General features: G+C 39.2%; 2 protein-coding genes across 2 annotated transcripts; both read left to right on the top strand.

The window, feature by feature from the left end:
- Positions 1 to 6522: 6522 nt before the first annotated feature.
- On the top strand, positions 6523 to 7534 carry LOC134750318 (splicing factor U2AF 35 kDa subunit-like protein). Its single transcript, XM_063685482.1, has 2 exons — positions 6523 to 6679; positions 7305 to 7534. The coding sequence occupies exons 1-2, from the start codon at positions 6523 to 6525 to the stop codon at positions 7532 to 7534; spliced, it is 387 nt and encodes a 128-aa protein (XP_063541552.1).
- On the top strand, positions 7451 to 39784 carry LOC134750044 (TWiK family of potassium channels protein 7-like). Its single transcript, XM_063685129.1, has 3 exons — positions 7451 to 7649; positions 32345 to 32783; positions 39028 to 39784. Exons 2-3 carry the CDS (start codon positions 32384 to 32386, stop codon positions 39672 to 39674), a joined length of 1047 nt encoding a protein of 348 aa, XP_063541199.1. The 5' UTR covers positions 7451 to 7649; positions 32345 to 32383; the 3' UTR covers positions 39675 to 39784.
- Positions 39785 to 72089: the final 32305 nt, after the last annotated feature.

Genomic DNA, 72089 nt, shown 5'->3' on the forward strand with positions numbered 1-72089 from the left:
GACCTGTACCGCTGGCTATATTTTGACCCCTAGGTTATAAAAATATTAAAGTCAATTCTGTTTTCGCTTATGAATACTTTGTTAAGATGTAAATCTTACATTTTGTTTTGTGTCATATATATAATTTGCTTTTCTAGTAATTTGTTATTTTGTGGTAATTATTTTTTATTTTGAATTATCTTGGAGAAAAAAATATTCGAGAGAAAACATGTAACTGTGTTGCATTTAGGATAGTGTTTTTAGTGTGAAAACATAGTTTGTGTCAATTACGTCCACTGCAATCTGATACTATGTCATAATATTCTAAATGACACAAAAAAAAATTAGTTAAAAAAAATTACTTAGGTCGAATTTAATCGTTTAAATAGGTCCATTAAATGATTTTGTGTCTTATTAAGGCATAGCTTCATAAGATATTTGATGATTTTGTTGTAACAGGCTGTCACCGTTACAAAAGAATATTAAAGATATTAGAGTTTACATCTTATTAATTTGAAATGCGGGATAAATAAGATGTATGAATTTGTGTCACTTGCATCCACTGCATAAACAAATATTACAAAAATATTATTTGCGTTCAAACGAAGCTAGCGGGCGGTCTGAATGGGCAACGGAGGCCGTGCAGGGTGGGGCCGCGGCGTGACCTTGCCGTACGCAACGCATGTTTACTTCGCCTGTGCGCCAAATTAACGCAACTTATTCAAAGAAGTTACGCAAACAACACAACAACAAGCAACAAGCAAGCAAGGAATGCGTCGAATTATCTTTTACCTATTTAAAACTCATAGATATTGTACAATGTCACCATTATGCAAAAGAACTGTAAGTACATGTTTGATTTGCGAGCGAGCTGGCAACATTGCGCAGGGAAATCTTAAAAATATCGCGTTTACGTGAACGCCACATACATTTGTGACAGTGATAGGGAAAAGGTACCACTAAAGTAAAATTTGGTTATTAATACCGTGACTTTCTTATATTCTTTGATAAAAAAAATTGCTATTTATGCAACAAGTGCGGAAATCATCTTTACGCACGTGTATCATACAATGTTTTACTATGCATTGTGCGAGTAAATAAAAAAACATGTCATGGCAAATAAGTTTAATTATTAAAAGGAGTGTTTTAAATCGACACGAGTTGCGAATTACCTATTCGCACGTGTATCGTACGTTTTACAGTACATATGGCCCTTTAAACTTTCGACATATGCACGGTAAGTGCTCTTTTCCGCACTAGTGCGAGAAAGTAGCACCATATGTACTGTAAAAAAAAAATTGAAAACAAAAACTACTACACACTAGTGCGGAAAAGCAGTACTTTCCGTACGATATGGCTCCGTAGGAAACGCACTTTTCGAGCACATGCATTGTAAAAAAATATATAGGACTGTATCTCCTAAACCATGCGTCGTAGCGCAAAAATAATAAAATTTTCGTTCCCCTTTATGTAACCCAAAAGTAATACATGAAAAAAAAAATGAAAAAAAAAAAAAAAAAAATCTTTATAGGGCTGTATTAGCTGTATCTCCTATATCGTGCATCGTAGCGCAAAAATAATCAAATTTTCGCTCCCCTTTAAGAAGCCCCTAATTAAGATTTAAAAACGCAAAAAAGAAAAAAAAGAGGAAAAAATCTTTATAGGGCTGCATCTCCTAAACCGTGCATCGTAGCACAAAAATAATCAAATTTTCGTTCCCCTTAAGAAACCCTTAAATAAAACTTTAAAAAAAACCAGGAAAAAAACTTTATAGAGCTATTATAGCTATATATATAGATATAATATCTCCTAAACCGTGCGTGGTGGCGCAAAAATAATAAAAATTTCGTTCCCCTTTATGAAGCCCCAAAGTAATATACTAAAAACACAATGAAAAAAAAGAAAAAAAATAACAAAAAAATTTATAGGGCTGTATCTCCTACACCGTGCATCGTAGCGCAAAAATAATTAAAAAAATCCTTTTAAGAAACCCCTAATTAAGATTGAAAAACGCAAAAAAGAAAAAGAGGAAAAAAAATCATTTTAGGGCTGTATCTCCTAAACCGTGCGTCGTAGCGCAAAAATATTAAAATTTTCGTTCCCCCTTACGGAACCCCAAAGTAATATACAAAAAAACACAATGAAAAAAAAAACAAAAAAAATTTATAGGGCTGTATCTCCTAAACCGTCGTAGCGCAAAAATAATCAAATTTTCATTCCCCTTTGTGGAACCCCAAACTAATATACAAAAAACACAATGAAAAAAAAAAACAAAAAAAAAATCTTTATAGGGCTGCATCTCCTAAATCGTGCATCGTAGCGCAAAAATAATCAATTTTTCGTTCCCCTTTAAGGATCCCTTAATTAATACTTAAAAAAAAACAAAAAAAAAACAGGAAAAAATCTTTATAGAGCTATATCTCCTAAACCGTGCGTGGTAGCGCAAAAAGAACAAAATTTTCGTTCCCCTTTACGGAACCCCAAAATAATATACAAAAAACACAATGAAAAAAAAAAACAACAAAAAAATCTTTATAGGGCTGCATCTCCTAAACCGTGCATCGTAGCACAAAAATAATCAAATTTTCGTTCCCCTTTATGCAACCCATAATTTATATTTAAAAAAAAACGCAAAATTTAAAAAAAAAAACATTATAGGGCTGTATCTCCTAAACCATGCGTCGTCGTAGCGCAAAAATAATTAAAAAAAACCACTTTAAGAAACCCGTAATTAATACTTAAAAAAAAAAAAAACAAAAAAACCAGGAAAAAAAAACTTTATAGAGCTGTATCTCCTAAACCGTGCGTGGTACCGCAAAAACAATAAAATTTTCGTTCCCCTGTATTCAACCCATAATTTATATTTAAAAAAAACGCAAAATTTAAAAAAAAAAAATCTTTATAGGGCTGTATCTCCTAAACCATGCGTCGTAGCGCAAAAATAATAAAATTTTCGTTCCCCTTTATGCAACCCATAATTTATATTTAAAAAAAAACGCAAAATTTAAAAAAAAAAACATTATAGGGCTGGATCTCTTAAACCATGCGTCGTAGCGCAAAAATAATAAAAAAAAACCCCTTTAAGAAACCCGTAATTAATACTTAAAAAAAAAACAAAAAAAAACCAGGAAAAAAAACTTTATAGAGCTGTATCTCCTAAACCGTGCGTGGTACCGCAAAAACAATAAAATTTTCGTTCCCCTGTATGCAACCCATAATTTATATTTAAAAAAAACGCAAAATTAAAAAAATATCTTTATAGGGCTGTATCTCTTAAACCATGCGTCGTAGCGCAAAAATAATAAAATTTTCGTTCCCCTTTATGCAACCCATAATTTATATTTAAAAAAAACGCAAAATTAAAAAAAAAACATTATAGGGCTGTATCTCTTAAACCATGCGTCGTAGCGCAAAAATAATTTAAAAAACCCCTTTAAGAAACCCGTAATTAATACTTAAAAAGAAACAAAAAAAAAACCAGGAAAAAAAACTTTATAGAGCTGTATCTCCTAAACCGTGCGTGGTACCGCAAAAACAATAAAATTTTCGTTCCCCTTTATGCAACCCATAATTTATATTTAAAAAAACGCAAAATTTAAAAAAAAAATCTTTATAGGGCTGTATCTCCTAAACCATGTGTCGTAGCGCAAAAATAATAAAATTTTCGTTTCCGTTTATGAAACCCCAAAGTAATATACAAAAAACACAATGTAAAAAAGAAAAAAAGAAAAAAAAAAACAATAAAAAAATCTTTATAGGGCTGTATCCTAAACCATGCGTCGTAGCGCAAAAATAATAAAATTTTCGTTCCCCTTTATGCAACCCATAATTTATATTTAAAAAAAACGCAAAATTAAAAAAAAAAAACATTGTAGGGCTGTATCTCTTAAACCATGCTTCGTAGCGCAAAAATAATTTAAAAAACCCCAAAGTAATAACAAAAAACGCAATGACAAAAAAAAGAAAAAAAAAAAAAAACTTTAGGGATGTATCTCCTAAACCGTCCATGGTAGCGAAAAATAATCAAATTTTCGTTCCCCTTAAGAAGCCCTTAATTAAGATTTAAAAACGTAAAAAAGTAAAAGAAAAAAATCTATATAGGGCTGTATCTCCTAAACCGTGCGTCGTAGCGCAAAAATAATCAACTTTTCGGTCCCCTTTATGTAACCATTAATTTATACAAAAAAAAAACGCAAAAAAAAAGAGTTTTTTTTTATAGGGCTTGATCTCCTAAACCATGCGTCGTAGCGCAAAAATAATTAAATTTTCGTTCCCCTTTATGAAACCCCAAAGTAATATACAAAAAACACAATGTAAAAAAGAAAAAAAGAAAAAAACAATAAAAAAAACTTTATAGGGCTGTATCTCCTAAACCGTGCATCGTAGCGCAAAAATAATCAAATTTTCTTTCCTCTTTATTCAACCCTTAATTTATATTTAAAAAAAAACGCTTTCACTAAACTGCTGTAACTCGGAAACTTAGAATCCACAAAGGGGACTTTACTAAATTATGACACATATTAAAGCCTGACCAGTAATATATGATCATTGTCAAGAGGGCGCTGTTCATTCTCATGTATAGGGTGACAGTTCAGTATAGTATGAAAAAATATTGTATTTAATGAACATCATCATCAATGTAATTAATGTTGCTTGCCACGCTTAAACATAACAAAAATCACAATAAATTGCGTCTTAAAATAAACTTAAAAAGTCTACTAAAAATCGAAACAAAAGTAATTTTTAAGTCGCTGATGTGACATTCTCAATCAAAAGGTAGGTACCACTTTGTCGTTTACCATAAAAACGAAATTTGATTATATCTTTATACAAATAACCTGTCAGAGAAAGTGGTACCTTTTGATTAGGAACGTCACAAATGTTGGTCAGTATGAGGAGTGCAGCCTACAGTTTATTTTTAATTATATTTATATACCTACTACGGTAAGATTGATAAGACAATGTAATTATGCCTCCGAATGAAATAAATCCACTGTATCGCAAAACTAAGTGGCGAGACAGCTCATAATGCCATCTCTTGGTTGGTCTTAACAAGGGTAAAGGAGATAGTATTAAGATCTCAGTCGCCAGCTGATATTGCGGCAAGTATAATAAGCACCCCACCCGCGTAGGTAACCTTCCCCGCGCACGCCCTTCTTGCTCAATTGAGTTTTATTTTGCCAGATAGTAAAAAAACCGTGGATCAAAATGACCCAAATTATGAATGATGTCTCAATGTGGTATTATAATATTGTAGACGTAAACTTAATAATATGATTTATTTTTTGTGGCAGATACAGGGTGTTTATTAGAATTTTTTTTTTTTAAATAAAAGCGGTGGATGAATTTGACACAGATTTGTTTGAATAACATATAACAATGTTCTGTAAAGTACAACACTTCACTTACCGACTCTAATATTTTTTTAGGCGTTTTAGGATCAATATTAGGTATTTATTAAATGCCATTATACCCGTGGATGAAAATGACACAAAATGCGTGTGTACGTCGGAAGCCACTTTGCCATTACAGGGAAACAAAGAATTTCGTCTCGAATATTTTTTTTACAGAATGCTGATTGAAAAAAGAAATACCTAAATTTCTACCTAACCAAATACCTAGGATGACACAAAATATTATTTTTAGGTTTAGTATATGGTCTGGAAACTATATATAAAAAATAAGCAACATTAATATTCTTATAACCTCAGAAGTTATTGGTACAGGTCTATACCTATTGTGTTATTTTTGGACCTTGTTCAAATAACTAGAAGTATTTTGAATATAGACGTGTAAGCTCCGATTGGTATGGCTTCTCTACACTATTGGCGATGATAGACGATGACTGGTGGTGGGCACGATAGTGTAGAGGGCATACTCGGCAGTCCCCGCCAGTCATCGTCTATCATCGCCAATGATCGCTAGAGACCCGTAAGTAGTGGGTTTTGTGGGCACGCATCAAAGGGAATCGCCGGGTGGTTGCGTTTGCGTTGTACAGGCGATCACGTGGATGCTTGCACAATGATCTTGCAGATGATAGTCGATGATACATACCCAACGATCATCGCCGATAGTGTAGAGGAGGCATTGCACCATGATAATTGCATATAATTGGGGCACGATGTTAAAGTGATGCTGTTGTAGAAATGTAGATAACAGAAATAAGTCTCGCGTAATTAAAAGTCAGTGTAGTCAGTGTAGTTCGAGCGGTGCCCTGTGCCGGGACAAATGACGGGTGTAGTGGTGTCGAGTGCGAAAGTTGCAGTAAATGGCCCGCGGGCGTCGTTCACACCGCGCCGAGCCGCGAGTGGGGACAGTGTAGTAGTGTTAAAAGAAAGTTGCAGTAAATGTGGCCCCGCCGGCGCGGCCCGCGGGCTTCTTTCACACCGCGCCGAGCCGCGAGTGGGGACAGTGTAGTAGTGTTAAAAGAAAGTTGGAGTAAATGTGGCCCCGCCGGCGCGGCCCGCGGGCGTCGTTCACACCGCGCCGAGCCGCGAGTGGGGACAGGGACAGTGTAGTAGTGTTAAAAGAAAGTTGCAGTAAATGTGGCCCGGCGGGCGCGGGCGTCAGGCACACCGCGCTGAGCGGCGAGTGGAGCCAGATCCAGTAGCAGTGTTAGAGGAAAGTTGCAGTAAATATGGGTCGACGGGCGCGGTCACACCGCGGCGAACCACGAGTGGGGGCAAAATTAGTGATAGGAGTAAGTTGCAGCAGGGTAAAGTGGGGTAAAAATGAGACGAATAAAAATAAGACAGTACATATTTCACAGGAAACACATTCAAAACTTTACAGAAAAATATAATATACGTAGGTAAATAAACGTACAATGTAATATGTCGGTGTTATTATGACTTCTAATATACCTAGGTAACTGTAGGGTTTTCGGCACCGTCTTATTTTAATCCGTCTAATTTGTACCCTACTTGACCTAACTGTGGCCCAGCGGGCTCGGGCGGCAGTCACACCGCTCCGAGCCGCAAGTGGAAAGGTGGGGTTGTGAGGGCACAAGTGATGGCATGGCAGAAGTGGTGTTTTAAGAAAGTTGGTGTGAATGTGGGCCGGCGGGCGGCGGGCGCGGGCGTCCATTACTCCGTTCTGAGTCGCAATCAGTTGTCCTAGTGAAATGATTTAGTTTAAACTAAAGTAGCAGTAAATGATGCGGGCACCGCACACCGGTGCCGGTCGGTGTGTGCCGACTAATGTGTTTACAATATAATTACAATCCACTTCCTACATTTATAATATAGTTACGAAAGTATAATGTAACAGATGCACATTAGAAATAAATGCGTGTATACGAGCACCTGTTCGGCTGGTTCTTGTAGTTGAGCACTGCGCTCGCCGGGGTCGCCGCTCGCCGCTCGCCGCTCGCTCGTGTGCTCGGAGCCGGCGCGCAGGCGCGGGCGCGCTCTCGGCCGGCGGCGGCGGCGGCGGCGGCGGCGGCGGCGGCGGCAGTCCGCGGCGGCGCCGACAGCACGCGGCCGCGACGCGGCTCCCGCGCCGCACAACTTTCCCGCGACAACTTCAGTCTCGCCGCGAGTGCAACCACAGGTGATCACGTACATACAGTGCAGTTCACGAGTTTTCTAACAGTTGATAAAGGTGTCGTGTGTTTGAGAGGGGAGTGCGCTTCGGCCTGCGGTGACCGCTTCATCAGCGTGTTACATCTTGTAAGACACATACTTACATTTGTGTCACAAAAAAACTGATTTCATCGATTAAGCACTTACATATAAGAATAATTATACAAGTCGGCTTCGATGATTATAACATAACAATTAAAATAACAGATGACTGTTATTAATGTCGGCTGATTAATTTATAACGGCACAGTCATTATACTTACTTCTAATTATGTTTTATGGCGATTATAACATAATTAAAGTAGTATCAGCCGCAGCCATCCGTGTGGTTCAGAAATAATTAAAAATAAAGTACACAAAATAAATTTGTTCAGCCATCAATTAATTTAATTGAATGTAAGGACCGCCGCCGCGCCGCCGATCATAAATCTCTGATCACTTCTGATTTCCCTACAATTTTCTTTATACCTACATACATACTCGTGCGTATCGTTTACTGTAAGTTTACTGTTTACTATCATTTACGCCCACTGCCGAATGTGGATCAAAAGAGCCATCCCGTCTGCTTTCGTCCGTTAATAATAATTATCTTACGATATAATATTCATTTTCGGTGTTGATTCCCTAATAATCCAAAACGCCATTTAACCGAATATTTAATGAAAACTATAAAAAAATATAGTCATCGAGATAAATAGGTACAATATCTCAGTAAAACATATATTATATTTCAGATAATCAGCGAAACATTCGTCGGGTTATCTCAGTGTAGGCAGGGTTTGGTAGTAGGTACTCCTTAGTATATAACTTTCTTCAGTAAATTTGTTTTATACATATATTTATATTTTACGCCATGAAAAATAAAATATACCTAAATGTCGCACCGAAGTACTTGTATTGAAACTGAAAAATAAGGCTTTTACCATAATCTACCCACTTGTTCCTTGACTCTGACAATTACCTACACATTTTGTGAGTCACACACTTACCTACTTAATAATGATAACAAGCAACTACTTATAAATAATATTACTTACAAATGTACAAATATAACACAAGCCTTCTTAAACTTACTGTGAGCCTTACTTAATTAATTTGTGTAAGGATGTCTTATAATATAAGGATGTCCTGTGTTTTATTTTTATTTAAAGACTGTAATCTTCTACATACAGTTAGGTTATTTTGAATTTATTTGATATTTAAATTTGTGACGGAAAGTCAACGTAATGAATTTCTAAATAAATAGTGTTAGTTGCTTTAGAGGTTTTGGTCTCCACTGTCTCCAGGCCACAGTCGCCGGCCGCGATTATATAACATACATTTATCTAGTTTTTGTAAATATTAATCGTGATGTTTTCTCTATTGCCCCAGCCCATACATGCTAGATGTAGGTAGGTACGGGCAAGTACGGGGAACGTTGTATTATTTTCGGCAAATAACAGTGTCAAGTTGGTGAAGTGGGACTCGAACTCCAGCAAACTTCTTCTGACAGATTGAGTTTGTTGTTACTTCAGAGTGGAGAGTTTACAAGAGTCAGTGATAGGTACTGAACCTGTGAGTAAACAAGTAAGTAGGCATTTAACGAGCATAAGAAAATGTTATTGTACCTATATCAAGATATTACGAGTTACCTACACGTTATTAAATAATACGATTTAGACATACGTATTTTACAGTAACTATAAAAAATTACCATAAAATGATTACCATCAGTACCAGCTATTAAAGTTTAGTCATTTCCCCGGGTACAAATCAATTATTGATTAGACAAGTATTCGATTACACAAGTTGTTAGCTGAGAGCTAGTTGTTAGGTAGATTAAAGGCGACCAATTCTATTGATTATTTATTGCAATAATCAATAGAATTGGTCGCCTTTAATCCAATGTAGCAAAATTACGTACAAAATTCCGTTTCCATTCCATAAATTTAGTAGGATATGTTTTCCCGCGGCACGTGTTGTTTTTGCCAAATGCAATAAAAACGCTAACGATTCTCGCAAACAGCGAGTGATACGAGTGATACGAGCTCGCGCATCACGTTAGGTCGGGTCGGTCGGGGCTCAGCTTGCAGCTGCGCTCGGCTGATCTAGTTCGCCCTCAGTTCGCCTCACGAACAAAAGCTTTGTCCGAATTTCGCGTTATCGCGTGAGAGCCGGTTCGTTAATCTTGCGTATGTTAATGGCACTGGCTTTTGTATCAATTATAATTTTCACATTAAAAATGCGAATGCGAATGGCGTTTGTGCCACTATATAAAAATGCGAATGCGAATGGCGGTTGTGCCACTATATAAAAGTGGATTTTTAATCAGAATGCATGAAACCGTTAAAGTTATTTAATGATTTTGACAAACATATAAACAGAATTTTTATTTACGTAATTATTAGACAGGTCTGTTTCCACTCACCGCTGTGCTTTATAGTATCGCGTCAGGACTACCAGGCGTATTCTGATTTTACTGGTACTGGTACTTTTTAGGTACAGCTAAAAGGTCATTGTGTAGAACCCATTAGGTCTTACAGAAAAATAGGTTAGTTTAGGTTGGAACTGCGACCCTTTGTGAAAAAATATGTTTTCTGTGAAATAAAAATTCTGCGAAACATTACATTCCATGAAACAATTTTCTGCAAAACAAGGTACAACCCTGTAAAAGAGTGATGCAAAAGTGAGTTTCCTCTGATTCTCCTTAATCAATGTCATATCCAATTTTTTATTTTGCAGAAAAGCCTAGTCTCTGGATGGAAAGATTATTTAGATGGCTATTGCTTTCTTATAAACCTGCCTGCGCCAATACCTACATGGGATGAGGTTACCAAAAGCATACCCAGAAATCTTTTAGGATGTATAATCGGCGAAGCATTAATATTAGGACAATTGCAATACACATATTGCAACTAACGTACAGTTAGTCGATGTGACCCTACCGTTATCGCGTTGACGCTATTCGGTAGGAGCCGGCGCTCCCGGGACCGGGCTCATCGATGCGAGCTGCCGCTGCCGCGGCCGCGGCCGGTGCCGACCTACTTACCCTACCCACACCTGCCTACTTACTAGAATTGCGCGAATCGGCTGCCATTGCAATGTAAATACTCGTTTGAATCACAAAACAGCCGCGAACGCCAAAAATGTTACATTTTATGCTCGCCCAATAAAAATACGAGTAAGTACCTTCATTATTTAAGAGGTTTCAGACTGTATTAGTGTTGTCTGAAAGTTATTAATGAATTTGAATAATGGTATCTGGCGCCGCCGGAGTACGGTTCAGCCAATTATATTAAGTGTAGGTATTAACTTTGGATTTGATAAATAGAATAACATGATTATTATGAAGGTTATGACCCGTAAAAAAATTTTTTTTTTGTGGTTGTGACAACAGTAAAATTCGGCACTATCCACGGTGGCACGCAGGCACATAAGACAGTTTATTACAAAGAAAAGTAAAGAGATCGTGCATATATTAACGTTTTTGCACTTGTAGGTTAGGTTTTGAGTTAGGTTAGGTTAGGTTAGGTTAGGTTAGGCTAGGTTAGGTTTTTATTATATTTTATGTAACGATCTACCTCCAACATGATCGGAGCCTACCTATACTTAACTCTGTGAGCGGGTTTCTCTTGCATACCAGTTCTCGCACTTTAATGCTACATACTATTCTTTCTCACATTCATCATCTTTCACTCTTTGTGGTTGGAACTACCACCTATTTGTTTTCCATGAGCTACTTAACTACTTTTATTTAGTTTTTATTTAACACGGGGAAATGAATTTACACATTTTGTTTTAATATTTCAAATTTACAATGTCACAATCCAGGTTTCATTTTATTTTTACGTTTTAGATTCTTAAGTACTTTGACATTTCTTAAACTATATTTTTATTGCTACTATTTATATATGTATACTTACTTCATATATACCTATTATATATTTTGTAATATACCATTTCTCATTCTGTTTTCGTTCAGTTACACAACCCACTGAAAACCTGAAAACAGTTTGTTCAAAATCAAGAGTAGAATCGATTACACTATATTTTAATGCAGGTTGTATTTTTTTTAGTTTTCTATTTTTAGCGTGTCCGGTTTAAAAGTTGCAAAAATGCAAACGCAACACACTACACTACTGTAACTGTAACAATGTTAGAGGTTGAATACTACTTAACTGTTTTTAATACTGGCTGTTCTTTTTGACGATTCTTTTTTCACTGCACGAAGTTGTCACGTTAGGTACTTTTAAGTTAGGTAGTTTTAGGTTTGGTATAACTGGCCTAATCGGTGGGTACTTAAGTTAAGTGGGTTTCTGTTTACTGCTTATAGCACTAAACTGGTGGTGACTCTCTTGACTAAATAATAATGAGTATAGTGATACTCAATAGTGATTCACCCTGTATGCATGATCCCTTTGTTGAATTTTTCTATTTTTTTGCGGATGTACGCACTAGGTATATAAGTTTCCTCGCGATATTTTCTTTATCGAAAACCTTGTTGAATGTGTAATTCGATATTTGTTTCGGGCTCTGAAAATTGATAATCACATCAAAAACATTACATGTAAAAAGATCTCTCAACTCAATTCTTCTACTAAAAATTTTTTTTAGATGTAATGTGAAACCAAGTCGGTTATTTTAGTCAGTGCCAGGGGATGTTAAAATAAAACCGTATCAATATTAGATATCTTTAATTATTAATGATATTGCAATATTTTTAGGTTTTTTATGGTTTGATAAGCTAAAAACTACTTATGTTTAAAATTTTAAGCTTGTGGGTCTGCTAGAAGTACCTTAGAATTATGATGATCGGTGAGTGAGTGAGTGAGCGAGTGTGTCAGTGACAAAATGAAGGAACTTTGTCGTGCAATAATTCTTAAACTACAAGTTCAAATTGAATGTTCTTGGGAATATATCTAAGCCATATTATGCCCTATATTATGTCACTGAAAATTCAGGGTTCTGGCTTTAGCCAGAACAAAATTACAGGACGTCGAAAATGACCTGAATGGCTTCGAGAAAAGGATGGTACGGCCGTGCCTCTTTTTTGCTCGACTTGGCTGGGGCACTGCCGTGCCCCCAGATAACCTTGACTTTTAAAATATCGTTTGCGATTTCATTAATGCAGCAGCAGCAGGATATCAAATGTCACAATGACCAAACTGTGGAAGTTTCTCAGGTTCTTTCATCGACTACAAAAGAGCTGATGATATACCGCTTTATACCGCAACCGCTATTAGGGCCCCCTGTTTTTCGGCGGGGGTTTAATATTGCACTCTTTATTACCCGGCTTATTGGCTTACCGCGCCATACATCAACATAGCACTTTATCATGCTACAGGTAATTGATCTTCACATGGATGGGATCCCTTCTTGGCTTAGGTTACCAGCAATTGTGTTTGGCAAATTTAATAATGAACGTGAGAGCTCTCCTCGGAGGAAGGGAGGCTCACGCGCTCGGGTAAAAGGTTTCTAAATTAATGGAACTGAACACCACAATATCCCTCGGGAATCATTTTTCTTTTAAAGAAACGGTTGTAGGGAATAAATATTTAGGCTTTTGTTATATAGGTTTTTATCATTTGTTGATATTTAACTTGCCGCTTTTTTATTTCACTTAGTGATACCTATTTTATCAGATTGAAGGATTTGTCACCTGACATTGCTAATTTACCTTAGGAATGTTACTCGGTCAGGGTAAAATCCTTAAGAATCTTAACAATTATACCAAACAAATGCTTGATATCATTATCACAATATGTCGTCCCTGACATACATACAATGACGATTACCCAACTATTACCTACTATTACTATTGTATGTTACTATTATTATCTCGTTTTTCGTATTTTCTCGGCATTCACCGGAGTACTGCTATGCACGGGCCTAGGCCAAGTGCATCTCAGGTAAGTGTAAATATGAATTATCTCCTCAATTTACGGAACATCAGAATGAGCGGTTCCTGTCCGTCGTGCGAGTCTCCGAGTTTGCGGTAAGTGGTTCAGTAGTTGGCGCTATGGAAAAGTTTAAGGTTGCATGGGTAGGATAGTGAGGTTGGTCTGGTTGCATCAGCAAGAGTTTCTTGGTTAGTTTGTAAGAATATTCTTACAATGCGGCATGTATTGAGGATGACGGCCTTCTGAAGGAGATGGAATGTTTTGGGCGGTAATTTTAAGGTCCTTAGAGATTGATGTAGCTGTTTGGTTACACCTGTAGTGGATAAAACAATCGGTACTATTGTCACTTTCTGCAGATGCCATATCCGGATTATTTCATCTTTCAGTTCAATGTATTTGCTAAGTTTTTCGGCTATAGTACTTTGTAAGTTATGTGTATTAGGATCTATGAGGTATCCAGTTTTGCAAGTTTTGTCTATTAGTGTGATGTCTGGTCTGTTATGATGGGTAGTTCGGTCAGTAAGGATGGTTCGGTCATAATACAGTTTGGCCGTTGAGTTGTCTAATACACTTTCAGGTTTATATTTGTAATATGGCTCTATTTCAGTAATGAAATGTTGTTGATACGCAAGTCTTTGGTGGATAATATTTGCAACTTGGTAATGTCTATGTTTGTAGTCGGTCTGGGCTATTGTTTTACATGCACTTGTAATATGTTGTATGGTTTCCGGGCAGCTATTGCATTTTCTACATCTGTCGTTGTTCAGAGTTTTTGTTATGTGTCGTTGGTAGTTTCTTGTCTCTATTACCTGGTCTTGTATCGCCATCATGAACACTTTAGTCTCCGGGAACAGCTCGCCACGACTCATCCACGCGTTCGACGCCTCCTTGTCGACATTAGGTTGGCATAAGTCTTGATGATGTCTGCCGTGGAGAGACTTTCTAGCCCATTCGGCGTTTTCAGTTTTGTCGTCTGTCAGGTTTTCATTTCTTTGTGTAATTGTATCTTGTAGATTTAGTGGTGTCAGCTTACGATAATTATTGTCGGAATGGTAAAATACAATTACATAACTTTTCTCGGGTTTTCCCAGTCTTCCTTTAATCTTTTTCGATTTTATTAGATTGTCGTGTCGCACTTGAGTGGTAACACCTGGGCTGTGACGAGCCTTCATATGAGGTTGTTACACATTGTAACATTATAGAGCAAATCCATTAGGTACCTAGCCTAATACATATTTGCAGAACATTTCGTAAACAATATTTCGACAACATCCGCTTCGTGAACGTCGGCCGGTGCCGGCGACGGACCGTCTGTCGCCGTGTGTCGGTCCGTCACTAATCCGTTATCATTGGCCTGTGTATCGCAACAGCGCCTTATCCAGTTAGCTGAGGTAAAGGGGGGATGGAGGGGGTAATGCAATCAGGTGAGCGCCGGAACGGACGCCGGCAGCGCTTCCGGCTTGTCTGCATCCGGTCGCTGCTAATTCTTCGGAACCCCTCCTCCTCTCACCACCCGGCGTCCTCTCCAACTATCACCACCGAAAATGGATTATATCACTAAGTGATTGTTGAAACATGATATAATCTTTTGAGGATTCCGTTGATTAGATCAGTTCACAACCAACGACACATTTGATTCAAATAAATAGGTTCACATTTTCTAATTATTGGGTATTTGATAAAATAGACCGCAAAAGGGTTCAGTAGTTAGGTTTATTCCGAAAGTAATTATACATCTAACAATAAAATGCAAACGTAATAAATATGAAAAACTCTTATAAAGTGTGAAGTGTGAACATAACAAAATGAATTGTAAAAATGGTGGACTCATGAACACAGTACAACTGAATACCTGGAAGTTTACCTTATTAAAGCTACCGTCATGTTATATGTTATAATAATATAGAATTTTCGTTCCCTGTACATTAGCGCTCATCACTCCAATAAATGGATGGCTCTGTGGACGTGGACGTAGCTAATCCACCGGAACATGCCATGCACACATGCACATCTGCGCCGGTTTACGCCAGAAGTCACAATGTCAGCAGCTGAAGTAGGTAGTTAAACATACCGAGGAATCATTACTTGTACACTACTTCAGTAGCAACTACTGGCCCTCATCCGTTGTCTTTTTTGGGATCTACTTTGTTAACTTTGCCAGGCCAATACGCAACTGTGGCATAAGCCCTATTTTAAGACTGCCGACAAAACTATAAATGCGCCGTTTACTGACTTAACAATATCTAATAATTAAAAAAATAATCCTATCGACACGCGCAACTAATCGGCAAAACTATTTTGGTGATAAATAGAGAATTAAATCATGTGCATAAACAATACAAGCACATCATCATCAATGGCCACTGCCTCCCTTACGCATGATTGGTACAACGCTGTGCCAAGAGCGGTTGAAACGGCCGATGCATTGTTGCGTATGAATGTACCAACAAGTCTATCGCTGCACGACACTTCATACATCACAAGTCTCATGGTACATGTAAGTTGAGCTTCTGGAGACGAATAAATAAGCAACCCAAAAGTACAGTATATACCTACCGTCTCCGTTCCAATCCGTCGGAAGTAAAAATGAAGCTCAATATATGACACGGTCGTGTCAGAATTAATAGTAAGATTCAATGAACCCCCATAAAATACTAACTACTCGTATTCTCACTATATAATAATATACTTGTTTGAAGGGCAAGAAGCCTTGGCTGCTGCTAGGCAGTATCAAATAGAAAGCGACTTTTGTTACCACATTAATATACATACATTAATTTCATTTCGCAAACGCGTTCAATGTGAACTGAACCCTCTGCCGAGGATTTTTGAGGGAACACAGAACATCTCCTTAAAGAAGCGTACAGGTTTTTAAAGTATCGGCAAACGGGCATCCATGGAGTTGCAAGCATTCAATGGCAATTAGCAAACGTTGAATTGAAAAACCTTTTACTCTCACTGTCTATAAGACGCTGACGTATCTAGTGTGGAGCGTGGAGTGACGTGACGTCAGCGATGGCAGGTCACGGCCAGGCGGCCAGGGGCGCTCCATCCATCTCGCGCCATCAGCATTCATGAATGCAAATACAAGCAAAACTCGCGCGTGTAATGTAGCGAATGATTCTGCGTTGCCAGGAACCAAACTATTCCGGAAATAGTTGCCAGCCAGCCTGGATGCTTTAGGCATTCTACAGGCAAATTACACTATTAAATCATAATTTGTAACGGCTCCTTGCCTCGAATTTTCCCGTTTCTATGTTTTGACATTTTGTTGGGATATCTATTGTTTCCCATATAGTTTTAAGTCATAATGTTTGTCCACATTTTCGTTAGTCATAATTTGGTTTTTCTCAGAATCGCGTAACTTTTCAGGATTGCCATAAAACAAAACTAACCTAACCTAATCTATCTATAGGATAACCTGAGGAAAATCCTGAAAAGTTAACGGTTTCAGAATTATTACTAATGATAATATGATAATCATTACATTATGACTTTTAATAATTATGTCAAACAAAGGGACCCCCAGCCGGCTATGAACAAATATCAGACCCGTTACAAATTATGATTCAATATGTGTTTAAAACGCAGTTTTAAATGTTAAATTACACTTTTAAATAACTTGCAAGAGTCTTACGAATAAAAGGTCTACATAATCTACACCTGATATTGCGCATACTCAGATTACACGCATTTAGGACCATACGAAGGTATTGAAAAGATTTCTTGCTTGCAAAATCTAATGTGATTGGCCTTAAAATGTAAAGTAGGTAATGTAAAATTTATCGTACCGAGCTGTTAGTAAATGAAACACGTAATAAAAACAGTAAAATTGCCTTTTAAGAATGTTAATTAGGTACTCACGCTCCGCCGCCGCCGCCGGCTGCTCCTGACACTCCCATTCCGAAACCAAGCCTCGTCCTCTCGAACCTCCGTTATAACAATATTTACAACGCCGCTCAGGACCATGACCGACTTAAAAATGTTTTTTGAATAAAAAACAAATCCCGAGATCTGTCGAACACAAATAGTCCGAAGTCTGACACAAAAGAATTCCAAGTTGGAGATTACGAATGGGAATTATCCGGCGAGACTGCGGGTGACGCGGCGCGGAGTGGGGGTGCGGGAGAGGGTTTCAGGCCATTCAGCCGGCCTCCCGCCGAGTACCACAGCACAGCTGACATGACATTTCATTTTTATACACCAAGGAACCGGAAAGGTAGTTAAGAAGTTGTTATTGCGGTCCCGATTTATTATGTATTTCTTTCATAATAAATTTGGTAGTGTAATACGCGGAGACGAAACAGCCAGACCCTTTTGACAAGGAAGACACCAAACCCCCACTTGCTTGGTGCCCTCCTTGCCGTCGGTGTCACAAGCCGCAGACCGCCAGGGCGTAACCAGGAATATTGGAGGTGAAACTACAAAACTGGATGCATGCGAAAACGGAACCTACTCCGTTACATCTTCGGCTGACCGGGATTCATATTACGTTATTATTATACGTGGCATCTGCCACGGTTTTTAGGGTTCCGTACCTCAAAAGGAAAAAACGGAACCCTTATAGGATCACTCGTGAGTCTGTTTGTCTGTCTGTCTGTCCGTCTGTCACAGCCCATTTTCTCCAAAACTACTGGACCAATGAAGTTGAAATTTGGTACACATGTAAGTTTGTGACCCAAAGACGGGAATGTAACGAAAACAAATGTTGAAACTCATTTGTTTTCGTTACATTCCCGCCTTTACACACGGGGGCCACTTTTGAGGGGTAAATGAGAAAATTAAAAAATTTAGTTTTTTAAACTATATCGTGTTACATATCAAATGAAAGAGGCCGTTTTGAGAATCTCAAATATTTTTTTTTGTAATTTTAAAATAAATACCTAAGAAGTTAATTAAGAAAAAAGCCAAATATCCAAATACAATCCGCCCCTTTATCTCTATCCCTTCTATTATCCATTAACCCTTTATGAAATTTTGAAAAAATACACATAATAGTTCCTTACCCATAGATGACAGGAAAACCTATTAGAAATGTGCAGTCAAGCGTGAGTCGGACTTAATTAGTTAGTTTTTGATTCGACCCTACGAGTTTTTTGAAGACATTTCACTCACGTTTCACATAAAAAAACATTGTTAAAATTGTGTAATGTACGGAACCATTTTGGGACGCGAGTCCGACTCGCACTTGGCCGGGTTTTTATTGTTGAGCTCCAAATGGTGGCTACCATTTGGAGCTAAAACAGTTTATAAGTACCTGTTAAGAATGAGGCTGTTAGACAGCGGTTATTCTGAGGTAGGTATTTAAAGGACTAGGTACCTACTACTAGTTGCCTAACACAGAACCTAACATGAGTAGAGATTATGTAGATAATAAATTACATTCAGTACCTAGTTACGTACATTTTGTGGGAAATAGCTGGAACTCGAATAAATGTGCTGAATTATGGTGCCAGGTGTCTGCTTGCTGCCGCGCAACTCTGTTGAACTAGCTAGATCGTAAAATCCCAATGCATTGGTTGTTACAAACTTTTAAATCGGAATTTTGTTCCAAAACCCTCTCATTTCTCTGTCGGGTCGTCAAGTGAGCTTGTATTAGGAGTCGACGCATATACTTATTATTAGTAATATCAAAGCGTGTATTCGGTTAACCAACCGAGTCGTATTCAAAGTGGCGCGCGTGTGAATATTGGATTAGTTTGTGTAAGGCGTGAAATTAGTTCACAAAGTACACAATCAGCCGATAACGAGCGTCGTCGCGAGCGACACGTTACATAACGTCTAGCTTTAATAGGCGAAGCTATTCCTTTGCGAAATCCGTAAATTATAATGTGTTTTTCTACCCTTTGAGTCAATCTCTTAATTATACATATTTGTGTGGGGCCCGCGGCCCGCACCGCACCGGCGCGCGGCGCGGCGGCCCGCGGCCCACGGGCACCTCCGACCCACCTTTACTTTACAGTTTACGCACTTGTACGGCTTTATTGATTCAGGTCCAGGAAAGTTCGCCTGCTGTTCGCGACCCGCACCGCACGAGCTCGCCACTTAATAAACTAATTTCATCGACAAGATTTTGTTCCTTTCCGGAAACTTAATACGTTCACGTGACGTGAGGTTTCCCTTTACCGGGCGATGGTTTATTACTTTATTCCTACTTTAAGTTTTCCGTTATTTTTATTCAATAGAGGCTCCAAAATAATATCTACTTTACACCGAGCGTCGGTAAATTGATGTATAATTACGGCTTCTTGACACTTGTTTCCACTCAGCGAATTGTATCGTAGTATTGCTGGATGTAAGGAGTGATTGTGTTCTCTCGCATCGTAAACAGGCTGAATGGGCGCAGTAACAACAAGCCGCAATATGTCGCGGATCGCGAAACGGAGTGCGGAGGTGTTATCGTTTCAACTCGTTTATTTACCAAATATTTTACAAACAGACACAAGAGATTGAACTTAACAAAAAAAAAATATTTTACGATTATACGAGATACGATCGAGTGTGTCGAGTAAGTACGCTCGCTCGCTCGTCGTTTGTTTGTGACTTTTATCACTGATTGTTTTGTATACGGGAAACTATAGAGATATCTAAACATTAATAGCAATTAATGCAATTTTAAGCTGTGTAGGTAGGTACCTAATATAAATTTAGGCGTAGGACCTCTGGAGAGCTGCGCGCAGCTTAAAGATCGTTTAACTCTACATTTACTCTACATACGCTAAATACCACATGACTGTCGCTGACTTCACTTAGGTAGGTATTCAATTTCCTTGAAATCTTTACTGTGAACAGATTATTCGTAAGATAATACCCCATTTTCACCTAATTAAGGTCTTTACATAATTATGTAAAGTTTTGCAGTTTACTCTACCTACTATAGTTCTCGTTACTACTATCTTTTACTTTAAGTAAGTAAGCTTATAGGTTTAAACCAAATTCGTTTGACATCATTACATAATTACGATGCGTAGAGAACCTTAGCGTAGCGTAGGTACTAATAGCGAGATGCTCATACGGCTCAACGTCGGGCGTGTGAAGTGTCAAGTGTCAACACAAACACTCAAGAGAGCATAAGCGGTCCCAGCTTAAGGTAAAATCAGACGGTTCATTTTGTGTTCATTTTCGTGTTTATTATTCATCTTTCACTCAAAGCGACACTTGTGAACACAAAGTGAACCAAAACTGAAAAAAATATTTATGGCGGTCAGCAAAATATTATCGGCGCGTGTCGATAACTTAGAATAGGTTAGAGCACGCGCTGATTCGATTAAGATAATGTCTGTACCGCCGTAGATTAGAGATGTATAAAACACTTGATTATAGTTTAATAAATCAGTCTAAGTCTACCCGTCAACGGTACTTTTTCTCACCCAACTACGTTCCTCTAAAGTGGTGACCCCGAGTGGGGTTCCCACGGGGACCGACGTGCACGGTTGCCACTTCGCTACAGTAGTAACCCGTCGAAGGAACACGCACCTACTGAGATGTCTACACGAAGAGCTCCAGTGAAGAAGCCTCGGAAGTAAGTGACTGCGGCATTCAATTGCTGGTCGAGAAGGACTGACAAAGTGATCTCGTCTCAATTTGATTTCGCCACTCTTCCCTTAAAATGACATCACCGACACTGCCAAGTTACATCGCGGGGAAACAGCGGCTACTCCCATTATATTCCGGTTTCCGGGTTTATGGACCACAGAATATCGTCACAAGGAAGGAGAGATAATTACAACAAGCATGACATGACCTCACGATGACACCAGACATCCACCAACGCTTTATGGCAAGAGGATCCTGAAGCAAACCTAGCGACCCGACTACTCTACTCAGCGCTCCACTACTAGTCGTCGCCCTCTACGCTCGCCTTGTCGGCTCTGAGCACCCCGCTCGCCACAATGGCTCGAGATTCTCCGCTCGCCACCCTGGCTCGAGCATCTTCGCTCGCCACGCTGGCTCTGAGCACCCTGGCTGCACTCTTCATACGTCCGACCAGACGTATTAGAAGACATCGGCACGTCTCCGTTTCTTCCAAGAACGACAAGTTTAAGGAAAGGATACAACGGGGAGGACTGTCACAACGCATCAAGAATATATTCAAGGAAATTCACGCCAAATAGCAAATTAATAAAAATGAAGTCATGTGACCAGCTGTGTTGTGTGAAAATGAAAGCAAGCACAATACGCGACACGCGCGAGGAAATTATTGTCAACGCAGTACGCGTCGAGACGTGCCGTAGCGATTCATTTTCAAGTTCACGGGCGCGGGGCCGTGATTGAAGTTATAACGTCGTGAAAGTGAAATAATCGTATCGTAATCGTAAACAATAATCGTATCCTGTTCAGGACAACTCCTGCGAAGGACATGGTCGTCAACCCTACCGGTTGACTAAGGGGGGAGTACTATGGCGGTCAGCAAAATATTATCGGCGCGTGTCGATAACTTAGTATAGGTACGCGCTGATTCGATTAAGATAATATCTGTACCGCCGTAGATTAGAGATGTATAAAACACTTGATTATGGTTTAATAAATCAGTCTAAGTCTACCCGTCAACGGTACTTTTTCTCAACCAACTACGTTCCTCTACATAATTCATTAGTGAAATAATCCAACATAACTGTTGGATATTTTTATTCGTTCTTTCACTCGCACTCCTAATGAACAAAAAATGAATAGTGAATGTTCATTCCGATTTTGCATATTTTTGTCTAATCCTGTGGGTAGTAGTACCTAAACTTCATAGAAAAAGCAGGATATGGTATTTTGTAGGTACTCTGTAAAATCAAAGATAGATATAACTCCGTACTAGATGGATACAGTCTAAGGAAAAAACGTGCCTCGAAAATCAAGAAAATTTGATTCTCGTTCAGAGGGCGCTACTAGCTTTAGCCAACTGTCGTATAGATGGCGTTGACGGTTTCGTTTGTTATTTAACAATTTTAACGCATATCAGTGAAAGAACATGGGTCAAAATCATCAATCATCAATCATCAATTAATGCAAATAAAAAAAATCATTTATCCATATTTAAATACATTTTATCGTATTTTTATAAATCTTCATTTTTAGTTTTAAAGTGTGTCGACAGATGGCAGTGAATTTACTGGGGTTACAAAATTTACTATGACAGTACCGCTCTAGGATAAGTTACTCTATGGTAAAATTAAAATATTCCAGTTGAAAAACAATCACCAGTAGCAAGGTATCGCAGTAAAATTTGAAGTTATTCGAAAGTATTTGTTTTCGTTTTAAAGGAGCAACTAATTGTATTCAAAGCTCGCGCCCACCACCGTCAATATTTTCTTTGCTTTTGCTTGTTAACATATTTATTAAATGATTACAAATAAAAAAATATCTAAGACGCACAACTTCATTCGACGCCATAGTGAAAGAAAATATATATTTTTATAGCGTAGTTAAATTGACGCATGTTAGATTAAGTATTAGATATAGTCAATATTCAGACACAATTGTAATATTGTTAATGAATAAGTAAATAATCATTATCCGGTTAATTATAATCATCATCAATAAAAGTAAAATGTTTGTTGACAATGTTGACATTTCTGACGATGCGTTTTGAATTTGCATCGACTCAACCTGTGCGTTCAAAATTATATTCAACATTATTACAAAAAAAAAACAAATGTATGTTATGGAGTTTTAAGGTTTATGACTTAAAATCGTTAAATAAAGCTAAATTTTGTATTTTTTATTTAATTCTCAAACCAATTATTTAATACTGGAGGCCTTGGTCACTTTTTCTTAAGGGGCCCACTGACTATCAGTCCGCCGGATGATATCGGCCTGCCAGTTGTTCGGAACTGTCAAATTTTTGTTCTAACTGACAGGCCTATATCGTCCGGCGGACTGATAGTCAGTGGGCCCCTTTAGTATATGACATTTATTTCAGTTTATAATTTATATAGTAGTGTTTCTACTTAAAATAAAAACAAATTAAAGTATTTTCTGTAAATAATTTAATTTGTTCTAATACTTCTAAGTTCTAACAATTATTTAATGATAATTAATATCGAACGAACCATTATTACGAGCGTTTTACGTTTTGTTATCTGTCAAAAGACTCAAAAGCTACTAAAACACGCTCCAAGGTCGAATTACTTTCCACACTAGTGGATAAAATGCGTTTTACGCGCTTGTTTTAAAGGATAAAAGCCGGCTTTCTGAGCTAGTGAGGGAAAAACAAATTATCAGAGAAAACAATACACAAATGAAGATTTTTGGTAGCTCTCTTAACAAGACCATCCAAAAGTTATTCTTATAAAAAAAACTATCACACACACACACACACACACACACCAAGTCAATGCCGATCGGCCAAATTATATCCGAAGTCAATAAATTGAAGCGATGTTGCCGTGTGATGAAATAAATGCTGATATATCAATCACCTGTGCTGTCACAAATTTGCCCAGTGGCGAGATGATGTCATAAAAGTAAGCCGAATCGCACCTGCGGCTAATTCGTCACGTCGGCTGACAGCTCGGGAGGAAACTACCAGAACGCCAATTCTGGGAATATAGAGGCAATGTTACCGGATATCCTACAATTTATATTAGGAAGGCGGAGCAGAAAAATGAAGTGGATGTATGTATATACTATATACTTTATTGTACATAAAAAATAACAACACGAAAAACACAGTCACAGAGTAAATTAAATACAAGAAGGCGAACATACCCCTGTATGGGATCTCTTCCAGTTAACCTTTGAGGAAATGAGTTTAACAGAAAGTAACGACGAATAACAAACAAAAACAACAGTGTACAATCAAGTTTTGAATACACATTGGTACAAATAAACATAAATAGAAATATAATAATAAATAATAAAATAAAATTTAAATCTAGCTTAAACGCACTTACAATGTATTTTTGACAAAGGTATCAAATCATTGATTGAGTGGTTAAGGCATCTGCCGCATATGCAGAGGACGCTGGGACGATCCCAGCCCTGGGCACAGGACACAGTGGGCACTGGAGGCCTTGCTGGTCACTTTTTCTGTCGTATATATATAACACCTTTTTCAGTTTATAAAGTCACAGTATTTAATTAAATACCTTAACCTCATCCAAATAATACTCGACCATACTCGTAGTGTTGTGTTCCTGCCGGTGAGTAAGGTTGCCAGAGCTCAACGAGGGTGCGGAGTGTTAGGGTCGGCAACGCGCATGTAGCTCCTCTGGAGTTGCAGGCGTACATAGGCTACGGAGACTGCTTAACATCAGGCGGGCCGTATGCTTGTTTGCCACCGACGTAGTATATAAAAAAAGTCGTGAAACCTAAAAGTTTCAAAGCCCTAGTTGAATTTTATCTAGTAGAAATATCAATGGGGTTGATGTGAGTACGTAGTTCGTATATATTTAAGTGGGTATCTTGTCTGGAAAGAAATAAAATATGGCGTTGCTCATTTCTTAGGAAAAGTGTTTTCGTACAGATATAATATATTCGTACTAAAACATTAGGTAAATGCTACGAAGTTGGTGATGCGTGTCGACCACAATCGGCTGAAGGAAGGCTCCAAACAAACGTACACGCACAGGCGTGATTCATGTCTCCGGAACCGCGTACAAATCAAAAGCTATTTGTATATAAGGATGTCACGGGAGTCATGAGCATTGAGCGAGCTCTCGTGTCAATTGCAGTGGGAGGGGGCGGGAGAGGGGGCTCGCCAAACAATGTGTGCGAGACGCAATCACAGCGGCTTGTCCGCGCCGCCGCCGCCGTGCGCGATCCACGCCGATATCAAACCCGCAACAATGACTGGGTTTTCAGCAAAATCCGCATCGATATAGTAGTAGTAGATTAATCTTCCAGCCGGGAAATTGGGCTTAATATAAAACGCGGGCCGGTGGAAAGAGCGATCAGGGTGATTAATTATCGCAGTGCAGTACACAATGCCTGCGGCGAGTTACCGTCGATTACGGCCGGACGTCATTACACGCCTGAACACGACCCCCTACCCACCCGCGCTCCGCTGATGAGGAGGGCCTTTTTGCATTTGCAGAGGATTCGGGCGCGGCTTTGCGCGCGGTGGGCAATCTCCGGCCGCCGGTTGTTAAAGAAAACTTTATAGCGTTTATAATGAAGCGGCGACGCAATTACGCGTTGTGTTTGATGCCGCCGCGCCGCTCCGGCCGGTTTCGAGTTCATCTCGCCGAATCCACTGACAATTGTAAAATTTTCTCTATCGGATTTGTTTCGCTCCATCGCGCGTCGTGCGTAATGTCACGGCTTGATCGTCTTCTGTCGTATTCGTCGTAGCTCCGTTTATGGTTCGCCGGGAGAAAATCGCATTATTGTTTGAATACTTAATACCAACTGCTTTATTAGTTTTTTACTAAAATACCTTTATATTTTAATATGTATTGTGTATTACACGTAGTCAGGTTCTGTCATATACTGTAAAAATGCTAAAAATTGGCAATTTAAAAAAAGCTGTTACAGGTAATTGAATATGCGAGTAAAACCATGAAAATTCTTTAATACGTAAAATGACGTTTTGCTGGAAATCGTTATGTCCTGTTTGGGAGGTTAAATTGTCCGGCCTTCACCACTGGAGGGCTTCGTGACTTTTTCTTTAATTTATGACATCTATAACCATTTATAGGTTAAATTGTATTTTTTAAATGTAAAGTTCCGTTGATGAAAAGAACTAAGTACATGTTTCATTTTAAAAATGCGCGTTACAAAGAGAAATTCTGTCCCAATTTCAATGTCGAATATTGGTCTGAATATTCTGCAGACGTTAAATTACAGTGTCGCAAAATACGTTGAGAAATGCGTCGTAGCACCCCGTACTAGGATTTAAACCACAACTTGATTGAAAGTATAGAGCGAGTACCTACATATAAGTAAGGTGCGAAGTACCTACATCCTACGTGATTTACTTAACGTCGTATTCTTACTAAGCTACATAAGAGACAACGTGACGCAAAGTGTGACGCTATGAACATAATTATTATTATTATTATTATAGCCTCTTTATTCCTTAGGAAAAAAATCACATTTGGTTACATGTATATAAGTACATAATTTTACAGCTTAAAATAGTAACATTTCAACATAGGTATACAAGCGTTATTTCTAAAACAATTTAATTACAAATATGATTAAATGAATACTAATTTTTATATATTAATTAATATTAATATTTTTTTTCAGAAAAAAAAATATATATTCGATTAAATTAAATTAACAGTTAAAATGATATTTAAATCACTTAAACATTTGGGAAGTCATGGATGAATAAAATTCAAAATTTAAAATTTCATTAAAAAAAAATACCTAATATAAATTAATTCAATCCATGAGCAAAAAACTTGTTCTATAAAATTATTTAAAATTCATTTGATTTAATTTGAAATATTGAAATAACCATATACATATCACAGTTTTGAAATTAATAAATCGACAAAAAAAAATTGTATTTTAAAAGGATTAGTTCACATTTTGTTTGTTTTTCATTATTCAATTTTTAAAATAGATAAATAATTAAAACTCATTTCACTAGTAGTTAGTAAACTGAAGATTAAAATTAAACAAGAATACTTATTACATGCAGTTTTTTGTTAGTTAAAATATTTTCTAAGGACCTCTTTGCGAGTAAAGGCCTCCTCCATACTCTTCCAGGTGTCTCTGTCTCTTGCTTTTTTTATCCAGTCTTTTCCCGCCACTCTGATAATCTCATCATTCCATCTGTCTTTCGGCTTTCCTTGCATTCTTTTATTGGGCGGGCCTGTCCATGTAGTGACTTTTCTTGTCCATTTTTCGGGGTTCATACGGGCAATATGGCCAGCCCACTTCCATTTTTGTTTCTTGCAGTATTCTAGGGCGTCTATAACATGCGTTCTTTCCCTGATATCGACGTTGCGTATTCTGTCTTTCCTTTTAATATTTAAAATACTTCTCTCTAAAGCTGCTTGACATGTTTGAATTTTGTGTTTGGTTTCGTTACCATATATCCATGTTTGGCTGCCGTAGGATAGACAAGGAAGTATGCAGGAATCTAAAACTTTTTTCTTTAGTTTTATAGGGATTTTGGATTTCAAAATTTCTTTATAGCTCCAGAATTTATTCCATGCCATGTTTATTCGTCTATTTATTTCGTCTTGATGTCTATTTTTGTCAAATGATATTTGTTTTCCTAAATACACGTATTCTGGTACATATTCTAGTGCAGTGTTGTTAATGTAAATGGGTATTTCTGTAGAATTTGTCATTAGTTTTGTTTTGGTAGTGTTTAGTTCTAGGCCGATGTTGAGACTGACTGTGTTGAGATCGCATATCATTTTCTGCAGTTGACTAGCTGATTCTGAGAAAATAATGATATCATCGGCGAATCTAAGATTAGTTAAAAAGTCGCCTTTTATGTATATGCCTTTTCCCTGCCAGTTTAGCTTTTTCATTATATTTTCGAGCACAGTAATAAAAATTCTAGGTGAGAGCGGATCACCTTGTCTGACTCCTCGGCATATTTTTATTTCTGGACCTTTTGTTTCCATTTTCACGCATGATACGCTTTTTCTATAAATATCCTGTAAGAGCTCTATAGTCTCTGTTGGTACATTGCAGCCGTGTAGTGCTCTCCACATGCTATTGTGCGATATAGTATCGAACGCTTTGGCGTAATCAATGAAAGCCAGGTAGAGCGGTGTTCTATACTCTTGGTATTTCTCTATGATTAGATACAATGTGTGTATGTGGTCTGTTGTAGAGAAGTGTTTTCTGAAACCGGCTTGTTCCGGAGGTTGGTAGTTTTCCGTATATTTTACAAGACGATTTTCAAGGCACGAGGCGAATAGCTTATAGATGTTGGGTTGTAAACTGATAGGCCTATAGTTACTAATATTCGCTGGATCGCCCTTCTTGTATAATAAAATGATGTCGGATTTTGCCCATTCTTTTGGTACCATTCTAGCTTCGAGAATTTTATTGAACAAGTCAGTAATATGAGACACCAATAAAAACCGACCTGCTTTTAGTGCTTCGTTCGAGATTCCGTCGGGCCCGGGACTTTTGTCTGTTTTCAGTCCTTCTAATTTTTTCATGATCTCTGAACTTGAAAATCGCTCTATTTTGGTAGAGTTTTGAGGAATTGGTTGGTAGTTATTTGTTTCTTCTGTGTTCAATGAATAAAGAGATGTATAAAATGATGTAGCGATCTCAATTATTTTTGATCTAGAGAACGTTTTGACCACTGTAGAGTCTTCGTATAGGCAAGGAATCCAATTTTTAGTGCAATTTAGTGCTTTATATCCTTTTTTCAGGCTGCCTGATGATTTGAGGTGGGTTTCTATAGTTTCTATTCTGTGGTTTTGATTTTCTTTTTTTATGAGCTTATGAATATGTTTGTACAGATAACAGCGCTCTATCTTTTCTTCTTTTGTAATTTTATCCTTACTTGTCAATTCATATCGTCTTTCTATTAGGCGTTTTATGTCATCTGAGATCGTATAATGTTTATGCAGAGCTTTATCGTCTATGTTTTTCAAGCTTCCTGTTATAGAGTTTTTTATTGCCTTATAATAGAGCTCTATATCCTCGGTGTTCCATATTTTCAGGTTTTCGAGTTGTTCATATAGGTTAGCTAGGAATTGTTCGGTTTGTTCTGGTGAATTTAGCTTGGTTGTTTTGTTTTTGAACTTGGCTCTACTCTTGGTCGCTTTAGATAGCAAAACCGTACTCCTTATCATGCGATGGTCGCTGGAAAACGGAATATTATTGAGTACCTCGATGTTGGCGATTTTATTTTTATTATTAGTTAGTATGTAATCTATTTGACTTTTTTTATTTTTTGGAGATAGCCATGTCCAGAGGTTCTTGGTTTTCTTTTTAAATAGGCCGTTTGCAATGATTAAATTGTTTTGCTGGCAATAATTTAGTAGAGTTTGGCCTCTTTTGTCTCTTTTTCCATAGCAAAAATTTCCTAGTATTTTTTCTTCGCCTGTACGACGCTGTCCGACGCGCGCGTTGAAATCACCCAATATAAGTCGTAGGCCTTGACGCTCTTGACAGTGCACGTAAGCTTGCAGAAGTTGATTGTAGAAATTGTTTATTTCATCTTCGTTCGAATCAGAGGTTGGTGCATGAACTTGAATCAGAGAAAGTTTTGTATTTACAAAATTCAGTTTTAAGACGCATATGCGTTCCGATATTCCAACGAAGCTTTCAAAGTTTTGTTTATATTTCTTTTTTATAATAAAACCAACTCCGTATTGGCCTTTAGTTTGGCCGTAGCTGCAGAATATGTGATCATCGTCTTCTTCAATGTTATAACCTATTCTTCTTATCTCAGATAAGCCAATAATGTCGTACTTTATGTTTGAAATGGCTTGCTTGAAATCTATTAACCTTTCATGAGACAAGAGAGATCTTGCATTGTATGTGCATATGTATAAATGTTGGCATGGAGGGTTTTGGTCTTGAACTTCCACGGTGACCAGCCGGCTTGGAAGTTGATTTATATTTCTTATGTTTGTATGTTCGTATAAAGTATGTGAGTGGGAGGAGGGGCTTAATTGCTATGCGTTACTAACTTTACTAGCTTGGTTTTTATTTGTCTCTGTGTTTTTATTGACTAAGAAATTTAGCATGCCCGGCTTTATAACTCCGTTTGTGACGCTATTCGACCTCTTGACTGACGATTCAGACGACTGTATTTTGTTTTTTTTATTGGCTTGGGAATTTATAGCTTCATTTGGCAAGTTATTGTTGATAGGTGATGTTTCGAGTTTTCTTTTTGTGTTGTTTTTGGTAATAATTAGCTTATCGTATTTTAGTATAGCTATGTTTCCCTTTTCTCTTTCTAATTTTAGCTGATCTTGTAGCTCCTTTCTTTTCTCAAGAACATATTTTGGGTAGTCTTCTTTCATGTAGTAGTGAGTGTCTTTTAGGGCGTGTTTCTCCTTAAACATTTTTATTTTAAGGCCTAAAGTTGAGAAAGTTACAACTAGCGGTCTTGGTTTTTGATGAACATAATATCAAAGACATTAATTTTGACCTTGTCACTTGTCATCATATATGTATGGTTTGCTTAGATAATATTGTATAATATATAATGTAGGTGTCGAGTCGGTTTCATCGCTCAATTCGTGGAAGCTGCCAAGCTTAACAAAATAGAAGCACGAATCGTATTTGGTTTGTGAATAAGGAGTAGGTGTGCGGTGGTGCGGTGCGGGTGACGCACTTGCAAGTTGCGGCGGGGAACGTCACGTAGCCCGCATTCAAGCGCTGACAAACTCCAAGCGAAGGTGTTTTAGTGCATTTGCGGCGGCGGCGGCGGCGGCGGCGGCGGCGTGTCACGGCGGCTCAAACAAACTACGTGCGTTGGGTAAATTTCAACGCTGGTTGATAAGACGCATTCAAAAACAGTTAACTATTTAAAGGTGTGGGTTGCAATGTGTGGTACCGCGCTAAACTTTTGTGAGGGTTGCACTTCTACTGACTTTATTACAAAACGAGTTGAATTGGTGCCTCGTTCTACTTACTCTTCTCAGAAATTCTCACAAATAAAGTATTTAAGTATTTAAAATCACAATAATACAATACTATGCTCATATAATGATATCCTGATGTTCACCGATACAACATTTTATACTTAGGCTTACTTACTTATTTACACTAAAATCGTAATGATACCTAAGTTCGTGTAGGTAATTTAGAGATTGTATCTAGTTGGATATGTCAGCGGCCGATCCTAAGATCAGGCAGATCGTAATGTTCTAGTGTAATGTTTTGACGGTTGTCACATTAAACCAATAAATGGGATAGATTCGTGTCGTGTTCGTGTGTCCAGAACTCTGTGTCTATGCGGGGCTCCGTCGACTCAGGGAACGAGACAAAGATTGTCAAGTTATGCCTAGGAATCTCACGATTTGCCTAATCTTAGTTTAGTTTAGTTTAGTTTATTTATTTTATAATGATAAATTACAATATAAATTATTCTTACACTAATCTATATGAATTTACGATCGGCTACTGACATAATTAGGTACCTATATAATTCTGTCCACTACCACCAGTTTTGTCAAACCAAGTTCAGGTACAAATTTACCTGAAATTCATAAATTTTGCAAAGTTTTATGAATAAGGGGGTAACGCTACCTATAGTTAATAGTAGTCGGAATGAATATATTATATGCTGTATTATCACTTTGCACGCCGACGTTATAATCCAATGCCGCACTCCGACAGCCGATCACGAGCTCCACTCGTGATGCTCTTGCAGCCAAGTACGCAGCGTGTTTCGCAGTGATATTGTAAGATTTATAAAAAAAAATTAGCCTATATATAGGAACAAATCTTTTTGTGTTTGAAAGGTGATTTCATATATTTTAAGGATAAAAATAAAACAATGTATTTATATATTTATTTTTATTTTAAAACTATAGTAGTGTGAACACGTATTTTGAAGAAAAAAAAACTCTAACGTCGTCGTCGTCGACGTCTTTATTCTTGCTTTTATACAGTATAATCTTTTTGTTTGTGATATTTTTTGCCAAAACTTTACACAATAGTGTCCACGTAGCGAGCCCGCGGCGCACTGGCGAGGCAGCGCGGGCCGACGCATCGTCACGCCACCTCTAGCCACACACGTTAATGAATTGTATGTGTGCGTGTAGCTAAATCGTTCCTCTATACGTTGCTACTAAGCGGATCACGAACTGTGTTCGTTATTTTGATACAAACAGTATGGAATCTGATCACGAGTACTATTCGTCATCCCCGACTCTAAGAAAAAAAGTGTAACGAGTGGTATTCGTGATCGGCGAATTACGCGTGGCAGTTATTTAAATGGCCAGCGAAATGGCGGCAAAACTGCGTACCGAATGGTCCTCGTGAACGGCGTGCAAAGTGTTAAAACTTGCGTGTCTGTTGTTGCAGGTGCGTGGTCGCTAGCGGGCGGCGACATGTGGCGCTAGCATGGCGGGGTGCTGCGGGGGCGCGGGGTGCGGGGCGCGGCGCGGCGCGTCCCCGCGCGCCTGCCTGGCCGCCTGCGCGCTCGTGCTGCTCTACAACCTGCTGGGCGGCTTTCTGTTCCTGGCTCTCGAGGGCGGCGAGGAGAGCGCGGTGGCGGCGGTGGCCACGGGCCGCGGCGGCGCGGCGGCGCTTCGCGCGCGCACTGTCGAGCGCCTCTGGGCTCTCACCGAGGACCTCAACATCCTGTACAAAGACAACTGGACTCGTCTCGCGGCGCGAGAGTTGCTCGAGTTTCAGCGCGGGTTGGCGGGCCCGCCGCCGCCGCCGCGCGCCGTCTCCGACCCTTTCCGGTGGACCTTCTCGACGAGTTTCTTGTACGCACTCACGCTCATCACTACCATTGGTTAGTAAAGTATTAGCGTTTTTCTTCGACAATCAAAAGGTTCTTTAGCTAAATTACTTATTATTATTTGTCAGGGCTAGTAGGTTAGCGATGCGTAGTTATTTTCTATGGCTGTAAGTCTAATGCTAAATATTCTGACTGTTAAACGTATCTATACATATATATGTAGCCGTAGTAGATCACTAGTTCAGTTGCAATTACACCTGCATCGAAGAGACATGTCTTTTACTGTGTAACCTACCCCTACATTCAAAAATGAGCTTTAACCGAAGGAACATATGGTCCAAAATCGAACCGGATCAAGTGCGGGAATGATGCAGGCGGCCGGGCGGCGAATACAATAGGGAGCGCATTCCTTAAGAGATAAGCGGAGTTGTTTACGTCGTTTAGTGAAGATTTGAGTTATGTTAAATAATTATTGATTTGTAATAAACAGGAAAGTGATTGCAAGTGTGATTTACAAACTATTTGGCGTAAATATAACTTCGTGTGTCGGAATTAGACTTTGACACGTAGTGACAATTATCGGATTGATTACAAAGTAATTTAATAAGTGAATAAATTACTAAAATGCCTCCAATAACGCCCGAACAAACTAAATTAGTTGCCTATTTAGAAGATGTGGCCCTTATGATACAAAAAACGCAATCAAACATAAAGAAGTGTCCAAAACAAAGGCTAACCGAGGGTTATGTTAAACAAAGGATAAAAATGCTTGAGGGTTATTGGATTATGTTTAAAGATGCACACAATAATCTCATGCATTGCACACCGCGTGAACAACGAGGAGATATCAATTATTTTCTTAATGAAGATTACTATACCGTGGAAGACCTTTACCTCTGTTTGCAAGCCGACTTAACAGATTTATTGACCAAGTGGGAGTCAGAAAAAAAGTCAATGGAGCTATCTACTATGTCAACGTCGTTCCATGATGGGCATGGGCAATTACCGTTTGTAAATCTGCCAAAAATCCAATTGCCGACCTTCTCAGGGAAATATGAAGATTGGCCCACATACCAAGATTTATTTACAGCCCTCGTGCACAACACAAAATTGACAAGTGTACAAAAGTTACACTATTTAAAAACAAGTGTCTCTGGTGAAGCAGAGACATTATTGCGCCATGTACAAATAACAGAAAATAATTACACACAGGCATGGGAGTTACTTAAAAACCGTTTCGGCAACAAAAAGATGATTGTTAATTCTGTATTAAAAAAATTATTTGGTCAGAAGAAGATTCAAACCCAGTCTGCAAATCAAATAAAAAATTTACTTGATACCACTATGGAATGTATCAACAGTTTAAACAATTTAAACGTAAGCACGGACTCTTGGGATCCGATAATTATCTTTCTCGTCGGACAGAAGTTGGACGCTGAGTCAGTTAAAGACTGGGAACAATCTGTGCACAAGGACAGTTCAGAAGACATGCCTAAGTGGGAAGAGTTACAGAAGTTTCTGGTGGCTAAGTTTCGCACATTGGAAATGGCCGCAGCAGTCTCAGTGCCCACACGTGATAAGTCACAAACGCCCAAAACATTTCACGTCGCTGAACAAGAAGAAGATGAAGTAAGTTTGTTTCAATGTGCTCATGTTGGCGTAGCTTCACAACCTACTTGTACCTATTGTAAAGGTGAACACTACATATTCAACTGCAAGGAATTTACAAAAAACTCAGTGGAAGATAGACATGATTTTGTGAGAAAGAACCGATTGTGTTACAACTGCCTTGTTCCATTCCATAGTGTCTATCGATGCAAACAAAAGACGTCATGCAGGATCTGCAAAAAAAGGCATCATTCTCTTCTGCATCAAACGAGAGAATCTAATGAAGAAGTAGCTCCTACACAACCACAATCACAACCGGAACCTGACACGAAACTTACAACCTTGCACGTTTCTAAACAACAACCGAGTCGTAAAATGTTACTGGCCACAGCACAAGTAGCAGTCAGGTCGACCGATGGTAATACACACATACTTCGAGTTCTAATCGACCCGTGCTCAGAAGCTTCATTTGTATCAGAACGAGTAGTACAATTACTGGGTTTGTCAAGAACTAACATCAAGGGAGTAGTTTCTGGACTTGAAGAAAGTACACAAATAAATGTCAAGCACATGGTCGACATAACAATTAATTCAAGATATGAAAACAAGAAGGCTGTTCTAGTTTCAGCTTACGTTTTAAAGTCGGTATCCACATATTTGCCCTCGAAGCATGTTTTAATAGATCCACAAGCCATTGAAACTTTGAAATTGGCTGATCCTACCTATGACACACCCAGCAAGGTGGATATGTTGCTCGGCGCAGAAATCTACTGTCAAATTATTCAAGAAGGTTTAGTGAAAATGAATGATGGGATAGTCGCTCAAAAAACTACTTTAGGGTGGATACTAACGGGTCGAAAACAAATAGAAGCGCAGAGCGACCAACACAACGTTACAACATTACACATAACCAGAATGGTGGCTGAAGACAACGATTTACTACGAAGGTTCTGGGAGATAGAAACTGATGTGTACAAGAAAAAGAAAATATTGACAAAAGAAGAAGAACAATGCGAAGAGATATACAAAAAGACAACTAAAAGAGATGAAAGCGGAAGATATGCGGTACACTTACCATTGAAACAAAACGTTAAAGAAACAGTTGATCTATGTGGTGATACGAAACAACAGGCTATCAATCGATTTAAGAGCCTGGAAAGGAAATTTGGAAAAGACGTTAAGTTAAAGAAGGAATACACAAAAGTTATAAATGAGTACAAGGACATGGGACACTTGCGAAGATCAGAAAAACAAAACGATGACAATGCACTGTATCTTGCTCACTTTGCTGTAATTCGAGAGGACAAAGACACTAGTAAAGTGCGCATAGTCTACGATGCTTCTGCTAAGGGCTCACACGGTCACTCTCTCAATGACACAATGATGGTAGGACCGGTCTTACAACCCGATCTTCGGAGCCTAGTAGTAACTTGGCGAAAACACAAGATTTGCGTCGTAGGAGATATCGTGAAAATGTATAGGATGATAAATATGACAAAAGAACACATAAATCTGCAACGTATTGTCTGGCGAGATAGACCAGAAGATGAGTTCGAGAGCTATGAGTTAACAACTGTGACTTTTGGGACCGCTGCAGCGCCATTCTTAGCAGTCCGTACATTAAACCAATTGGCCGAGGATGAAGCTCACGAATTTCCTGAAACTGCACCAGTAATAAAGAAGTCGTTTTACATGGATGATCTAATGGTAGGAAATGAAAACATAGAAGAAACGAAGAAAACGTGCCAAGAAATTAAAGAAATATTGAGAAGAGGAGGATTTCAAATGCAAAAATGGTCTAGCAATTCAGATGAAGTTTTAGAATATTTGAAAGAAGACAATAGTACAAGAGACACACTAGAAATCAAAATGGACAAAATAATAAAGATTCTTGGTTTGACCTGGAATAGACAAGACGATATGTTTGAAATTACAGTAAACTTACCTGAGATGAGAAGCCCTATAACTAAGAGGTCTATACTTTCTGATGTTGCTCGCCTGTTCGACCCCTTTGGGTGGCTAGCACCTGTAATAATAACTGCTAAAGTTTTAATTCAGAAGTTATGGTTGAGTCATCTGGGTTGGGATGATGAATTACCATCGGACTTGACAGACGAGTGGATTCGCTATAGGGAAGAACTGATAAATTTACAAGACATCAAGGTTCAGCGTTGGTTAAACATGACACGAGAAGATGATCACGTTGAGCTGCACGGATTTTCAGATGCATCCACTCAAGCTTATGCAGCCGTGACGTACCTGAAGGTTGTTAGACGTGAAGTAGTATACGTCTCTATGATCGCATCAAGGACTAAAGTCGCACCTCTGAAACAACTTTCTATTCCAAAATTAGAGCTTTGTGCTGCAGCCTTATTAGCAGAATTGATCAGTGATATCGCGGAACTTCTGGAAATTCCTAAAAATAAAATATTTGTTTGGACGGACTCAATGGTCGTACTGGCTTGGCTGCAATCTCAACCTAGTCGCTGGAAAACGTTTGTAGCGAATAGGACAGCAGATATTACACGATTGATAGATAATGATCGTTGGAGACATGTGCAATCTGCTGACAATCCAGCGGACATCGCGACAAGAGGAGTCAAAGCGCCAGAATTAGCTACACAAGATCTGTGGTGGAGTGGGCCAGAATGGCTTAAGAGAGACCAAGTAGAATATGAAAAAACAGAAAGTGCACAAACAGAATTAGAATCAAAAACGACATGTCATGTACTTGTAGATGAAAGGCCTATATGGGAGAGATTTTCAACAATGTCACGAATGAAGAGAGTGCTAGCTTATTGCAGAAGAATGTTAACATTGTTACCTGAAAGAAAAGGAGAACTAGAAGAGAGTAAACATTTAACAGTTAAAGAAATGGAAAAAGTGGAAGAAGAATGTATAAGGTTCTATCAAAATTTAGTATATGGAAAAGATATAGACGATTTGAAAAGAGATGGAAGAGTTAAGAAAAGAAGTACCTTAATCACACTTGCACCATTCTTAGACGAGAAAGGTTTGTTAAGAGTGGGAGGACGTCTTCAAAATGCCTCATTGTCTGAAGAGACAAAGCATCCAATTATTATTCCACGCAACCAACATATTACAAAGTTAATTGTTAATGAGGCCCACACTAGAACACTTCATGGTTGGAATCAGTTAATGATGACTTACGTGAAAACCAAATATTGGGTTATCGGCTTAAAGTCATCCATCCGAAAATGCATTTACAATTGCAAGACATGTGTCATAGACAAAGCTAAAGTCAAGAATCAGTTCATGGGCCAGCTGCCAACAGTCAGAGTTAACCAAAATCGACCCTTTTTAAATAGTGGCGTTGACTATGCTGGACCTATTTTAATGAGAACCTCTAAAGGCCGAGGACATCATGCGACTAAGGGATACATTTGTTTGTTCGTATGCATGGCTACGAAAGCTATCCATCTTGAGGCTGTATCAGATCTGACTTCACAAGCTTTCATAGCTGCTTTCAGAAGATTTGTTGCGCGCAGAGGCCATTGTAAAGATATTTGGAGCGACAATGGTACCAATTTTATAGGTTCTGCCAAAGAGTTGAAAGGCATGTTTGAACCTGGGAAAAACAATTTAGCCAGCGAAGTGGCCGAACTGATGGCTACTGAAGGAACAACGTGGCACTTCATCCCCCCAAGAATGCCTTCATACGGAGGCCTGTGGGAAGCGGGAGTTCAGTCTGCCAAACGACATTTAGCCAGAGTAAATAAGGATACTAAACTGACTTATGAAGAATTAGCGACTCTGTTGACCCAGGTCGAGGCCTGTCTAAATAGTCGTCCTCTTTGTGAAATAGACAGTACCACAGGAGTCCCACTAACGCCTGGACATTTCTTAGTGGGTGAGCCCTTGGTCAGTGTGCCTGACTTAAATTACGAGCACAAAAAAGTAAATATACTTACCAGATGGCAGTTAGTACAGAAGATGACACAGAACTTTTGGCGCCAATGGCAAAACGATTACCTTAACACATTGCAACAAAGATATAAGTGGCAAGTTGCCGTACCAGCACCCTGCATTGGAGATTTAGTAATCATAAAGGATGAAATTACGCCACCTACTAAATGGTTACTAGGGAGGGTCAAGTATCTTCATCCTGGAGCAGATAACCTGGTGAGAGTGGTAACTGTACAGTGCAAGGGAGACCACGAGCTTAAAAGACCTTTATCAAAATTAATATTACTTCCTAAGACATTAAATGAGTAGTTATACTATGCCAAATCAAGTACAGTGAAGTAGGTATATGGTGAAGTGAGTGAAACGATTTTGCATGTACTGAAGTGAATAATTTTTACTAAAGTGTTATAAATATTGTACGTATCATACAATTTTCATCTTTTTTGTAAACGACAGTGCATGCCCTCTGTTTGAATTGTTTAATTTTATTGAAAACTGTTAGTTTTGGCGGCCGGTATGTTAAACGTATCTATACATATATATGTAGCCGTAGTAGATCACTAGTTCAGTTGCAATTACACCTGCATCGAAGAGACATGTCTTTTACTGTGTAACCTACCCCTACATTCAAAAATGAGCTTTAACCGAAGGAACACTGACAACTCTTGATATGATCCCCTAAATATATCTACTGCCAATAACTGAGAATTTTCTAGAATTGGTTGCATCCAGCGTATAGGTACATGATGTGTGATATCCACAGGTCACGGCGACGTGGCACCGACTTCGGCGGCGGGACGCGCGTGCGCGGTGCTGTACGCCGTGGTGGGTATCCCGCTCGTGATGCTGTACCTGGCCACGCTGGGCGCCGCACTGGCCCGCGCCGCGCGCCGCCTCTACGCGCGCCTTACGCCCGCGCCACCCGCCGACCGACTCAAAGACGGCGACGAGAAGCGCACCCCGTTCCAAGCGGCGTTAAACCTGGACGGACTCGGCGCCGGCGCCAGGATATGCGCCGCGCGCGCCCGCCGTGTCCCCGCCGCGCTTAGCGTGGCGTTACTCGCGTTATACGTCGCGCTCGGAGCCGCGTTGTTCGCGCGTACCGAGCGGTGGTCGCTCCTCGACGGGTGCTACTTCTCGTTCTCGAGCCTGGCGACAATCGGGTTCGGCGCGCTGCGGCCGGGGCGCGCGGCGGCGGCACGGGCGGCCGCCGGCGAGGCGGGCGCCGCCGCCGCGCTGGACGCGGCCGTGGGCGCCTGCGCCGCCTACATACTGGTCGGCGTGGCGGTAGTGGCGGCCGCGTTCGACCTGCTCCAGGAGGAGCTGCGGGCCGCGCTGCGCGGCGCCGGCGCGCGGTGCGGGGCGCGACGCACGGTGCACTCGGCGGAGCGGTGCGTGGCGCCCTCCTGACCCGCGCCCGCGCCCGCGCCCGCCGCGCCGCCGGACCGACGGCCGCAGGTCACCTTCAAGGTGGAGGCGCTGCCGGGGCGCTTCAGCTCGCTGCCGCGGCGGCGCTCGGGCGGCGGCGAGGCGGGCTTCACGCGCGGCGGGCCGGGCCGGCGCTCGGCGGGCGCGGGCGCGGGCGGCGAGAGCTGCGTCGAGTACTTCGTGCCGCGCTCGCTGAGCGAGTTCAACCTGAGTGCGATGAGTGGCGAACTGTACGAGTTGAGTGCGCTGTCGGGACGGCGACCGGCGCCGGCGCCGGTCCCGGCGGCGAAGGGGCGCGACAAGATGGTCACGTTCGAGGAGGCGGCCGCGCCGCAGCAAGACGTGTTCATGTGACGACGCGGGGTGACGGGGCTCGTGGGGATATTTGTTATACAATAAATATTACATTTTACACATTAACTTGTTTCTTTTACCTCGTTAAGTTATTTCCTATGTATGATCATCTTTCATTTATAGAGCCCTGGAAGGAGTAAGTATTCATGGAAAGTATTGGTTACCTCGGTAAGTGGAGCCCGCTTATAGCAACTCACTCGGACCAGATAGTGGAGCGACCATTAGGCAGATTGCGGCTCTCACCCTAACGCCGAAACCAATCAACACCGCCTCCGACACGACACGATAATTACTGAGATCGCCATTCAGCCGCCCGATGAATAGCGTGTTTTGACGACCCAGATTTCTATTAGGCGATTCAATGATTAATGATCCCCGCAACTGGAAAATTCTCATCTAAATTAAATACTCCGCTTGAAAAATTACTGGTAAAAGTGTGTCGCTGAAATGTGTCATTTAGTATTTCCACAATGACGCGCGCTGAATGCGCCGCGCCGCGCGCTTTTCAAGAAACCGGGTCGCTAAATAAGTGAGTGCGCTGCAAAGCAGTCATTCCGACACTGGTGTTTAGACGCGAGTCGCGAAGTGACCCGCTGACACACTCCGCGTGATTCAGGACGCAGCACGCAACAGTTGGCCTATTATACTGCACTGTAACTTGTTACTTTGAAGTGGCCGTTATATCTACAAACCTCACTGATTATAAATAACGTTTGGCATCTCTGGAATAATACAAGTAGGTGTACTACTCATTCTGGAATGGACAGTATCACTAGCTCCTGTTAGAGGGGCTATAACACGCACAAAGTGGAGCAGGGTGCGTAGCCAACATGCCAATCGTTTACGCTCTGTAGCGAACGAAACGCAACTGTCACTGTCGCACTAATATGGAAGAGTGATAGAGAGAGATGATTATTACGCTACGCTAGACGGAGCGTTAGCGATTGGCTTTTTGGCTTAGCACCCAGTACATCGTAAGTTGGTTTTGCACAGTTGATTGTGATTTGTGATGGCGTTTTTCTTGCTTTAAGCCCCCAAGCGTCTGTGCTGGGCCGAATGCCGCATTTTAATCGTTCCCGCTAGTAAACGCTAGTAAATCTAGTTTGAAACCGCCAAAAGCACATCACTGTCAAGGAAATCGATTTTCGTGCCACTTCTTATCTTGTCATATTTTTGTATTTTTCACATAGCTTGGGTACAGTGACAGCTGTCATTTCAATACAATTTTGCGTTTTAAGGTTATAAATTGTATTAAGATGACAGCTGTCACCGTCTCCTTCTTCTTCTTCTTCTACCTAAGCCTTTTCCCATTATCTGGGGTCGGCTCTCCTTGTCCTCTTTCTCCACACAGGACGATTTTGTGCTGTTCCGGCGTCAATATTTGTGTTTTTCAGGTCATTTTGGACCGTTGTCAGCCAAGTAGCAGGGCGTCTTCCACAGCCCCGTTTCGTCGTTGGTAGATCCAATACCACTCGTACCATGTGATCTGAAGACCGCCTGAGTACGTGACCGTACCAGCGTAGTCGCTTTTCCTTCAGCTTTTCTTCAATAGGAGCGATTTTGAAACTGCCTCTCACGTATTCGTTACGGATCCTATCCCTCCGGGCTGTCACCGTCTCCAAGCTATGTAAAAAATATAACAATAATTGTCACGTCGACAAGGTACGAAGACGAAGTGGCACAGAACTCAAAATCCTTGACTGTATTTTAATTTAATTTTCAGCGCCTACGCTACCCGTAACAGTAGGTAGGTACCTATCATCTAATGCAGCTACGTAAAGTACTACATATTGTGCGTGTTATCATTATCCCTTCGCCCCCGTTCGTCTCACGCAACAGTTGGGCTACAGCTCATTCTCCCGCTATCAATTCCCGCAGCCCTAGTGAGTTGCCAAACTTTGCCAATAACTTTATTCATTAGAGCAAACTACTGCATATTATAAGAATAGAAGGTATTCTAATACGGCTGTTGATATGGCGCAGTTGGATCATTTCCCAAGAGGTAACTTCTTCAGGAAGTATTAAGATTAAGTCTCTTTTCTTGCATTATTTTTTTTATATAAAAACGGGTCCCAGAGGGGTCATGCTCGGAATTATGATGTACATACATAATTATGTATCTATAGGTAGGTTAACTATTATTCCTGTTTCTCGCAGTTCAATAAATAAAAGCTTGCCCCATCAGGAAAAAAATATGTTTGTATTCGCACAGGTTGCACATCAGACTTCTGACCAAAAGGCTTAGGAGACTGTTATAATGTTAAAAAAAACCTGCCAAATGCGAGTCGGACTCGCGCACGAAGGGTTCCGTACAATTACTAAAAAAAACGGCAAAAAAATCGCGTTGTTGTATGGGAGCCCCACTTAAATATTTATTTTATTCTGTTTTTAGTATTTGTTGTTATAGCGGCAACAGAAATACATCATCTGTGAAAATTTCAACTGTCTAGCTACCACGGTTCATGAGATACAGCCTGGTGACAGGCGGACAGACGGACAGACAGACAGACAGACACACAGACAGACAGACAGCGAAGTCTTAGTAACAGAGTCCCGTTTTTACCCTTTGGGTACGGAACCCTAAAAATACATGATTTCGTATTCTTTATATAAATAAATTCCTTTCGTTTACATTTTCGAAGATATCGCCATCACAGAAAAGACTACATCAAAAATGTTGTACAAACACTTACAAAATCGAGGCATTTCCACGAAAAACTAGCAGTGAAGTTAATCTATGTCGTTAGTAAGACCTGTTCAAAGAGTGTTACAACAATTCTAAAAAACTGATTGTAGACGATGGCGGTCTGGAAATGCTCATAAGCCCGGGTTTTCTAATAAATAATACAGAGAGAAGAACTTCACACCTGCGTTGCAAAAAACGCCTAAACCCTGTCTGTACTATATTTAGCCAAAAGTGTAAGACGTACAAATGAACAGTGCAAAGTCCTTAAAAAATACTCTATATATAAAGACCTACAAATAAACTAAAGTACCTAACTAAAATGCAAAATAATAAACTGAAGTGGAAACCACATCTACCATTAGCCAAAAAAGCGATAAAGCGACTAAGTCAACAATATCGAATTTGTGGAAAAACACCTTATTCCTAACAACTGCTCTGAATTACGATCCATTGAAAAATAATGGGCTCGTATGAAGCAGAAACTCTTAAACCATAAAACTAACGCCATATCAGTTGAAAACTTCAAGTCGAAATGGAAACAAAGCTTAAAAATTAATAACAGAGTCCTATGTACGAAACCGGATGGCAGCCATTACAACAAAATTACGAAATTTCTAGATTTATGAAGTCAAAGATTCAAAACATGCGTACAAACATGTTGTTTATTAAATTTGTAACAAGAATTTACCATTAAGCAGTTGATTTTTAACTGTTGTGTAAGATTTTGTGAAAATTTAAATGCGTCATTTTTTCTGGAACAAACTAATGTCGAAAGCATATTAAATCACATTTAGAAACGGGTCTATCGCGAATATATTTTGTTACCTTTATTTTAATATGTGTTCAAACCGCGAAAGTTTTAAATGTTATAATGTCGAAAGGCTGTTATGACATAATAAAAATAAAGCTTCATTAAGTCTTGTTCTTTCGGAAATTTTTGATTTTAATTTCAAAAGTAGCGTTATTAATAGAGTTTTCCAACATTTTAGTTACAGAAAAGATCCTCCTTTCAACGGTTAGATGTACGCTGTCTGTTAGTATCTAAATATATAAAGCGACTGTATTATATATTAAGAGGTAAGCATGCGGTCGCTTCTCAGTACTCTCTCTATGAATTCAAATTGTCCTCAAACGTTAATTGCAGAGCTCCGAATACCTCAAGACGTTTCATCCGAAATACGGAGCTCAAGGAAGGCATTTGAAACTACGGACTGAATTATTAAGCATGCTTACGTATGTGGAGGTAGTGCGCCGTGGTGCGGCATCCCCGGGGGTCACACGCTGACACGTCTGTCAGAAGTGCTTCTATTTTGCACCAATTCTAATTCAAATATTTATAAATGCCACATCTACCACATATATGTACCTACCTAAAAGCATAAAAAATTATGTAAAAAGAAGTACAGAAATGAAAAACTTTAATAGGTACTAATACTACGTGTAAGTCCCCTCCTTTCGTCGTATTCTTCAATATTGAGGGTCGAGACCTCCCTTTTGTATCACTCTCTCTTATGATATTTCTCCATCTGTTTCTGTCTTTAGCAGTGTGAAGAGCCATGTGAACAGTGGAGTCAAGAGCGGTGCGGATCTGGTCAGACCAACGTATTGGACTGGCGTGTAAGTATGAACATTGAAACAAGAAGGGAAAAGTCACAATATAATACGAAGCGACGATATTGCAACAATAATTTTTTAGCCTTAAGGCTTTGCTTAAAATACAAGTGAATGGAGTAATTTGTGTACATTTTAATATCCAGGCTATCTAGCGGAAGGCTATGGAGTCGCTTCCATGAATGGTATCGATTCCCGGTTCCAACGTTTGTCAGTTATTACAGAGGTCTGTAGATGGCGTCGCTATGAACTTGCACCTTGTTATTTTTTAAATGAAGACATTTTTATACATTTACTAAAATTTAAACTTAATTAAACATTTTATTATTCATCATCTTTCCTTTTCGGGAATTTATTAATTTATTATTATCTTGTTCATTGGAACATGTTTCCAAAAAATATTTCTACTTTATGCCTGCAACTAAACGCAAGACGGCGCGGGCAGTCTAACCCATTATATCAGAAACCTCATTTTTATTCATCCCCTAAGGGGTGAGCATTTTGGACGACATTTACGTGGCTGAAGTCGGTGAGGAGACAAGTATATCTATACCATATATATAAAACACGTTTGTAGCAGCCGGCACGGCACGCGGCGCGGCTCCGGCGGCGGCGACGCCGGGCGCCGGGGCGGGACCCGCGAGTGTTTGCCGTGACTCCGTATTAATTACCGGCGCCGCTTTGATTCACAACCCCTCCCTCCCTCCCTCCCTAACTCTCTCTTCGGAAACCCTCGCCAAGCGGTTCCACAAACCGAATTATTCGGGATTACATGCGCCATCTGATGGAGGTGTCGAGATAACCCTTTGAAGGGAAGTTGAGTACACGACTACACGTAGTGAATAAGACCGAAGTTTCTTATTTCCTGTTAAACTTAAGCGGTTTACGGTATAAAGGAGAAGAGTTAACGTTCACGGGATCGTTGTTAGATGACACGCAGCAGTTCGGCGCTTTGGTACGCTTAGCTTTTGGTATACTTATGTTCGAAACGGTCTACACACGCTCTTACTTACTGTCCTAACGAACGAACAGTTGAGTTCAGTTTAGATAATTTTGAAGCAGGTTTAAGGGCAGGGCGGGCGCGTTTCATGGATTATAATTATGCTTGCGTCGGTGAGACGGACACGGTCGACCGTTTATAATCCGACCTAATCAAAGGCTTGACTGTCTACCCGCGTCAAACGCGCTCAAACCAATCGAATTACTGCTCGACAACTTTGTCACCACGATTAATAGAGGGCATGAGGGGATTCTTGGTAACAAGCTAATTTTAACTTCGTCTTAATCGTCAAAATTATCTTATATCGAACATTAAGTCACAGCGTAAAGCCATCTCATGCACTTTAAAGTAAGTCGAGAGAGAAGCAATTGACTGCGAGTGATGTCAAAATTATATCAATTTGAAATGTATTGTGAGAAATATTTCATAATTAATTTTGTATTAAATAGAAACGTCTGCGAACAATGCTATTAAGCTTAGAAATTAATTAAAAGTGGCATAATTCACTGTCTTGGGTGGGACTTAAACCCACGACCGCTAGATCACTAGTACAGTGCTCTACCATCTGAGCCATCAAGACCGACCGATGCAGCGAATATTTCCACCATATATGAGCCACTAGGGAGGCCCTAGCGACATGTTAACACTTCTTAAACGGCTACCGGAGTTCCAAGACATATTGGAAGTTCACCAGTAACGATGCGCTATCCCATACTAAATTAATTTTGTATTAAGCAGAAACGTCTGCGAACGATGATACAAAATGTCGCTGCGCGTACAAAAGTCGCCATGTGTTTTTAACCTACTTTACAGGAGACACAAAAAACTGTTTATTTCGATAATTATTGGACATAAATGAATCAATATTTTTGTGACAAAAGTATTTGCACTTTAACATACATTAAGGAATTACATGAAAAAATATTTCAGTTTTAATAATATGAAAAAAAAACTTTTTCATAAATATGTCACATAGCGAGTTTTGTTTGGGTCATAAATAACCTCTAAGTGTCTTACCATTACATGGTTAGATTTAATTGTTAAGGACCCTATACATTTTTTGTTCTTTATCGTCACATGGCTATTTAATAATATGATGTGAGCGTTCAATAAAACAGAAAAAAAATGCTATGTAAGTCAATATAATTGAGTTTTAATCGTGAATTAATAATCTACGTACTTTTTTATTATAACAGTAAAGCTGTTTCAGTCAATATCTTTGAACTAAATATGTTTACCTAGGTAACTCATTTAAATTGGTTTGATAATTATTTGCCAGCCCAATAAGTAATCAAATAATATACATATATACGAAGCAAGGAGAAAAACGATAAAAAACTATTTTTTCTAGTTTTGTAATCAAAATGTTGCCTTTAAAATCTTGAAATGTAAAAGTCTCATCTCTTTAAGGACTCTCTTCTTTCTGCCCTTATCCCACATTATGTGGGGTAGGCACAACAAGTTTTTCCCTTCCATTCTCCTCTATCTTTGGTCACCTCAGCACTCACTCCTTTCTTTCTCATATCCTCTTTCACACAATCCATCCATCGTTTTTTGGGTCTACCATCCGCTCTCCGTCCATCAGCATTCATCCCTAACATTGTTTTGCCTATGTGACATTCATCTTTCCTCATTACATGCCCATACCACGGCGCGAACCTACCTATAATACCTATATATACTACTCCTCATCTTCTCCGTTACCGGTGCTACTTTCAAACTTCCCCTTATATACTTATTCAACAGTCAAATATCAGATGACAGTCTTATAATGGACTGTCATTGGTTTTCTCCTGCATTGCTTTATTAAGTAAGTAATCACAGTGAAGTTAGGTTGTTTTCATGATTCAAGTTGTCAAAAAATGGGTGATAATTAGAGGCTCTGGTACTCGCCGATGCGCACAGGGAGAGGGTCAGGTGCAGGGCCCTAAATGAATTCCCTGCACCCGATGAACTGCCGAGGACGCGTCAACAAGGGCACGAACGGATGCAGCAAAGCTAGAAGGACGACCTGGAGGACTTTCGCTACGGATCTCATATCATAGAGGCACACTGCAGTCAAGAATGCAATCGTTGGGCCGTAGAGTGTCGCACCATGACGGCGGCTCTTGGATTAGGGAACGTTTCGCTGCGCAACGTATTAATGACTATGTTGGGCAGCGAAAGGAAATGGAACGCACTTGCCTTCTTCTGCTACACCGTCATTTCAAGGAAGGAGGCCGCGGAAACGGAGCGTGAGAGTAGGAGCTGAAGACGCGCACCCGAACCGGCGCAGACGGCGGTGAAGAAGATGGGCACAATTTGCTGTCCGCCTAAACCCCTAGCAGGGCCAGCGGGCTGTGGGGGTCCGCACTACACGGCGCTACACGATTGGCAGTGGGTCAAGCGTCAATGACTCTCCTTTCCAGCGGTGTGGGTACTCCGGAGTAAGATAAGCCAGGGCCGCTGGAAGGAGTAGAATCTCAGGCATCCCGCACCTGGCCTTGAAAACGGCTAGAAGGGTGAGCGCCGGAGTGGCTTTTAGTGGGTATATCTCCTTTTCTCCTCTTACTAGTAGAGGATGGTTGCAGGAGGGAGTCCCACATATCCAAATGCCTCCCCAAGCCGGAGGGCCTTTGTCAACAAAAAAAAAAGATTATTAAGGAATTCCAAAAAGTTGAGTTTTAAATAATTTCCGAAATAAACCTGCAATCAATTAAAAGCCGGGGTTTTGAAAATATAGACAAAAAATATTAAGGTCAACTCTTCTTCCTCGCGTTATCCAGGCATTTTGCCACGGTTCATGGGACCCTGGGGTCTGCTTGACAACAGAACTAATCCCTAGTTTTTACGAAAGCGACTGCCATCTGACCTTCCAATCCAGAGGGGAAACTAGGCCTTATTGGGATTAGTCCGGTTTCCTCACTATGTTTTCCTTCACCGAAAAGCGACTGGTAAATATCAAATGATATCTCGTACATAAGTTCCGAAAAACTCATTGGTACGAGCGTGGGTTTGAACCCGCGACCTCCGGATTGAAAGTCGCACGCTCTTACAGCTAGGCCACTAGCGCTTCACATGAAATAATCATGTTTAGTAGGGACCTGTATACAACTTGAGGGTAGATAATAGTTTAATATACGGTAGACTCGATTGTTATAAGAAAATCCCGCTATGTATAGTAAAACGCACAGTCTAGAAACATAAAATCGACTGCAACTAGTATAAAAATATCGCTATGTGCGAGAAACTACATATCGGGAGCAATAGCATCTAATCATTTTTAAATAAACTTGTAGAAAATATCGCTATGTGTCAAGCAGCACACGTCTGTAATTGCTGTTCAAATAAGCTAATGTAGTTATGTGATTTATTCCAGTTAGCGATTATAGGAAGAGCAAGCAGCATTCATTGTATGGGCATCACATACCTACATTTGATAAATCCTTAAATATTGAAATAAGCGCCACGACAGGAGCATATGCGTATAGAAATAAGGTTCAAAATGGCATTAAAACCGAAAAATCGTTAAAAATCACATAGCGACTTTTGTACGCGCAGCGACGAAATACAATACAAAATACAAATACAAAATACAAAAATCTTTATTTGTTTTAAACACAAATTGCATGATATATATATATATATATATATATTTATCTTAATTTAGTACGGGATAGCGCATCGTTACTGGTGAATTTTCAATATGACTTGGAATTCCGGTAGCCGTCTAAGAAGTGTTAACACTCTTAAACAGCTTACGTCTCGAAAACGGCAGTGTAACATGACCACGAGATCCGTAACAACCTATGCGTAATGAAGAGCTTGCTTATATCGGTTTCTTTAGCTCTTGACTCACGTATGATAAGTAAGCGATATTAATAATGAATTACAGCACCTCGTTGAGTAGCTGAATTACATTGGCGTGATTGGCGTTGGGCGAGCTATTATAAGATAATTAAAGAGAATATTTATTACGTTAAGATTAAAAACGCGATTTTAACACCCTAAATCGAATAACACACTAAAACATTCGAGATTTTTACTCATTATTATTCACAACGACAACAATTAATCGCGTAAACTAAGTTTTAAATTTACCTCCGACGTTTCGAGGACGGCGTTGTAACCGTGGTCTCGGAGAAGACTGGCTAAAGTTCACATCAACATCGAATCTAAATTGAATAATTTTCCTAACATTTTTAGTTAAATGCCTATATCTATAATCCGAAAAAAGTTTCACTTGCATCGTGGTTTGATAAAACCACACATATATGGGCAATAGGCTACGGTAACTGCTTACCATCAGGCGGGCCGTATGCTTGATTGCCACCGACGTAGTATAAAAAAAATACATTTTATGAAATAAGGATTTAGTTTTTTTTACCTCACATACGAATATATGTCTCAGAAGGAAGCTTATCGTAAAATGTTTCCGACTGCGCGTGGATGGCGTCAACTGCCCATTTGTCACGATACGATCGGCAACACTCGGACGGGTTTTTACTACGATGAAAGGCAATGTAAATTCACTTTGTATTGAAATTTCTGTCCAAAATGACCCACTTTTTTACTCCCGAGTGTAAAAATATATATTGATAACGTCCAAGTTATTCCGGGACCCAAATGCAGCAAACGATCAAAATAGTGAATACCACCGGAACAGGAGACACACCCGTAAATCTTGTCAGGACGACGGTCAGGGGTAGGTATTTGCCATTTGTTTTAAGCAAAATTCTTAACAAATAGAGTTCAAAATGCTCAAATAGTTTCAGTTGTATAGGAGTATTGGCCAGTTGGGAGCGGAACGACCGCAGACCCTCGTCGGCCGAGGAATGTACTTATTGGACTTGTCACTAAAACAAAGAGCATCCAACGGCTGACTCCTATAGCCCCTATAGGGGTACAGCTACAGTTAACTGGCTTGTAAGCCCGATGTAATGTGCCTAAAGTAGGTAAGCAGGGTAACGTTACCTATGTAAAGGTAATTGAGTAGGTATAAGAGCGTCTTTGGACGCGGATTAGATGGAGAGTGCATGTTTTAAAGGAAAAGGTAACCTAACAAACATCAGAAAGAAAGTCGTATAGGAGATAAGGAGCCCCATCAGATTTAATCATTTATTACGGTTTTGATTCTTATATTAATACTATCTTTTGCCCGCGACTTCGTCTGCGCGTACTTAGTAACAGCAGCTAAAGTAAGTATAGCGCCTGGAAAAAATTTCATAGCAATTATTCAATTTGAGCATATTATGCACACAAATTAGCAGACACTTCATTAATTATCTCAATTCCACCCCGCTTTTTACTTTCTTAAGGGATGATTTTCGGGATAAAAACTATCCTATGTCCTTCTCAGGGACTCAACCTATCTCTATGCCAAATTTCATCTAAATCGATTCAGCGGTTTAAGCGTGAAGAGGGAACACACAGACAGACAGACAGACAGACTTTCGCATTTATAATATTAGTATGGATGACACTGAAGATCGTTCACGTCGATTGTATGTAGGTGTATGGGTCTTAGTTGTCTAAAAATAAATGATATTTGATTTTGTTTTTTGTTTGTTTGTTTTTGTCTGTCATATTCAATATATATATATATATATATATATATATATATATAAACAGGGTGATTCAGAAGACGTGTCACGTGAGCAGGATCAACACTGCTCATTTCGTAAATTACAAGCAACTGTTTCGTATCAGTATTAGTGAGATTATATAATATTATATGACCGTATTGACAGCCTAAAAGGAAGTACAGTCGGTGGTAAAAGCTTGTATCATAAATGTTATATTTGGGCTATTTTTATTTTGTTACCGAATTTTTTTATTCATCGGAATTCTATAAAATTTGGTTGATAAGTAGATAGAGTTCTCTATTATGTACAATATGTCTAATTTTACATTCGAAACGGAAAATTGATTGAAAATGAGGAGCTATTCAATCTAGCCAAATTTTATTTTAATCTAACGAAAGAAAAATCGATCCTTTTGCGAAAATTTATTGTTTAAGCTGTAACGAATCACTGCGTACGTACATCGATGGACCTTAAACCTTTCTAATAAGGTTTACGCCTTATCAATGAACAGTGTGCATGTTAGTATTACGGCAACGCCGCGCCGCACGGCACTCCAGCCGCAAAGTGTTCGCGTCCGCGGCCTAATTGTGTTACCTCACTTTATCTACACTTTATGATAACTAGCTTTCGACCTGCCGCCTTTACTCAACAAGTTTCCGATGTTGTAGGCAATATACGATGATAGAAGTTAATTCATCACGTATAATTCAAGAACCGCCGCACAGACAAACTTAGTAAATAACAGGAAAGTTTGTCCATATTTGAGACACTTATAACATTAGGATTCTGATGTATTGCCATATCTGTTCCAACATAATTTGTCTGTCTGTCTATACGAATGTTATGTGATATTATTGTTGTTATAATTGTTGCTGTTTTATGTATTATTATTGCTGTTAGTTTTAAGTTTCGTGACGCATTGGTTCAACTGTAATGTCATGTAAACATTCTTATCAATAAAATAAAATAAAAATAAAATCTAATTTCCTTTAACAGAGCGAGTTTCCAGTATTTATACATTTGTAGTTACCCGTCATACCTAATGTGATCCACTTTTTCACCCTGTCTTTGAATTATGTCAACGATTTAGAACACATCCACACATGGCCGCGTGCCGTTCGCCGCGCGCCGTGCGCCGCGTGCGGACGCCGATAACCGCGGGGAGCGGAAAATTGAACGCCACGCAAATGGATCGTCCATGGAGATTAATGCTGCCACATAGCTAGCGAGTTATTACTGTGAAGCTACCGAAACACGTTTTATAGGCCTTTTACCAGGTACATATGGTTGGTTGTAAGTAATAAAGAAAAATTTTCTTACACTGATAGTCTATAGAGGTAGACTCAGATTTAAAAACTTGTTTCGATTTTGATCTTATTTTGCTACGTACATGCAAAATGAAGTGAAAGTCGTGCATGAGATGTGCGCCAATCACTAAAACGATTGTCAAAGTCGTATCAAAATCAGTTCAAAACCGTTACAAGTTATTCAATCTGAATAGGGTTCCTGGATATTTGGATAAATACTAATTATACTCTGAAATAGATGTTATACACACATAACTATACTAAAGAAAAAGTGACCAAGCCCTCACACAACGTCACATTTCAATGACCGCTATTGTATGCAAAACAAAAAATCGGGGCAATTGTTCAATCAGTGAATCATGGCGGTCGTGAATGTCGCGGGCCGCGGTCGAGTGATATACTACCCGCCCCGGTCTCCCCTTACCGTGGTGGGTATTCTATTCATATTGCTTTAGTAACGTCTCACAACATCACATAGTCATGTTTATGTAAAATGTGATACCAACCAATTACAATGAATCCCAGTGTACTCAGGTTGCATATATTAATTAGATACTAGAAATACTATTTCATCATATTTAAATGTGCGGTAATACTAGAATGTAGTAGAGTACGTACGTACGTACGTACGTACTAGGTACGAGTATGTATTCATAGATACAGGTTGGCCCATAATACGTTGACTTAAATTTTATATTGTTGATAAGTTTAACAAACGTTTTGCGTTTGCGTATCAATATATAATATTGTATGTCTGTCTGTATGTCATATTTTGCGGATTTTTGTTTTAGTTAAATGGTTGTAGTTTTAATTTTAATTGAAATTGTGTAAATACACCGGAATACACTGTGTTGTTGGGCGAACCTGTATATTATAGTAGGTAAGTACGCCTCTTCCCGAAATTCACTGTTAGTAGTGTTAGTTAAACGTTTAGTCGACAAAGCACAGTGCAACAGAACACAGTTCTTTTAGGCTAGACCCTTCGTTCCACATGCCGACCTTACCAAGAGTGGAATCTACTGTCCTATCCTTCGCACCTTTATTAACTTCTCAAGATATCATATACATATGTCATTAAAAATATATAAGAAGAAGAATAAGAAGAAGAATATATTTATTTAAAAGAAAAAACCTTAATAATATTCGATAATATCCAGTGGCCCCACACTAGGCAATGCCTGTCACGTGGAAGCCGGAAAGAATATACAGAATTGTTTATCACAGATACTGCTGCACGCTGTCTGTTTCAAAATGATTTATACTCGTATGATGGTCATGCATGTACGTTTTAAGTGAAATCGAGCCCCGCTCCATACGTCTCAGGTTAGCGCGGGCGCGGGAGCGGGCACGGGCGCCGTCCTTTTACAAATCGCCCGGAGATTTATATCCGGAACAACGGAACTACGCGATAAATGCTCGCACTGTTTTATAGGTTTCTGTAAAATGCCACCGCAAATGTCTTTACCCGTGTAGTAAGTTATAGCCCTGGAGCCGCTCCAGGGCTCCTGAAACGTCAGGAAGACTTATGTATTAAACTGTGGAGGTGTTGAAAACGGTTACACAGTTTATAGGTAAATCGCTTGAAAATCTATAACCCGACATCTTAAGGATTTTTGTTAGATAGAACCTCGTTTTAATTGGAAATCGGTCAAAACTTTAGCTTGTATCACCGGGAATTTATCCGGCATTCTAAATTTGGTGTGGTTTTCAACTGGTTTTAACACGACCATGCTGACGATCGTCTTGGTGATTGGCGTGCATGACGTGCATCTCACGCACGACTCATCAATCAGCGTGAGCTTGGGGTCCACTTGGCAACTAATCCTAAGAATTGGCGTAGGCACTAGTTTTTACTTCCAACCCAGAGGGTAAACCAGGCCCTTATCGGGATTAGTTCGGTTTCCTCACGATGCTTTCCTTTACCGAAAAGCGACTGGTTAATATCAAATGATATTTCGTACATAGTTCCGAAAAACTCATTGGTACGAGCCGGGGTTAGAACCCGCGACCTCCGAATTGAAAGTCGCACGCTCTCACCGCTAGGCCACCAGCGCTTCCTACACAGATAAACGGTAGTATCTCATTAAAGATCGGCTTAGTAGCTTACCCACTTACCTGTGTGAAATAAAAATCATACCCTGTAATCGTATTAAGTCAGCTGCGTGTGCTGATATATGTATTATGTTAACTAGAACGCATCCACCTTACAGATTGTATCATAAATTATCGCCCTACACCGAATTGAATTGTGGCCGTTGAGAATGTATGACACCATTCGGCTCCATGTTTCATCCGACGGGCCATTGCGTCTATTCATGGCCCGAGGGGGTCGCGGGGCGGGGGAGACCGGCGCGGGGGCAGATAGCGCGCGCGATCGCGCGTGACGCGCCGAGCATCGCCACGCTTATTACCTCCACTAGCGCTCGCTCATGATTTATTTGCAGTTCATGAGATCTTTGTCGCAGATGATTTTTTTGGCTACATTTGCTGTTATTTTTCTTGCTTCTCCTAATATTTTAACAGTGTTTTGAAATAGGGATCAGAACATTGGTTGGTTATGATTAACTCAGTTTCCAGTTCCCTACTATAGGTAGTAGTTTTTTTTAATAAGTAGTGTGTCATACTATAAGTTAAGTCAACCAAATAGTTAAAAATAAATTATCCGGTCCTTGCTTTTAAACATTAGGTACAGTCACCTGCAATAATATGTTACTGTTCGAATGCCGCAAAAATATGTGACACGCTTTTATGGCTCTACAAATAAGATCGTGTCAGATCGTACCGATGTCGTGGCAGGATCTTAAAATTGATCACTTTATGTTGTGGCAATCATTTCATGAAATTATCGGTTGGCCACATCTTGAAAAAAAGTCTTATGAAGTGATCAATTCTACAATGGCATTTCATGAAATGACCCTAATGCGAAAAGTACGTCAGGTTATCCAAGCCTCCGGTATATCTCGCGGTCCGTGAGCACTGAACCCGGATTTTACTTTGACTCGGCCATGCGGGCTGCAGTTACGAGTATAAAACTTGCCGGATTCATATTGGTCCGGGTATCTGGGGCGATTCGGTCTCCCGCGGGGCTCCGGCGCTTTCATCTAGCCGCTGCGGAAATAAATGGAAAAATACGTCATGCGAAAATATACAAATCATATTTCTAAAACTAGAACCTCTGTCGTCGTTTTCTTAAACTATTTAAGTCTGAGACGTCCGATAAGACTTCGCATATTTATGTCGTAACTCGTGAAAGTAAAGTCAGTTGCTAAATTAATAAAATTTAAAAAATTGACATAGAGATGTTATAAGGTCTCTACCTGTCAGAATAATTAAAAATATAGTTATTATTATGTTGCGAACGCAACTTTTTACTTACCTAATAAAATATTCCTAGCAGTAGCTTATCGCAGCCGTCGGGCTCGGTTAGTATGCGGAGGCTTTTTTAAAGCACCGATAGGAGCGCTCCACATAACTTGTATCGCGGCCAATTAGAGGCACCGAAATTTAAACCACCTTTTTTCTGTTCAATTTCGCTTAATCAGACTTTTGTCATAATAACAAGATCACCCTACAATGGATCAAGGAACACAGTGGATCCCGGGGTAACGATGCTGCGGACGAGCTTGCCAGGCAAGGATCGAATGCGGGGGCGATTGGCCCAGAACCGATCCTCCCGATACCGTTTAGCAAGGTACGCTCAATGCTGCTGGCACGTACAGGGAAACTACACACAGAACATTGGCTAAACCAGACTGGATGCAGACAGGCCAAACAAGCCATGCCTGGCATCAAAGGAAAGCTCACAAGGGCGCTCCTTCAACTAGGGGAGACCCGACTGAGCATGGTAACCAGTGTCATAACAACAGGCCATGGACTATTTAACAATCATCTTTAACAGGTATCCAAGACAGTCCCCTATGCAGAGGATGCATGGCCATAACAGCCTCTCACGTGGTGCTGGATTGCAGCGGAGTGGCCCCATACAGGGCAAAACATCTCGGATCCCCGAGAGACCTCCCCGAGGTCCTACTTAACATCAAAGGTTTGATAGGTATGACCTGGGCTGGCAGGACTAGCCCCCCCCCCCCCCCTGTCACGCAAAATAGGCGCCAGTCGTTGAGTTGGGGAAAATCGCCCGAACTACAATACAATACAATGAGAGCTGCTTTTTGGCAGCGGGTTTGTGTGACTCCCAAACAAACAGTGGACAAACTTAGACCATATTTACTTATAGGTATCCTACTTCTAGTTTGTAACATGTAAACTATTATAGGAATTCTTTTAGTAGTCTCAGCATGTTTTTTTTTAAACCGTCAACGGCAATGATATGTCCAGCACAAAGCTAAAGTTCGTGACCTGAATAACTAAAATATTAAATCAGAGCAGGTTAGTCTCGTAGACTCAGGCTTAGTGCATTTAAATAACTCGACTTCTCAAGATGTTTGCTTTTAATATGAATCTCTCTGTGGTCGCTAGTGCAAGTCGGACGTGTTTTAGATGTGTTACGCATCAAAAATGGAACAATAATAGTAAAAGTGACTTTTCTTTACTGTGATTAGCATTAAAAGATAGCTAAGTGACTAACGTGTTTATTTGTGTAACTGTATCAATAAGAAAACTGTGAAAATACAAAAAAACTGGCAAGTAAACACTGGAATTGAACGTTAAAATCTTAAAAACAAAGACAAAACAAAGTGGGTACAATATGACGTTAAAGCTTCGGTAAAACTCGGTGACCAATCAGAAACGAGGACGATATATCTAACTAGTATTGACTAATTTCGCGCGTGCGATCGCTGTCTGCTTGGTCTAGTGGATACTGACGCGCTTACTAAGCTCGAGTGTCTGAGTTCAAACCCCAGCTCAAGACATATTTAAATTTTTTATTTTTGTAATTTTTGATTATTTTAAAGAAAAATATGTCTACCAAGACTAAAAAGTCTACATGCTATGATTGCAAAAAGGAAATAAAAAATAAGGAATTTTTAAAATGCTCAAAATGCGACAAATTTTACGACATAAACTGTGTCTCTTGTACACGTAAAAAGTTTACTCTAATGACTCCGGAAAACAAATTAAAGTGGAAGTGTCCATCTTGTCGTAATACCGCAATTAAAATTCCTGCTGCCTCAAGTAACCAGTCTAGCCCAATTTGTGTAAGTAGCAGCGAAAACAGAACGCCTATCCAAGAGCAGCTCGTAGTTGAACACGACAATGTTACACCGCGACCAAATCAAATATCACCTGGAAAATTTGTGGAAAACCCTGACTTTAATAAACAACATGAAGATTCAAGCCCAGGAAAAAGTATACCTTCGCCAAAAAATTATTCAAGTAGTCACGGCGACAATAAGCCTGCCCTAGAGCAATGCCTAGATGAGTATGCCAATGTCACGCGACGAAAGAAACAATTAAGAACGGAACAAATAGCTGAACTTCAGAACATACACACAGCTCAACATCATGAAGATTCATGTACGGAAAATAGTGTGCCTTCGGCTAAAAATAGCTTACAGGGTTGGGAAAAAGCACCGCAGCAGACAAGCGCCAATGCCACAAAGTTTTCTTTTTGCAGTAGTAACAGTTTCGATATTCTTAATTCGACTCCTAATGAAATTAACACGGAAAGTCTCCCAAACTTAGACACTCAAGTGCAAAACATAGTAGTAGAAGAGCTCAAAAAGAAAGTGCAGAACCTAGAAAAACTGTTGCAAGGAGCGGATTTAGAAGTGCAAAACCTTCTGAGCGAAAATTACGAGTTACAGGACGCCCTAGCCGAGACACGTAAAAAGTGTGACTTCTATAGAAATTTACTGCAGGGGAAAGCGGAAGGGTCGCCTTTCAGAACGCCGAAAATAGCAACAACAAAAAAGCGTAAAAAAGCATCACGTCAACAACGAACGGGTTCAGTATCATGTGAAAACATACCAGAAGGAGAAATCTCAAAATCAGAGGAGCCAGACAGAATACCTGTACCATCAACTCCAATGGATTGTAGCACCTATACTCAAGAAAAAAACCCAGATAAATGCTCACCTAGTAACTTATTAGATCATTCGCCGAAGCCGAAAACAGTACTAGAAACTAATTTAAACAATAGCTTACAACAACCGCGTCAGATATGCTTTATTAGTAGTAATAATGTAAACTTTGTGATCAGGGAAGCCAAGGACGTGTTTGGAACAGACAGCGTATGTCATTATCTCATTACGCATGGAGGTGTTTTGCAGCTAATAGATGGTATGGACAATAAAATTCAGAACTTTACTTATAACGACTATTGTGTTATTTTCATTGGACATAAGGACTTCTATACTACGAAAAATTACACTGAAATTATAGCTGCACTTAGGCAAAAGCTCCAAAACGTAACACATACAAATGTAATACTTTGTTCCCCTACATTTAAATTAGGTAAATATTGTAACTTGTTCAACAAACGAATTGAATTATTTAATGAGTTATTATATACAGATATATCTACGCACCAATATGCATATTTAATAGATTCCAGCAATAACCTTGAATATTCGTATAGTATGTTCTGGAAAAGAACAGGACACATAAATAACCAAGCTCTTTCAATTATTTTTAAAGACTTAGCATACTATATTTCTCAGCTTAGTCACAGTTATGCCTCCCAATCGCAGCCTATCAATATTTTAACCGATACAAGTACACTACACTTGAAATCACCAAGTCAAGATAAAGTAGACCATGAGGTTTCCTCTTCTTTTTTAGGAGAGATTTATCCCCTTCTAACGACGCCCTAATAAAAGCTCACACCAAGCTAGGTATTTTTTGTCAAAATATGTGCGGCGTCACGAACAAGAAGGACGAACTAGAATTGTATCTACACAATCTACCTGATACTAAACATTATGTATGTATATCTGAGCATTTTTTAAACAGTATCTCAGCTCCACTCTTTCAATTAACGGGATACAAACTTATTGCTTTTAATACTAGGACTAAAAAGAAGGGGGGTGGCACATTAATTCTAGGTTATTTAAACAGGACCTACGAAGAACTTTTAATTTGTAAAAAGCTGTATAAAGTCGAATGTTTCGAGGTCTGCGGTGTGAAAGACTGTAATACAAATGTTAATATTATATGCTGCTACAGAAACCCAATCGATGTAAATTTTGATTTGTTTATTAGCCAGCTTGAACGCCTTTTGGAGCACTTTATCGGTAAAAAATGCATCATTTGCGGTGATTTTAATGTTGACTTGTTGAAGAAAGACAAAAAAACAGTAGAGTTTTTATCACTGCTTTCAGCCTATGGGTTTAGACCTCTTATTTCTGAGGCTACCTTTATGCGTAATAATTCGCGATCGTGCTTGGACAATTTTTTGACAAATTTAACTGAAGACTGTGTGGCTCCTCCACTGGTTGACCACAATGGTTTGGCTGATGGCCATGCAGGTGTATTAACTACCTTTACCTTAGAAAACAGCAGTAAGTCGAACGAAGATATAGTATGGAAATCAGTTAGGAAGTTTGATGCCAGAAGTAAACTCAAATTTCGTCAGAAAATCATGGATGAGAACTGGGTTAACATAGGCATGAACACTTTCATTCAAAAATTCAACAGGTTATTCAAAGAAAGTTTTAAGAAAAGGAAAGTAAAGTTACTGCGAAACAATGGGCCTAAGATAAAATGGATAACAAAGGGCATCAAAATATCAAGCATCATGAAGCGCGTTCTTGTTAATCACAAAACTTCTTCAGATGACTCAATAGTCAGATACAGGAAAAAATATGTAACAATTTTCAAACGTGTCATTAGGCATGCCAAGAGATTAGCAGTACAGGAACAAATTGAAAAAGCAAAAGACTCATCAAAAGAAATATGGAAAGTCGTTCACAGGCATTGTAGCAAAGTTGTCAAACAGACAAGTAGCAATATTTGCTTAAAAATTACCCAAGAGAATGGGGCTACAAATCGTCTTAACAACCCTGAGGATGTATGTGACGCCTTTTTAGACAAATTCACACAAAGTAACAGCAAATGTAGCACTACAAAAGAAGCACTCTCACTGTTACAGGCTCATGCCGTCAAAACTCAAAATAACATGGTTTTTGATCCGGTGAATGAAGTAGAGCTAAAACACATTTTAAAAAATATAAAACCCAAAACATCATGTGGATACGACGAGATTCCCATATCTGTCATCAAAGACAACATAGATATTCTTGCCGAACCATTAGTGTACCTTTTTAACGAATGTTTCACGACTGGTACTTTCCCTGACCAGTTTAAGGTGGCTAAAGTGCTGCCCATTCATAAAAAGGGACCAAAAACTGATCCTACGAACTACAGGCCTATTTCTCTCCTACCAACTCTGTCCAAAGTCCTGGAAAGACTTATGAAAGACAGACTAACAAGGCACCTCAATCGACATAATATATTAAGTGACAGACAATACGGATACCAGAAAAGCAGAAGCACAAACGATGCCATCACAAGACTGATTGAAGACATAGTTCTCCAACTCAATAGCAAAAGGAAAGTAGCAGGTTTATTCCTTGATCTGAGCTCTGCTTTTGACACCGTTGACCATGAAGTTCTGCTTGCAAAATTGGAACACTACGGCATAAGAGGGAAAATGTTTGACCTTTTTAGGTCTTACCTTGCAAACAGGCAACAGTTCGTTGAGGTTCAATGGACTCAAGACAGCAAAGAAACGGTACATAGATCAAAAATAACCAAGTTGGAAAGAGGAGTTCCACAAGGATCGATCCTGGGTCCTATCTTCTTTATAATTTTTATCAATGACCTAGTGTCATTCATAGGGAATTCTGTTCCGGATGTAAAACTTGTGGTCTATGCGGATGACACCAACGCTATAGTATCGGCGGAGAACATGATACAGCTGAGCTACAATGTCAACTTTACTCTGCAAGCTCTAAATACCTGGTTCAGCACAAACAACCTCAAACTGAATTGTGCAAAGACCAATGCTTTACTGTTTAAAACCACTTCGAGAAATAAAGACAGTCTGCAGGTTTTATCAAATGGAGTTAAAATTCAACAAGTGAATTGCGTTAAATTTCTCGGAGTCAGGATTGATTCGAGTTTGTGTTGGAAAGAAGAACTATCGTCACTAGTCAACTCTATAAGTTCGGCCTGTTATGCACTAAGAAGCCTTAGAGAAGAAGCAAATACGGCTCAACTAATAATGGTATATCGCGCGTTGGTCGAATCTAAAATTAGGTACAGCGTTAAATTCTGGGGTAACAGCTACCTTTACAACATTCAGTCTGCCTTTGTGGCCCAGAAGAGAGCTATCAGAACAATAGCCAGAATTTCTCAGATGACATCATGTAAAACTTATTTTAATAAGTTTGAAATTCTCACAGTACCTAGTGTCTATATTCTTGTGATTCTTAGCGACCTTATAAAGTACCTTAACTGCATTGAAACGTTGGAAGAAAGACGAAAGCGATTGGAAACCAGAAGGAAGGACTTACCACAAATAATAACCACTAAACTGCAAGTGGTCAAACACTCTTCGGCTTACCAGGCAGTTACTCTATTCAATAGATTGCCATCCGATTTGAAGACAGTCACTAAATTAAATTTGTTTAAAAATTGTCTCAAAACTTATTTGTTAAAGAAGTGCTTTTACTCGGTTGATGAGTTTTTGTCAGCTCAGAGTACAATATAGTATTAATGAATCGTTTTTTTTTTTGTTCTCTCTTTTTTTCTGACATAATCAATAGTAACGAATAATTAATTTAGATGAATTGACATAGACTTGGGAATTATTATTATTTTATTATAAGCCAAATTGTTATTATGTTAGATAGTTTTAATACTTTAATTTTTAATTGTTATTTATAAAATTGTTATTGTGATATAATGTGAAATTCAAACGCAATGTATATTGTTATATGAATAAATGACTATGACTATGACTATGAATATTTGTGTAGGTCTCGCTGTGCCCCAGTTTGCTTTGCATTTTAAATCGCGGGCGCGGGCCGACCGCGCGGCGGTTCCGCGGCGGTTCCGCGGCGGCTCCGCGGCAGGCTTCCGGCTCCGGAACGCTTTTCATTACTACCCCAGTCAATTTACGGGCCCAAGTATGGTGTATTTGAAATAATTTATAATACTTATTTTTTTAATGTAACGGACATATAATCATGATTTTAGTATATGAACTAGAATCCAACAAAATATCGTCATATGCTGGTACATACAAGTATATATTTGTACATAGTGTAAATAGATATGCATAAGTGCTACTTATATGTATAAATTTGTTTCTAGCAAAAATCAAAAATAAGACACATGTCTTAAATACATATCACGCGCGACACTTTTGTAAATTTAGTAGCTTTACAGTAGTTTACATGCATTCAGTAATAATTAAAATAAAATAAATAAATATAATAGGACATTCTTACACAAATTGACCAAGTCCCACAGTAAGCTCAAGCAGACTTGTGTTATGGGTACTCAGACAACGATATATATAATATATACATACTAAAATACATAGAAAACACCCATGACTCAGGAAAAAATACCTTACCGGGATTCGAACCCAGGACCATCGGCTTCACAGGCAGGTACACTACCCACTAGGCCAGACCGGTCGTCGAAATTATTAATTATTTGATTTCGCTTTTTTCTGATTTTGGAGAATCAGTAGTTATGCTTGGAAAAAACAGCGTTTATATTTACCTATTTACTATTTCCAGGTGGAATGTGTTTTGATTTCTGCAAATAATTATCTGTAAATATATCATTACTATGAAATACAAAAATCACGGACGTGGTATAAAAAAACAAGCAATCATAAATAAATAATAAATAAATATTATGGGACAATACTTACTACATACTACAAATACTTAAATACATAGAAAACATCCATAACTCAGGAACACGAACATGATTTGAACTCAGGACCTCCTGTTCGTAGTTATACTTTAATGTTCTACAAAACCCTATCCTTACCGGGCTACCCGCGTCCAGTATCCGTACCATGAGTCACTGACAGTGTCAAAACTGATATATACCCTAACGTCTACGTAATTTACTTTTCCCCTCACTAGCTCGGAAAGTTGTCGTTTATCCTTCAATACAAGCGGGGAAAAACTCGTTTTATCCACTAGTGGGGAAAGTAATTTGACCTTGGATGGAGCGTGTTTAAGTAGCTTGACAGATAACAAAACGTAAAACGCTCATGATAATGGTTCGTTCGATATTAATTATCATTAAATAAATGGTTTAAGAATCTAATAAAAAATACCAAATTTAGCTTTATTTAATGATTTTAAGTCATAAACCTTAAAATTCCATAAGAAACGTTTGTTTTGTTATAATAATGTTAAGTATAATTCTGAACGCACAAGTTGAGTAGATGCAATTTCAAAACGCATCGTTGACATTTCATACATCAGAAATGTCAACATTGTCAACAAATTTTTTACTTAAAACCTTTTCTCACCGACTTGCGTAAAAATACACAACTTCCAAAGTTTTCTGTTATAATATCGTAAAGAAATGAGTGATTCCAGTGATGAAGATGATCTAACGCCTGTGAATGTTGCACTTTCCTCGCTATAGTGAGGTGAAAAGTTTTGTGTTACACACGGGCGCAAATGTATTTTACTTCTCGTGTGTTGAAACACTCGCTACGCTCAGGATTCTATTTTAGAACCACTCGCTTCGCTCGTGGTTCACTTATAGAATCCTTTCGCTTGCTCGTGTTTCAATTCTACATTCGCGTGTAAAATACAACTTTGCACCCTTGTATAACAAATAACTATTCTTTACATCTTGCTCGCACGAATATGCGAGTACGAGCGAGATGCATAGAAAGTAAGTAACGTTTTCGATACCGTTTATGTCAGCGCCAAACTGGTGGTAGCCACACAGGTGTACCCTTTCAGCGTGATTGGGTACGTAACGATCTATTACCTAATTATTAAGTGCACTTGGCGGGCCCGTGACGGCCGCGTCACGCGTCACGCACGGCCGCCTTCTCATTAATTAGGGACTCATTTATGTTGGTTCGGCACGCCACTATTAGCTATCTGCTTTCATTATGGCAAGTAAACTTACAGTTCTGACTTCGCTATACGAGTATATCAAGTTTTGTTTGTATGTAGAAATAGTGGTAGATGTGTTCTATTTATCTTAGTATGTATAGTATATCGTCGCCTAGCCCACTATTAATAGTCAGCATTAAAAGTAGTGGATGAAATGAAACAACGTTCCAAAAATATCTGCCGTCCTGTTTTTTGTTTACAAATAGATATATCGCTGCATTGCGCATTCTAAAGTATTTGTGACAGTATCTAATACAGGGTTATATCTTCCTGTTAATGTTAAGGTATTAGAAAATGGTAGATACTTTTGACGCGTAGTCCGACTAGTCCGAGCCGACAAGTCTTACTAAGTTTGTCCACAAAATATTTGTTTAATATATCTTGACATTAAACTAATTGAACGGAATTATTGACTGAATACGACTTCTTTAAGCCGGCTTTTTTAGGACCTACCTGTGAAAGGTTTTACAATCGCACATTACTATTCACAAATACCGTTCAAGATACAAAGCCGGCAGGTCAGCAGTCAGTTGGAGCCCACGATATATCCCCGCGGGCCTGTATCCCGGCACGGGACTGCCCGGCCTCGTCCGGGTTTCCCCGGCACTCCGGGACCCATTACAGTAATGGCCGCACGATTAAGCCACTTTATTGATTTCATCGGCATCGCTGGAAATTTTAATAAAGATTCAAAATTTAATGCTCTTGAATGAGGGCGATCTGAGTGATGCGGAGATTTATGTTCGTTGGACGTGACGTCGTAGAGCGGAAACTGACTTGAGTACGTGGATATTATTTCCAGCCTATTTGTTATTATATTGAGCATCTTCCTTCAAGACACGGTTCATATTAGCTTCGTAGGTCGTGACGCTGCTTAAATTTAATATATGATAGTGATTACGAATACAATTTTCTCCCTTATTTATATACTTACTTACTTAATGGCGTAGCGACCCAAAATGAGTCTTGGCCTCCGACACGAGTATACGCACCTATACGCGCTTATTTATATGCACGAGTGTAATAATATCAAAATAGAACAGACCACTATAAAGGGAAGGACAAATAATGGCGAAAGTTTTCAAAATTAAAAGAAAGAATACGATGCACTTATCGTCATAAAATATACCTACTAATCTATGCTTAATATATAGGTAGTAGCATAAAAATAATATTTTAATATTGAAATTTAATATATTTATTTTAGGTCTGTTGGCCCATATATTTTTGTTAATTACCGTTTAAAAGTCATGTTAGGTATAGTATATACCTATGTAAGTAATTAAATATAGGTAGCATTATAGAGTAAATTACATAACATTAAATTATAAAACACAAATCATTTGACATTCTGCCAAGCAGATTTGACTTGCCCGACTCAGTATTTACTTGCCTGTGCTTTTTTACCATTCGCTAAATAATCTTCATGGAATTGTCGTTTTGCTACTGTCGGTAATTATTTGGTCCCAATACTGCACAGTTACTTCTTGTAAGTGTGTGTGTGTTATCCCCCATGTATTGGAGCATGAAAGGCAAATTAGCACCTAAATCTCTGTGACCCAGAATCGTTAAACACGTCAGAGTCGCTCCTCATTGCATTAAGTACATTACAGCAGCTAGCGGCAGCAAATCAGACTCAGCAAACATATACGTATTGCATTAGGACCAATGCAAATGTTCTATTGCGCGAAGGAACACTTTTAAGAAGAATTAAATACCAGCCACAAAAAAGTTTAAAAATCTCATTCGGAAATAGCAAACACCCATGAACTAATGTAATAATAATTAAAGGTTTGTCTAAACGTTTATTTTTGGATACTATGTAGTTCGTAATCATTGTGAATTAGCTAAGTGACGAAAAATTAGGCGTCACAGAAATTATTTTGATGTCTGTCGATAGTATCAGATCTATTATATCTAGGAGGCGTTTAAGCATTAATGGAAGGAAAGGAAAGATTCACACACACATCTGGTAGACCTCCGCGGCTCAGGTGGCAGAAGCGATTGGACAGGTGTTTCGATGGCCGCAGGTCGCGAGCTACCTACGCTTAATACTAAACATTATTTAGTATTTTTAATTATATTATTCATTATAACGACCGCACAGTGTGTGAAGACTAAACCCTTCCTTTCCACCGGATCAGAATACTGTCCTAAGCTCGTGCGCTTTTTGCGTCAAATCCCGGCCCGCCGCGCCGCTCACGCTTTTCTCTTTTTGCTGCTTCCGTATAAGCCCCTGACTATTCCCAAAGTTAGCCCACACACTTTTAACAGGCTAGTATAACTTAAATCTTCAATTTGGTATAACTTTAGTGGATCTAGGGATCAAGTTATGTTAGAATCGAGGTCGTAGATGAGTGGAAGTGGGATTATGAGTAGGACAGACAGCTGTGGAGGCTACACGACACGACATAAGCATCTAGTTAGCCAACTGGCCGTGTAGCGATATTCATTAGACAGCGGAGCGGCTAGCTTTTTGCTATTTACTTTAGAAGACTTAATGTAGGAAAATGTAACTCATACAAATCCTACACGTGCACTCTTGCATTTAGGTGAGTACTCACATTCCACAATGAAGATCAGATTTTGACCTCTGAACACTTAATGTCACTAATTTGTTGAAATCAATTTTGTGACTTTAATTTAAAAGTATCCTTACTTACAGAGAGGTGCGATGTGCCCACATGCATGCATGCACGGTGCATTTATTCATCTAAAACGATATTCTTACATTAGAATCGAAAGTAACAATTCAATTTCGTTAAATCTCCAAAAGTAATTTGGTGGCCAAAATTTCATTATAATAATACAATGAGCCGAGGCTTAAAATCCCTTAAATTATGTTATAATATTGTTTTACCTAAGCAATTACTTACTTAAGTAACCGTAATAATGTTCAACCAATCTAATTTATCAAAGTATATTGTAAAATGATGTTTAAAGCAGGATTATGTTCCTACCTACGTTTGTAGACTAATACCATACCTTCGTCAAACATACTAAATTAAATTAACAACAACACTTATGAAAACAATATTAATAATAGGCAATTTCACCTACCCGTATCATAATAGCCAAATATTTCGGTAACTTTTATAAGTAGGTAAGTACTTACATACTGAACGTAATTTTACAAAGGGATTGGGCTATAGTCCCCACGCTAGCCCAATGCGGGTTGGGGACTTCACATACACCTTAGACTTTCTTCGCAGATGTATGCAGCTTTCCTCACGATGTTTTTCTAATATTTAAGTTCCATAATTCTCCTGTTGAATGGAATGAAATTCGTTTGTAAAATAATTAAAAGAAAAATTGTCTTTCTCCGTTAGCTCACCCACTTTAGGCTACATTCCCCTACATCCGCAAGATCAAATACTCTTAATACTTAAGTCTCTCATTCTTAATACTAAAACGCCTCTATTTTTATCTCAGTTTAACAAACACAAACGACAAATTGGCGGACAAGGACAAACGAAATTGAGCGCCTGTTGAATCGCTTGTCGAATATTCAAGTCGGGAAATGCACGAAAATTCACGAAAATGCACGGATGTAAAATTAAGCGACTGCCCACAAACTTTTTGGCGACTATTTCCGAGATTCAATTATACACAACTGCTTACTCAGCACATGACTGGTTTCAACGGACTCCTGAAATAAAATATCTATTCTGATTTATCGGATCGGATCGGATCTGGAGTTCAAAACAGATTTTTGAAAAGGATTATTAGGATTAGCGCTGGGTGTTAAAACACAAATGGAGTAATGAGGAGAAATCTGCGATTAAAGTCACTTTAAGTTTAAACTGTAAGGAACGTTTTCAGTATGGAACTTTGTGTCCATGTCCAATGGAAACTAGAAATGGTGGCTTAGTCGCAAATTAATATTTCTCGTATAACACATGTTTTTCCTAAAAATTATATACTTACACATTATTTCAAACATCGTCCTCCTGTTTCTCAAGAACAAAAGCTATTTGTATAGGTAAAGTCTTATAGTTTTTGAGTTACTTTTTCTTGTTCTCATAAATGTCATAAAAGGTTGGTTGAAAATGTAGGTACAGTCAGTAATGTGGCCAAATATATCGAAACACATTTGTTACCATAGAAATAAAGGAGGTGTTCCGATATATGTAGCCACTTCAGCCGCCACTATCTATTTGATGTCAACTGTACCTAACTAATATTCATAAAACCAAAGAGGATATAATAGGATAGAGCGGTACTGTCATAGTAAATTTTGTAACCACAGTAAATTCACTGCTATCTATCGACACACTTTAAAACTAAAAATGAAGATTTAAAAAATACGATAAAATGTATTTAAATATAGATAAATGTTTTTTTTTATTTGCATTAATTATTTTTATATGATTTTGATCCATGTTCTTTTACTGATATGCGTTAAAATTGTTAAATAACAAACGAAACAGTCAACGCCCAATACGAGAGTAGGCCAAAGGTAGTGGCGCCATCTGATCGAGAATCATATTTTCGTGATTTTTGAGGCACGTTTTTTCCTTAGACTGTGTCAATCTATTACGGAGTTATATCTATCTTTGATAAAACGAAAGACAATCTATGGGACTAAAAATCTCTGCAATGGCGGCCGGTGTACGCAAAAGGTTTGAATAGAAATAAACACGGCCGATAGATATCAAATGGCATCGTTCTGAGATTCGACGGCGATATACGCAAATAAAAGTATCCCTTTGGGAGCGGATCGCGGTTTTTGCCCGTCATTGGAGTCACGTTTACCGCCGTATACACGGAGAGCTAGTCCCGGGAAAAATTGGATCTCTATAGCAAAGAGGTTTTTGGGGTTTTTGCTATCTTTATAACGATCCGGGCGTCTGACAGCTGTTTTTCGGTGAAGGTTAGAGCGGAGCGATCGGACCAGAGTTCCGAACAGTTGTTAGTGAAGTTTTATGTTTTTCCTTTAAATAAAAAAATATATAATCGGTTGAGTATGTTTCTGTTTATATAAAACTAGCTTTTGCCCGCGACTTCGTCTGAGTGGAATTAGTAATTTGGGTACCATAATTTTTAAACAAATCTGCATTTAAATTCATCCTTTTTTTTCTCCCCCAAATTGGTCCACTCTATAAATTTCCACCCCATTTTTATCACCCTTAAGGGATGATTTCGGGGATAAAAAATATTCTATATCCGTCCCCACAGCTCAAACTATCCCCATACCAAGTTTCATCTACATCGGTTCAGCGGTTATTGATACCCCATACCAATGTCCACCCCCCCTTTTCAGCTCCTTGAGGGGTGATTTCTGCGATAAAAACTACCCTATGTCCTCCCCCGGGACTCAAACTATCTCTATGCCAAATTTTAACTAAATCGGTTCAGCGGTTTAAGCGTGAAGACGTAACAAACAGACAGACAGACACACTCTCATTTATAATACCTATTAGTATGGATAGATTAAATTAGAGAGGCCTGACTAGGCCCGAGGGGCGTCGCGGATAGAATGCCGCAAGCGGTCTCATGGGGCTCCCCTAACGGTAATGACCAATGGTATGTGCTATTATTACACCCTTCAAAATTACTAAATGTGAACAGAGCCAGCCCAAGCAAACCGTGTACCGTACCGACAAGGCAATCGACAAAGTGTAATAGTGCTACTATAACCAGTCGAAGATTGCTCAACATGTTCCGCTCAACAACGAGGAGCTTTTTCTTTGCTTGAAGCTCCTCGTAAAGAGAAACATGTCGAGAGATCTTCAATTTGAAATACGTGAGTCATCCTTTTTAAATTTGAATACCACATTTTGTCACCAAAAATTCTGTGTAGTTAGTTTTTAGTGTTTTAACAGTACCTTAGTAGGGCACGACAGAATTTTATATTTAGATTCCATTGAAACGCACGCCGTGTCGACGGCGGAGTTTGGTCGAGTCGGGGGTAAACGAGGGAGCTAATCGGGCAACTTCTGTTGATATAGCCGGGCACAGACATATAAAGCACGCCGCGTTGACGGCGGAGTATCATATGGTCGAACGAGGGAGCTAGTCGGGCGTTGATATAACTAGTTATATAAATTATTCTCTTAGTCCTCGTTCTAATGGTGTTATATGTACTTATATTCTGATCCTAGGGTCAGATATGTGTTAATATATATCGCATGAGCGGTTGGCTACAAAAATCATTAGATACCTTGTTGTTTTCGTTTATTGTAGGTTATTCGACATAATGTAGGTTAAGAAGTTTCAAATTTAAGACGAAGAATAAGTAATAGTATTATCATACAGAATGGCCACGCACCGCCCCGCCCCGACTCGAACTGCCTCGCCCCGCGACAGAAATCTGGTGTACTCTCAGTTCGGTTAGCGAGCATAAACCATATTACTGCGATAGATGCAAATGTTTGATATTGGCGTCACATACCATACTAGTGCGATAGACGCAAATGTTAAATATTGGCGACTCAGGCCATACTAGAGAACAACACAGAACAGAACTAAAAACTGTAACCTAAAAACAAAACGAAACTAAAAACTAAAATCGAAACAAAAAACCAAAAACAAAGTACAAAAAACAAAACTCGAAAACTGCGAAATATGTAATGAGAACAGAATACTGATACAAGACAAGACACAAGACACGAGACACGAGACACGAGACACGAGACACGAGACACGAGTCACGAGTCACGAGACGCGAGACGCGAGACGTGAGACGCGATACGTGAGACGCGAGACGCGACACGAGAGACGCGAGACGCGAGACGAGAGACGCGAGACGCGAGACGCGAGACGCGAGACACGAGACACGAGACACAAGACACGACAAGACAAAAACATGAGCATGTGCATGCACCGGCTATTCGGGTTGTCTACGTGAGATATATGTCTGTGTTGTGAACGTGTGGAAACACCGGGTTTAACTGGCCACTGATAGTCCTCGCACCCGGTTAGTCCCGTAAACCCGATTAAAATGCAAATGGCGGCGTCGGGCTTCCGTGTTTGACAGTAAGCTCGGGCGAAGGTTGAAACTGATCAAGGTACCTATTGGGAAATATTATAGTTTACAGAACATATGGTGCTACTTTACCGCACTAGTGCGATAATTAATAGCACATTACGTAACCACGTTGTTGTACGATACATGTACGAATAGGTAATTCCTAACTCGGTCGTGTCCCAAATGTATCGCCACTCGTTGCGAATTTCCTATTGTTCGCACTTGTATCGTAATGTACTATTATACCACTTAAATGCATTATGCCAATAAAATCCACTATAATAAACCGCATGTCGCGCGAGTAACTAAAACAAGTGACGTAACGTCACGTTCGAAACGTCAGGCCATAAATAAACGTAAGTTTGTACGCGATTAAGTCCCGTGTTAGTTTTAAAATTATGAGTGAAAATCGTGTTAGTTTAAATCAGTATAAAACAAGTGAGTTTACACCTTGAAATTATTTAACGCTATAAAAAAATTACCTTACATAATTTAGGAAAAAAGCTGATAGAGTCAAACTGCTGGATCGATTTTTATCAAACATGTATAAGAACCACCGCAAGGGAACTCGCTTTCCACACCACCACACAAAAAAAACACATCGAAATCTGTCCATCCGTTTGAGAGCTACAATGCTACAGACAAACATTGGCGTCAAACATGTAACATCAGTCTTTTTTGCATCGGGAGTTAAAAAATTAATGAATTGCTGAAAAAACATTAAATGTATTGCAAAATTAGAAATACGGAACGAGCAATCTGCAGAGGTTTCAGCACGCCGGGGACCAGCAGCAAAAAACATTGAGTGTATTGCAAAATTAGAAATACGGAACGAAC

The sequence above is a fragment of the Cydia strobilella genome, chromosome 19 (assembly GCF_947568885.1).
Source record: "Cydia strobilella chromosome 19, ilCydStro3.1, whole genome shotgun sequence".
In the NCBI taxonomy this organism is placed as follows: domain Eukaryota; kingdom Metazoa; phylum Arthropoda; class Insecta; order Lepidoptera; family Tortricidae; genus Cydia; species Cydia strobilella.

Coding starts and splice junctions, on each gene's coding strand:
- LOC134750318 (XM_063685482.1), top strand. CDS start 6,523: ATGTGGCCCGGCGGGCGCGGGCGTCAGGCACACCGCGCTGAGCGGCGA. Junction 6,680..7,304: donor GGGCAAAATTAGTGATAGGA/GTAAGTTGCAGC, acceptor TGGTTCTTGTAG/TTGAGCACTGCGCTCGCCGG.
- LOC134750044 (XM_063685129.1), top strand. CDS start 32,384: ATGGCGGGGTGCTGCGGGGGCGCGGGGTGCGGGGCGCGGCGCGGCGCG. Junction 32,784..39,027: donor CACGCTCATCACTACCATTG/GTTAGTAAAGTA, acceptor TGATATCCACAG/GTCACGGCGACGTGGCACCG.